At 35.6% G+C, this 69,985-nt stretch overlaps 8 protein-coding genes across 13 annotated transcripts in view; 4 read left to right on the top strand and 4 right to left on the bottom strand.

Annotated features, from left to right (window-relative positions):
- LOC110723067 (early nodulin-like protein 3) overlaps positions 1 to 786 on the top strand; it is a 1,499-nt gene extending 713 nt beyond the window's left edge. The window contains exon 2 of the mRNA XM_021902347.1: positions 203 to 786. Coding sequence (XP_021758039.1) covers positions 203 to 573 — 371 coding nt within the window. The 3' untranslated portion in view covers positions 574 to 786. The remainder of the gene's footprint in view (positions 1 to 202) is intronic.
- Positions 787 to 2,235: 1,449 nt separating this feature from the next.
- On the top strand, positions 2,236 to 8,691 carry LOC110723066 (pentatricopeptide repeat-containing protein At5g16420, mitochondrial-like). 2 transcript variants are annotated; one of them, XM_021902345.1, is made up of 3 exons: positions 2,236 to 5,996; positions 6,885 to 7,017; positions 8,070 to 8,691. In XM_021902345.1, the coding sequence occupies exon 1, from the start codon at positions 2,628 to 2,630 to the stop codon at positions 4,272 to 4,274; it is 1,647 nt and encodes a 548-aa protein (XP_021758037.1). In that variant the 5' UTR covers positions 2,236 to 2,627; the 3' UTR covers positions 4,275 to 5,996; positions 6,885 to 7,017; positions 8,070 to 8,691. The 2 variants fall into 2 exon arrangements, with proteins under 2 accessions (XP_021758037.1, XP_021758036.1); XM_021902344.1 differs by having other exon boundaries at positions 6,849 to 7,017.
- A 5,054-nt stretch (positions 8,692 to 13,745) lies between these two features.
- Positions 13,746 to 23,384, bottom strand: LOC110723065 (nucleoid-associated protein At4g30620, chloroplastic-like). The gene is made up of 7 exons (XM_021902343.1): positions 23,188 to 23,384; positions 17,514 to 17,662; positions 14,855 to 14,955; positions 14,715 to 14,754; positions 14,393 to 14,464; positions 14,252 to 14,308; positions 13,746 to 14,139 (listed from the first exon to the last, which is right to left on the bottom strand). The coding sequence occupies exons 1-7, from the start codon at positions 23,291 to 23,293 to the stop codon at positions 14,065 to 14,067; spliced, it is 600 nt and encodes a 199-aa protein (XP_021758035.1). The 5' UTR covers positions 23,294 to 23,384; the 3' UTR covers positions 13,746 to 14,064.
- On the top strand, positions 18,750 to 22,864 carry LOC110723063 (serine/threonine-protein phosphatase 7 long form homolog). The gene is made up of 7 exons (XM_021902342.1): positions 18,750 to 19,036; positions 20,011 to 20,108; positions 20,187 to 20,843; positions 20,934 to 21,073; positions 21,149 to 21,236; positions 21,334 to 21,768; positions 21,850 to 22,864. The coding sequence occupies exons 1-7, from the start codon at positions 18,754 to 18,756 to the stop codon at positions 22,252 to 22,254; spliced, it is 2,106 nt and encodes a 701-aa protein (XP_021758034.1). The 5' UTR covers positions 18,750 to 18,753; the 3' UTR covers positions 22,255 to 22,864.
- A 16,261-nt stretch (positions 23,385 to 39,645) lies between the features above and the next one.
- LOC110723061 (nuclear nucleic acid-binding protein C1D-like) lies at positions 39,646 to 47,716 on the bottom strand. Of its 2 annotated transcripts, none has more exons than XM_021902339.1 (6): positions 47,151 to 47,711; positions 46,996 to 47,051; positions 46,405 to 46,459; positions 46,165 to 46,245; positions 45,836 to 46,072; positions 39,646 to 39,969 (listed from the first exon to the last, which is right to left on the bottom strand). In XM_021902339.1, the coding sequence occupies exons 1-5, from the start codon at positions 47,374 to 47,376 to the stop codon at positions 45,843 to 45,845; spliced, it is 648 nt and encodes a 215-aa protein (XP_021758031.1). In that variant the 5' UTR covers positions 47,377 to 47,711; the 3' UTR covers positions 39,646 to 39,969; positions 45,836 to 45,842. The 2 variants fall into 2 exon arrangements, with proteins under 2 accessions (XP_021758031.1, XP_021758032.1); XM_021902340.1 differs by lacking the exon at positions 39,646 to 39,969 and adding an exon at positions 40,314 to 42,731 and having other exon boundaries at positions 47,151 to 47,716.
- Positions 47,717 to 48,915: 1,199 nt separating this feature from the next.
- LOC110723062 lies at positions 48,916 to 51,749 on the top strand. The gene is made up of 4 exons (XM_021902341.1): positions 48,916 to 50,065; positions 50,801 to 50,871; positions 51,093 to 51,279; positions 51,403 to 51,749. Exons 1-4 carry the CDS (start codon positions 49,970 to 49,972, stop codon positions 51,535 to 51,537), a joined length of 489 nt encoding a protein of 162 aa, XP_021758033.1. The 5' UTR covers positions 48,916 to 49,969; the 3' UTR covers positions 51,538 to 51,749.
- Positions 51,750 to 51,915: 166 nt separating this feature from the next.
- Positions 51,916 to 56,296, bottom strand: LOC110723060 (cilia- and flagella-associated protein 251-like). 2 transcript variants are annotated; one of them, XM_021902338.1, is made up of 4 exons: positions 55,985 to 56,295; positions 55,471 to 55,659; positions 55,169 to 55,347; positions 51,916 to 54,048 (listed from the first exon to the last, which is right to left on the bottom strand). In XM_021902338.1, the coding sequence occupies exons 1-4, from the start codon at positions 55,989 to 55,991 to the stop codon at positions 52,936 to 52,938; spliced, it is 1,488 nt and encodes a 495-aa protein (XP_021758030.1). In that variant the 5' UTR covers positions 55,992 to 56,295; the 3' UTR covers positions 51,916 to 52,935. The 2 variants fall into 2 exon arrangements, with proteins under 2 accessions (XP_021758030.1, XP_021758029.1); XM_021902337.1 differs by having other exon boundaries at positions 55,169 to 55,659; positions 55,985 to 56,296.
- Positions 56,297 to 58,330: 2,034 nt separating this feature from the next.
- Positions 58,331 to 68,771, bottom strand: LOC110723058 (probable protein phosphatase 2C 60). 3 transcript variants are annotated; one of them, XM_021902334.1, is made up of 11 exons: positions 68,384 to 68,771; positions 67,239 to 67,362; positions 64,173 to 64,236; positions 62,759 to 62,867; positions 62,021 to 62,174; positions 61,101 to 61,226; positions 60,821 to 60,944; positions 59,850 to 59,926; positions 59,593 to 59,645; positions 59,164 to 59,218; positions 58,331 to 58,934 (listed from the first exon to the last, which is right to left on the bottom strand). In XM_021902334.1, the coding sequence occupies exons 2-11, from the start codon at positions 67,353 to 67,355 to the stop codon at positions 58,701 to 58,703; spliced, it is 1,113 nt and encodes a 370-aa protein (XP_021758026.1). In that variant the 5' UTR covers positions 67,356 to 67,362; positions 68,384 to 68,771; the 3' UTR covers positions 58,331 to 58,700. The 3 variants fall into 3 exon arrangements, with proteins under 3 accessions (XP_021758026.1, XP_021758027.1, XP_021758028.1); XM_021902335.1 differs by lacking the exon at positions 68,384 to 68,771 and adding an exon at positions 68,145 to 68,284; XM_021902336.1 differs by lacking the exons at positions 58,331 to 58,934; positions 59,164 to 59,218 and having other exon boundaries at positions 59,589 to 59,645; positions 68,384 to 68,768.
- Positions 68,772 to 69,985: the final 1,214 nt, after the last annotated feature.

Below are 69,985 nucleotides of genomic sequence, written 5' to 3'. Positions count from 1 at the left end.
ATTTTAGCTCCAAATCTTCTCTGATATATTTTACGGGGTGAAAAAAATCAAATCTTTTTCACATTTCAGCTCAAAATCTCATCTGGGTCATATAAGATTTTAATCAATAATAGAAAAATCAAAACTTTTTTAAAATTTTTTTAAATTTTTACTGTGATTTATTGTTCTAACTTTGAAATTTCATGATTTTGGTTGGCAACAGTATGGAAGTATGACAACAAGCAAGACTCAGTATTGCAAGTGACAAGAGAAGCATACTTAAGCTGCAACACCAGCAGTCCAGTAGCAGAATACAAGGATGGTCAAACCAAGTTTGAACTAAAGAAACCAGGACCATACTACTTCATCAGTGGAACTCAGGCTAACTGTCAGAAGGGTGAGAAGGTCATTGTGGTTGTTATGTCTGCCCAAAGCAGGCGGTCCGGTGCCGCTTCACCGGCTTTTGCCCCTTCTCCTTCCCCGAATTCGGAAGCCCAGACTCCTGCTGTTGCTCCCACTAGTGGTGCTGCAGGGATCAAGGGTAGTGGTGTGATGGTTGTTGTTGGGGTTTTGGTTGGGTTTCTTATGATGTGATTTTACTAGTTTATGAAACAATGTTATTACATCTAGGTGAAGAATTTTATTAACATAAAGGCAAAATCTTTGGATTTTCCTTTTCTTTTTAGTTTCTTTTTTGGTTGATTATCATATGTAGTAGTATGTGTTCTCTGAAGTTATATCAATTAATTTATTCTTTATTTGTTTTATGATGGTCTCACTCCTTAATCTGCCCCTAATTACTCTGTCTATGTTAGCAAGTAACTGAATATTGTTTTTATAGTTTTTCTGCAAAACAAAGACCCGAATACAAATTTCATTCGTTGTTCTTATGGTTAAACTAAATCTGGAATGTAATGTAACAAATGTTTATCAAAATTGATTTCTAGGTGATATTCCTTGAGGAAGTTTGGTCATTACAATCATTTCTGTAACTGTCTTTTGTGATTCACGCTTTTAAACAATTGACAGCATCTTTCGCGGTATTTATGGGAAACTACCACGTTCTGTGCTACTAACAGAAATTGTTGTAACAAAAAATGAGGCATAGTTTTCAGACTTTCAGCATGTGTTTTGTGTTTTTGGACAATTGCCAGCATTCAAATGAGTCTTTTACGGTATATATATGGAAGAAAAAAAGTTGGAACATAATTCCATATCTGAGTATAGGGAATCAGGACACAGGATCACGAAAACACGAGACACATATACTGGCATATAAGTATGGTTTAAGAGTTGATCAAATGTGACAAAGAGAACCAATTTGAGTGTTGCCACCTGCCAGCACTCAGCATAATCAGGGAACATGTTGAACATTTTTAGTCACTCTTAAACGTTCTGTCTGTAACATAAGTATTAATTGGGAAAGAAACTAGAACATAGGTTTTCCTGGTGGAGGTAAGCAGAATAGAAATGTAAAAGCAAGAAAATGAGGGCTAGAGAAACAAGAAATGAACCTGTATCCTTAATATGAGGCATAGATCATGCTTCATGCACGGCAAACCGCCTTAAGAAAAAAAAAAGAGCATGTGAACATAGAGGAATATGCATCAGCATGCTACATCAAATCAATACAGATACACCATACACGAATTGAGTCCCGCCACAAGGAAATGTGAGACATGTTAATCTCGTCAATTTGCAAGATAGCCATCTGTTAAATTGTGATACACAAAATTTTGGTTAACTTAGAGAACTTTCATCTCAAAATCCAGCTGCTTACCTGATACTTTGATGCAGCTACTGTCATGCATGTGATCAACTAAAACGTCAATTTATGTTATCAGCTAGAGTTGTTTATAAGAGAATATTGTTTAGATGTTAGACGATTGTTGTATTGTTGGCATCAAAGTAGTAGACTCCAAAGGATCAGAGATTAAAAAATGTTCATATTAAGTGACTAACTTCACAACAAAAACTAAAGAAAGCAGGAAATGTGCATATTTTTGGTCTGAAATTTACAACCTTATTTGTCCAATCCTAGTTACGTACGATTGAATGACCATTTACTTGAACCATATTAGTCCCACGTATATTAAAAGAACAAATAGTCAAAAACCATAATTCGAAATAGTAACAATATTATGAATCAAGGGGCATGACTCATGTCTCATGAGATTATATAGCTAAGAATCTAACAAATACCACACCAAACCAAATTAAAACTCAAAATATGAATCAAGGGCTATAAGAGTTGACTAAGAATGACAAAATGTACAAGTACAACACGATTGGGAAATCAAAGAAAAAATCATTAATACTCGGTCTCTTTTTGTTTTTTTAATTTTTATAATTTTTTAAGTAGGTAAGATGAATTGTCTTATCAGACTGGAACCTCTCACAAGTCAACCTGATTAAGATTACTCTCTCCCCATTTGTATGCCTCCTTAAAATATACGACTAAAGAGTTGACGAGAGCACTAATCCGTATGAACGAGCCGTTAATCTTGATTCGTGAGACTAAACCGGTGCACCCCCTCGAGGCCGAGTATCTCCTAAAACAATAACCCCCCTACCACCCTCCTCAACCCTATTTCACTTCATATCATTTCCTTTCCCTTAAACCCTTGAGTCCTTGACAAACCATAGTCATGAACTCTCTCCGGCAACACTTCTCCGCCCACAACGCCGCCTTCCTCCGCCGCACTCTCTCCTCCACCTCCGCCGCATCTTCCGCTCCCTCTCTCTCTCCTCCACCACAACCACCATCATCAACCTACACCCTCCCAACCTCCTACAAAGTAACCCCACCAATCAAACCATGGCCTAAACACCTCTCCCACAAACGCCTCATCTCCATTCTCACCCGCCAACAAAACCTCGATCTTGCCCTTCAAATCTTCCACTTCGCCGGAAAATTCCACCCCAATTTCTCCCACAACTACGACACTTACTTGACCATCATCACCCGCCTCGCTCGTGCCCGCCAATTCCGTCATTGCGAAACCCTTTTGACCGAATTGCAGAACTCCCCCCTTAAATGCGGCGAAATTGTGTTCGTTACTGTTATTCGGAACTACGGGTTCGCGGGTCGTCCTAAGGATGCTGTTCGGACTTTTCTGAGGATACCCGATTTCGGGGTTAATAGGTCAGTTCGTAGTTTGAATTGTTTGTTGAATGTATTGGTACAGAATAAGAAATTTGATTGGGTTTATTTGATGTTTAAGAGTTGTAAGTCTAAATTTGATGTTATTCCCAATATTTTTACTTGTAATATTCTTGTTAAGGCGCTTTGTAAGAAGGGTGATGTTGAGGGTGCTGTTAAGTTGTTGGATGATATGCCGGGTATGGGTATGATGCCGAATGTGGTTACTTATACTACCCTTTTGAGTGGTTATGTTGGAAAGAGGGATTTGGTGGGTGCTAAGAAGGTTTTTCAGATGATTTTGGATAGAGGGTGGGTGCCTGATGTTACGACTTATACGGTTTTGATGGATGGGTATTGTAGGGATGGGAGGTTGAGGGACGCGGTTAAGGTTATGGATGATATGGAGGAGAATGGGGTTGCGCCGAATGAGATTACTTATGGGGTTTTGATTGAGGCGTATTGTAAGGAGAAGAAATGTGGGGAGGCGTTGAATTTGCTTGGTGATATGTTGGAGAGGAGGTATGTGCCAAGTTCGGCGTTGTGTTGTAAGGTGATTGATGTTTTGTGTGTGGAAGGGAAGGTGGATGATGCGTGTGCCCTGTGGAGGAAGCTTTTGAAGAAGAATGTCACTCCTGATAATGTTATATCGAGTGCGCTTATTCATTGGCTGTGTAAGGAGGGGAAGATTCAGGAGGCAAAGAAGTTGTTCAATGAGTTTGAAAGGAGTTCGGTTCCTAGTGTGTTGACTTATAATATGCTGATTTCAGGGTTGTGTGAGGCAGGGGAGTTGTGTGATGCTGGAAGGTTGTGGGATGATATGCTGGAAAAGGGGTGTACTCCGAATTCATTTACTTACAATATGTTGATTAAAGGGTTTTGTAAAATTGGAAATCCTAAAGAGGGGTTGAGAGTTTTGGATGAGATGTTTGATAAAGGATGTTTGCCTAATGAATCAACCTATAGAATATTAATTGAGGAGCTCTCTGGTTCAAATTTGGACACTGAAATAATGAAGTTGTTATCCAGTGTTTCTAAAAGGGGAGGGAAAATTGATGCTAGTTCGTGGGAAGTCATTCTCACCAATGCTCTCGCTAATGTGGACACTGGGAAAGTTCTTGATAGTGTTTTACCACAGGATTCTTTGCCATGATTTTTCATGCTGAATCTCTCTGTCACATATACATGTCTGTAGCCACTGTGTATCAAAACTGAGTCTTTGAAGGGTAAAGAACACTCCTTACCTGCTAGCTCGTGCCTTTTGAAGAAATATCAGTGCCAAATGCTACTAGTGGCTTGGTTATTGAATATATCTATCTTATGTAATACAGAATCAGGGTAATATATCTTGTTTGGATCTTTGCTGGGTTGCTCAATTATATGTGAAGGCTTTCATGGGTGATAATTAATGTGGATCATGCCATCTATTTCTGTTAACATTCTTTAATCTTAACAAAAAAAAATATGCATTGGATTTCTACTCAAAGCCTTGATGGGCTTTCTAAACTGGGTGATTATTTCAGACGTGGGCCTGAATATTGCATTTCGTTGTTACATAAGGATAAGAGTCTTGGTTTGTTCTGGTGATATCTTTTTAGAACATTGTGTCATTGGAATACAATCAATACATACATTACTGCAGATAGCCTTGATTTTCCTAATTGTCATCAAGGTTTACATTGACTTCATTGGGTTAGTAGTTAGTTGAGCTCTATGTGGTTTCTTTACTCAGAATTACATATTATTTACTGCATACATTGAAAGTTGGTTTTTAGTCTGGCTAAGGATGTGGTAGTGGGAAGTTATACATGAAATGGTGGGAGGAAGTCATTAAACTATAGTTCATCCATCATCATTGTTGTGGTCGTTTCAGCATGCTTAATAGGGACCTATATCACAATTTCATTCTTAGCTCTGCAAGGATTTCAGTATGTCTGAATGGTTTGACAAAGGGTGTCAAACTGAAGAGTGTAAAATTGATTCCAAGAAATTGCAGGATAACTCAGGTGATTTGCCTGAGGATGGCCTTAATGGTAATGTAGACCAGGCAAGTGGGAAGATGTGAGTGCCTCAAAATCATAGAAATCGGAAGACATTTCAGGAGTTTGAGGAAGCTGGTGAACTGGATAAAGAGGAGAAGATACAGAATGCCAACTCTGATGATTATCAGAGGATTTCTTTCGCTTAGATAAAAGTTGAGTCCAGAAAGGATGAAGTTACCAAACATATAGAAGAAAATTCAATGTTAAGCACTGAAGAATTTGAAGCAACTGATCCGATGAAGATGTTGAAACTATTGAAATGCAAAACAGATTATGATGGAGAGATACTAGGTATGGAGGATTCTGATGGCACAAAGGAGAAATAGATGAAATGAAGGGTGAAAGCAACAATCAAAGGCTGGTGTAAACTAGTGTTTGTCCAGATGAAAGTAAAGAAGCTAGGAAAAGAACAACAGAAATACGGTTTCATGACCAACTCAACCAAGCAGAGTTACTGAATAAATTTTCCACACAAATCGAGGCTTGGTCGACTCTAGCAGGAGTGTCAGAGGAACTGAAAGTTTCCGAGTACTCGTTGATCTAGGAATAAAAGGGATACAGATGGAAACTCTGTAAGGTCACTGCTAGTCTGGAGTATATTCCTTGCCTTTACAACCTTCAAGCAATCAGAAAATTTCCCGGAACAAGTCAATGTGTGCACTGAGAGAGTCATTGCCCTCAAGCTCTTGTCTGTCTTGTTCATCTGTCCAAGGGGTATAAAAATGTAGTGAAATGGTCTAAAAGCATAGGGTATGCCAATGTGCTTTGTGCAGATATGGTTTGCCAATTTATCCCATACTAAGCTTGTTGAACTCGAAGGATATCAAAAATGGGTAAGGGTTTTATGGCCATTACATTACATCTGGTGTCCTGGTGGTGAGACTTAGTTTAAGCTTGTTGCTATGTGTTACATTGCTTTACTGCATTACTTACCTTACCTAGTCACCTATTCATATTTTGTGACGAGCTAGCATTATTGCTTAGGTCTTTTTTTATTGCATACTTACCTCTTCTAGTAATCTATTCATATTTCATGCCGAGCTAGCATTATTACTGAGTATGAATCTTAGTGAAGCATCACTTGTTATTTCTTGACATGGTATATAAAATCATGAATGATTCTTTGGTTTGAGGTTTTTTGACTTATACATTCTGCTATACACGTCATTCTATAATAATGCACCATGTAGAGTTTTACACTTCCCAATGAACAACTTTGCCTCCAAGATCTATAATTCTAATTACATAAAAATTATAAGAAGTTAATATTTTGAAAGTAAAAATCGAGATGAATCCAACAAGTTGCCACAAGACTATATCTTTCTTTATGTATGAATTACTATAGATGGCCAAAGGAGAGTGAATAGTGTAGAAGTCCAAATGGTGAAGTATTTAAGGAATGGAAGGAAGTTTTGTGTTTTATTCTCCTTGCAGGTTGAGTTTATGTTGCTTTATCCCTTGGTGAATTTCTGTTATACCTCCTGATTACTTGGATAAAGTAGGACTTTTTCTTGTTTTTTCCACTGCTTGTAGCATATTGGTACTTTGTTACTCAAATATACTACTGGTCTGTCTTAGTAATTGTGTGTCTTCATTAATTGTAACTTAGTGGACCTGTTTCTAGCTTAATATCTGGAATCCAGACTGTTCTTGACATTGTTAAATAAGATATGTTTAATCTACAGAGCGCTCCTGATTTTGCTATTTTTTTGAAAGAGAAGCATTCACTATGTCACTTGCTTCTAAGGATAAGCATGAAGCACAGGTTCGATTTGCTTTTTAAAGAGGTATACGTATACCTGCTGTATTTTGCTGAAAGAGAAGTACTCACTAGGGTCCCTTGGAATGTTGAAGGTATTTTCTACATCTTGAATTCAACTTTTGCCTTATATTATTAAAATGCTTCTAAAGTTGAAATATATTTAAGGTGGTAAACTGTTTTTTGGAACTGTATTGTATCTGTGACCTGGAGGTTATTTTGTATGGTCTGCCAGTCCAATTTAGCATAAAGAATCCGAGGATGTGAGCATTTGGAAGGGTGCATTATTTCATATGGTTCAACATATTTCACTAATTATTCAGAAATCTGGTAGTAATTATTGAGTAATAGACTTAGAGACCTATGCTTGCAGCTATGTGCAAGCTGACAAAGTCTTATTTCAGGAATTGGTAACCGCTGCTTAGCCATTGATAATGTTTATCAGCTTTCACTATACTTCCATTTTTCTGCTGTTTAATACAAATGATGGAGTAGGAACAGGGAATGTTTATAAACTTCTACATTGATTTATATGATTATACTGCAAAGAAACTACATTTTGTGGATTAGGAGTGTTCAAGCAATATCTTCACATTATGATTGAAGGAGCCCTCCCCTATACGGTTATACTATGTAAGGCAACTTTAAGATTGTTTGCAATATAGGGATGCATCTTGCTCTGTATTAAATCTATTAATGTGAAGGGGAAGCATATAATTGGCAATTTAGGTAAAAAAAAATTAAAATTGGAAGTACATTTGGATGACGTAGCCAAAAGCTACAATAGTTTCACCAGTATAAGATTCAGTAGAACTTTAACTTATCTTGTTTTGTTCAATTTGTACCCAATTTTCACAAGTATCAAGAAAAACAGCATAAACCAACCCATAACTGATCCAGTCATTTGTTTACTCTAACCAAACGTGAGTGGCAGAGATACTTTTTTGGGGGAAATTAAAGTCCGTTATGATGATATTTTCCAACAGAAGTAGTGAAATGATTGTTACAAAAAGTACAAGTAAATGAAATAAGGGGAGTAATATAAGTTTTAAAATTTTCCTTCAGTCTTTTGTAGTCCCTTGGGTGTTGATAACTTGATATTTTAGTTTCATACTATATATCTCAACTCAGGAACTTTCCATTGCAGGTATATACAAAGTACAAACTGCCTACAGATCCATGAATCCATCAGATATGGGTATCAGCTTGCAGTTTAGTGGCCATCAAAGCTTGAAAACCCTCCTTACTGCTCAAAGGACTATTTCTGGGATTAAATGAAATCATGGTAAAGCTGATCCTAAAGATTTCATCAATGACTGCAATCACTGGAAACATGTGCCAAATCTAACTACCAGAAATAAGTGTAGCCAAATCTTATTTTGATGGACGTGAGAGCTATATTGGAGGCCTGGAGGGTGAGCTTTTATTCACTTTTTTAGATCAGTGAAATGTATAGGATTGGCTGGTGCCATAACTCGTGGATTATCATGGCTAGTTTTCTATATGATGCTTAATAGCAGTCTCTCCTTTCTGCTGGCCAACCCAATGTAAAGGATTACAAATGGGGCTATGACTATTGGTTAGAGATAGACCTTAGATAAAGCAGGTGGGACTAGAGAGGAGTCAGTTGTGGTCGTAATTTCAGAATAGTAGGAACTACTAGACCATAGAGTATTGAATTAATATAGGAAGTATACTTCAATTTTTTTATTTTATTTTTTTCTTTTTTTTTATGTGTGGGTGTTTGTCAACCTGGGCACCGTGCCGTGCCGTGCCGCCGCGGGCCGTGCCTGGCGGGCCACGGGCTGGTTTGTGCCGTGCCGGTCGTGCCGGCGGGCCCAGGATTTCGTGTCGTGCCGTGCCGGCCATTTTCACAGGCCAGCCAACGGCACGGCACGGCCCTCGTGCCTGGCGGGCTCGTGTCGTGCCGGCCACGTGCCGGCCTGCGGGCTGGTGCAGTTTTCAAATAATTTTTTTTTATTTTTTTTTTTTTATATGACAACATTATAAATTAATAAGTTTATAATGTATATAAGTTATAAAATTATAATTATAAGTTTTATAAGGTTATAACTTATAAGTTTATAACTTATAAGTTATTAAGTTATGAATTTTATAATTATAAGTTGAATATTTATGTTTTATAATTTGTATATTCAATATTTATATTTATATATTTACTTTATACTATTACTTTAAAATTTAATGTTTATGATTTATTAGTAATTGGTATAATTTTATTTTATTTTAATATGAATTTACAAATTGTAACAAAACGGGGAAAAAAGGCAAATTGGACTTTGGATGTGAATAATGCGTACTTTATATTATTATTACTTGAGTTGAGAAAATTGTACAATGATAACAATGATAAAAATCATACAATGATGGTATTAAACAAAAATTGGAAAATGATAAAATTGATATTTTTAAAATCGTACAATATACAATAATTGTCTATTCTTCTTCTCCTTCTTCTTGCTCGTCTTCGTCTTCGTCTTCGCCTTCGCCTTCAAGGTCATCGGCTAGTTGCATAGATTGGGAACTAGCCGAACCCGAACCGGAAGCGGAGGTTCCTTCTTCGTTGTCGTTGTGGTCGTAAGAACGGTCTTGTGAGCGATTTTCCGCATCCAACCAATCTTTGAAACACACGCACATTTCTAGTGTTTCGGGTTTTAGACTTGTTCTTCTATCGTCTAAAACCCTTCCGGATGCGCTGAAAGCTCGTTCGGAGGCGACGGAGGAAACTTGGATAGCAAGAATGTCTCGTGCCATTGCCGCCAAAGTTGGATGCTTCGAGCTTTGTTGTTTCCATCATGCAAGGAGGTCGAGGCTGTTTATCTCATCGTCGTCCATGCCTTTGGTGAAGTCGTAACTCAGGTACATCTGCAACTCCGAGACGTCGCTTTGCGTTCTCCTGATTGATGAATCACCTGAAAACCTTGAAATCAAGTTAGTAGCTTGTGAAAATAAATGTTTGGCCTTCTTACTTACGTTTTTGGATGGTTGGGAAGGCCCTGAGCGAGGAACGGTGCCATATTTGGCTTCATAGACTCTATATAAAGCAAAAAACTGATCCTTCACATTAGTCTTATAGTTTTCTACATCATCGTCAAGAAACATGCATTGAAAGTAAATGTCAACTAACATAAATGTGTTTTCATACTTTTGCCTAGGATCTAATATGGAAGCAAAAATATAAATCAAAGGAATCTCACTATAATATTTACGCCACTTTTTTTCCATTGCTGGAAGATACTGATCATAATCACTTTGATGGCGATGATCAGCGAAAAGTTGGGCGAGTAAGCATGCATTAGAAAGAAAGTTTTGAGCACAAGGATTGTAAACAGTAGAAAAACAATACGTGATGTTATATAATAACTGTAAAAATTGCATATATCTTTCACAGTTATTCCAATCATCATCATACAAAGCATTTTGTGGAAATTTTTGGTTGTAAAATAATGTTAACGGGCCCTTGTACTCAATTGCCTTTGTTAACATGTCATAGGTGGAATTCCACCTAGTTGGGCAATCGGTTCTAATTTTTATTACCCTTATCTTTTGTTGTTTTAGAAAACTTTTCCATTCTTGGTATCTCATGTTAGAGCTATTAATAGACATAATAGCATCTCTGATTTTGCTGTAGTATGGGCCAATTGCCCGAACTCCATCCTGTACACATAAGTTAAGTACATAGCAAACACATCTAGTATGAAGAGGTTCACCGTCTAATAGTACATCGATTAAGTTTTGTTTGATAAGATTAGCTGTGTATGTCATAGAGGTTGCATTATCAAAAGTCATAGACATCATTTTATCTCGAAGGTTGTATTCGTCTATTGCTTGCATTAAATGGTGAGCAATGTTAATGCCGGTGTGTGGGTATTCCAGCATTTTGAAATGTATAAATAGTGATATTTATAACCACTATCCCAAGAATCGGCTGTTAAAGATACTCTACAGTTAAGGTTACTCAATTCGGCTTGTAACCGGACTTTGTACTCTAGGAAATTTTTCATTGCGGCGGAACGAACGGTTTTCCTAGAGATTCTTTTATGTTGGGGTTGTAGTGCTTTGTTAATGTAGGTGTTGAATGCGTCACTTTCCGAGAAAAGAAAAGGTTGTTCAGCGTGTACTATCATTTTTCCTAGTTCATCCTTATCCCTCTCATAGTTGTATGTAAAGCCGTATGGATGGAATTGGGAAATTTTGGGCTGGGTTGGATCACTAGCTGGTTTTGCACAAGCTTTCATGTGTCTAGATAAGTGTCCCGTCCCGTTTTTGGTAACTGCCGTGAATACACTATTACATGTTTTACATTTTGCCCATTGTTCACCATCTTTACTTAGGACAAAATAACGCCATACCTCACTCCTTCGGTTTTTCAGAAGTAGCATCTCAGTTTCGGTTAACCATTCATGATGTGTGTGATGGTTAGTAGTGGGACTAGTGGGAGTGGCAGTAGAAGGGGTAGAACCGGAGGGAATTCGGGTACTTTCTTGGCTACCTTGGCTAGAACAATAGTTTTGTTGATCACCGATATAATTAGGTGGAAATTGGTATGGTGGTAGTGGAAATTGGTTTAGTGGTGGTGCTGGAAATCCCGACGTATTATATGGCTCATAGCCCGAGGGGAAGTAAATGGGGTCATTGGTTTGACTCGTAATTTGGGGGCTCGTTGTATTTGGTGGTTCCCTAAAACTACTACTACGGATAAGTCGGCCTTTCCCCCTAGACCTAGATGATGGGTTGTTCGATGCCATAATTAACAATTAATTTTTTAATAAAAAGTGGTTAACTATAATAATAATAATTAATAACAACAATTTTAACAATAAAAATATCAATAATAATAATTAATAACAACAACTATAACAATAACAATAACAACAAAAATAAATAATAACAACAATTGTAACAATAATAATAATTAATAACAACAATTATAACAACAACAATAACAATTAACAACAATAATAATTAAACAAGATTATTCTAATAATAACAATAAAACAATAATAAATTTAAGATTAGTTTAGATCTTACAACCGTGCTTCAACGCTCCACTAATTACGATTACGAACTTTTTAATTTTTTCCGATATTAGGAAAATAATTAGAGAATTTAAGAGAATAATTAGAGAATTTAAGAAAATAAGGATTATTAGAGATTTAGAGAATATAAGAGATAAGAAGAAGAGATTGTGATTTTGTGATTTGGGAATGAAATGGAGGTGAGTATTTATAGAATTTTTGGGGAGCAAATTGGCAACAAACTAGCCGTTTTTTAGCCGTTTTTTTGGCTTATTAAGGAGCTAGAATAAACGGTAACATTACCGTTGGCCCGCGGCCGTTCCGGGCCGTGCCTGCGGGCCGACACGACGGGGCAGCACGGCGGGCCATGGTCGTGCTCGTGCCGGGCCGGGCCTGGGAATTCTCAACCCTGTCCGTGGCACGGGAGTTGAACTTCGTGCCGTGCCGTGCTTGAATTCGGGCTGCGCCGAACGGCGGGCCGTGTCGGGCGGCACGCGGGCCAACCCGGCCCGTGCCCAGGTTTTTGTCTCTCTATTTATGTCCTTTCCTCCCTTCTCCAGCATACAGTGTGCCACTGGGTTATGGGATTAACCTTCTGGCCTGCAACATTTTAGTGATGATAAGTAGAAAGTTACAATCTTAATGATTCTCATCAGAATTGTACTTTTCATTTCAGATTTGCTGCAGCCTTAAAGGAACTGAAATTGTGGGTGATGAATGTAGCTCTTATTACTTGAATAGATACACTGCCGATTATATATGGACGAGGTTTATTTGGAATATAACATGGTGGTGTCAACTTAATCCAGGATCTTAGGATCGTTTTCATTCTTGATCATTTTCTGTGATCTCAGTAAAAGGTTTGTGAAGTATCTGCAGTAGTATTTATCACAGTTAATAGAAATGCTACCACATCTGGTATGATTTGTAACTGTAAACTAGTCTGTTCAGGTGTTACTTTTTGGCAGAATCTGACAGAATTAACTCTGGTAGTGAACGACGATGCTGAAACCATACTTGAGGTAGAGAGCATGGCCATATCCAGAAGACCCGGATCGCCTCATCTAAAGATAGTGAAGGATTGCTTTGTGTTCAGAAGACAAGATGGCATTCCTCTGCTGTTGAAACTATCACAACAGCTATAGTTTAGCTTTGAGCCTTTGATGCACTGTTTCTCATGGCTCGAAAATATATGCTGTTCTAGAATAGGTTCATGTTCTTATGTTGATTTAGAAGCATTGATTTCGAATAATGTATCTAAAGATTCTGCTCCCCTCTCGGCATAGAGGGGGTACAGTAACAGAAGTGTTTTTCAATAAACAAGGTCTTTGCATTTTAATGAATTATTTTTGTTTTTATTAGAGCCATTATAATCCAAAAGCAAAACACAGTGAAACTTTTACTCCTTAGATGATGAACAATAGTCCTGTCAAAAAAAAAAAGAAAGAAAAAAAGAAAAAAGATGATGAACAATGCCACTCCTCTCGAGCTGTTGAAGCAGACTTGAATTTTGATAGCATGTAATCGACCATAATAGTTCTAAATCTGAAACTTCAATGGCTATAACCAGCCATTAGTGATCTACATTCAATTCTATACAAAGGCATGCTGTGTTTTGGTTTATCTTTAAGTTAATATTGATTCCATGGTTTGGGTTTGATTGAAAGTTGAAATCCACCACACCCCGAGGTAAGAAAATCAATGCCTTGTGGGGTTTGAAGGATTAGGCCCTAAGGTTTGGGTTCGGTTGCTTCCAATTTCCAACTACATACCGATTCCAAAAATAATATTGAAGCAAACACCCCCATAATTAGCTTCACTACACATTCCATACCAATTACAACTCAAACTATGTTACTGCTTTGAGAATTAAGATATTCTGAAGACCAGTAGTAATAAGGCTAATAGCTGAAAATGGTCAAATGCATACACATATGCACCAGATTCGATTCTTTGAACAACTTTCAAAATTGGAATAACTCATTGCTAATTGTCTAATGTATACAAGGAGGTTACATAACTAATGCAAAAGATTTGAGTCCTCTGTTGGATCAACCAAAATTGACTTCAGTGATCAATCCTCGCGCATCCATGCTAGAAGCCTCACTTCAGACCGTCGCTCATGCCTGGTGGCATCCCTAAACTTTGGGCAAGATTGCTCATTTTGTCCTTCATTGCCTGACAAAAGAACATAACAACCTCAGAAATCTAGAATTAATAATTTCCCCATCATATTTCGTTTTTGCTGTTTCCTTCTTTGGTAATTGAAAGAGTAAACATGGTGTCTCACCAGCACGCTTTTCTGGTGTGCATCTTTGTATGCCTCGGTAACTAAAAGCGAGAGTTTCTGCATGAATGTAAGACAGTTGTTCAGTAAAAGAATAAGTGGATACAACAGAAAAAAGACCACCACATAATAATTAAAGCTCACTTCAGCTCCAAGTTCCATTGCAGCTTCAGTAATCTCAGTCCGAACAGGTTGTTGATTACCAGAAAGGGTTACCTAATAAAAAATTTAAAATAGAAAAAAATTAGATATGAAGATATAGCCAAAATGCCAAATGTACAGAGTCCAGAGAGGAAATACAAGTATTTGTAGTAAAAATTACACAGATATATAACATTAAAGAATGTAGCACACCCAAAGGCCATAGCTAATTCATATAAAGAGGTATCAAGTTACATTTTTCTTTTAATATATTATTTTCCCTGTGGAGAGAGTGGAATGGTAAATATTATGAGAAACAGCATACCTTTATGAGTTCATCTTCACAATAACCATCAAATTCTGCTCTGCAAGACCCAAAAAAATAACAAAAGAAACACTTGTGCTATAGATCAATACATTAAAATTAATATTCTGCTAAAAAAATTGTAAGAAATTAGCACATACGCTGCTAACTCTTTTTGCACTTTAACTGCTTCAACTTGGACAACCATTTGAGCCTTTTTGACTGTCTCGTACAGGTTTTGCATGTTGCCAAGTATTCCAGCCTACATTAGATCAAAAAGGTAAGTTTAGTAGTAACTCAATAATAGATAGATTGAGGGCATGTACACGCTACATCTCTATCAAAATGTCCCTACGTAAAAAAAGTTAGTTACATACTGTCCACAAAAGCATTGTGTTGAATAAAATAGAAAAGAAATTAGGATATACGTATTGCATGAAATTCTTTTCAGCCCATTTTATAGATACAAGTCCACTGTTGGGCCCAAAGCCTGGTGAAAAGCTGTTTATAGTAAGAGCAGATAATGGCTCTTCCAATTCCAGGTTATTCATATGCTTTTCGAATCCTTAATTAGATCTAGGTCCTGATAAATCTAATAATGCAATCTTCTTAGTGTATTTTGGAAAGTTTCTTATTGGAACTATACCTCAGTCCCAGGATAAAGATCAATCATTCTGTGATCTTATATCATTCTTTTTAAATCTCTTGATGTTTGGGGATGACGTCTTGATGATTATGTTTTCCATGCTTGATGTGCCCTGAAACCTGATGGAGTTTTTCCATGTGTTGGCTGTGAAGCTATTAAAAGATGGGAATCCTTGTATAAGTTAGGCAATGTTAGTCAAGCATATGATATATACACTAAGGCCCAGGGTTACCTAATAGGCTAATACGTAGTACGCTAAAATATGGGGAACGAGTACGAATTCACGATGCGCTAGGTGAGAGTATGGTAATATGTTTGAGGCTTTTTGGAGTCATAATATGATATGAACAATACACCCTAATAAATATTAAGGTTTTTTATCTAAAAAAAGGGGGATTTGGTATGAAAATCTGAAATTGGAGTTCGTAACAGAGACGGGAGTATTAGGTAACTATGAAAAAGAAACAAACTGAAGCATGAAGGCAAAAGAAGGAGCCCCCTCCTCCCAAGCCTCTAGGGCGTTTGTTGGAATAATGGAGACAAATAAACAAACCCCGCCCTTGTTGATCTATTCTTACTCTCTGCCACCCCTTCTCATTAATTTCTATCTCTTTGCATTAAGATATCACAACACGAGGAATACGCTAATTTGGGAGTATTAAAACACAAAAGTATTGAGTATTGGAACGTAGTAAGTATCAATATGGAATTCGCTGAGCGAAGGGAGTATTAGGTAACCCCGCTAAGGCCAACCAAAATTTCTGCCTTGAGGCAATCATTGGAATTTTAGTGGGTATGTTTGAGCAAACATCTGAAGTCTGATCTATAATCCTATGGCTAAACCAAAACAAAGAAAAGCCCTTCAGAAAAGCTACATCACATTCACAATTGGGAAGTGAAAGTTAAGTGGAGGCACTTGAAAATATATAATTCAAGGTAAAAGGTTGACTCCTATGGCATAGAGTTAAGTAGGAAGTCATCACTGTTGTTGAGGATCTGAGAAGTGAGGTGATCAAGGACATGGATGATATTGAATTTGCATATATACCCTCTAGATCTGGAAACAAAAGGGAAGACTTGCTAACTATCACTTAGTACCTGATGCTAATTGGTAATGGGATAGAGCCCATAGAGGACAATCTGCTAAACAATGATCAGAAATGTATCTCATAAGAATAAAGCAAGAAAACGAACATACGACTCATGTAGAGCTCCCTGATAAGAATAACAATGAGAATCCAAGTACAGAGGAAAAGAAAAAGTGAACCTCCACTTTGAGGATCCCAACCAGTAATATTGACTGGTTAAATGAAGGGAAGGAAGCTTTATACTCATACACCACAGTGACAGTTCCTACATCAAAGCTGCAAACAATTGGATTGCTAGAAGTCCCTCAAAAGCTAGTTTGAAAAGAACAACTCACCTTCAAGGCACCAATGGATAATCTCATTCAAAAAATACTCCTCTATACAGTTGTTTGAGGGTTACAGTACTCGTAGATGTCCCAGACCTCAAGATGTAAAGTAATTAGCCATGATGGTGCCGACCATATGTTCTTTAGAAAGCAGTCTCTTGTGGCACTGGATATGGATAATGTATTTGGCCACCATCATCCAATACCCAGTCATTTGCAAAATTCAAATTTACATCTCACAACAGAAGCAAGGTAAGCCTAATCGTACTGGCAAGCAAGCAGAAAGCTCAAGAACAATCCGTAACTGACAATCATGGAAAATAAGAGGTTTCAACACTCAGCTATCTAGCATTTCAAAATTATGTTGCTTTTGCGTAGGTGGCAAGCACGAGTTGAAAGCATCCCCAGCAAAGAAGATTGCTAGATTCAATCAAAGTCCTGGTCAATCAGGTGAGGAGTATGGGTGTTTAATATTAGATTCAAGTCTTCTAACTTTGTACTCACTGGGTGACAAGCACCAAAAAAAAAATGTCTACTATTTACACCCTAATTTGGCCAAAATAAAATCATGCCAAAGGCAGGTGAACTATAGACACAAGATGAGCTCACAAATTGTCCATGAAATCATTGAAATGCGTACAATACTTAAACCTACAGGGAGGCTCTGATTTTTCCAAGCAAACATATATGACAACTGCGACAAAGCATGAAGATATTCTGATACAACAGCATATAGAAATATAAGGAAAAGAAAGCTCACTTTTGATGAAGAGTCATCGCCCTTTTCGCTATCCTTTTTACCTCCAAATAAACCATATACACGTACTGATCTTGAGCTCTTCCCAGAGTTACTGTTCGTCCACACCAAACATGGACGGCCAATAGAATTAGCCTGACTATTTAACTTGCCTGTAAAAATAGTAAATGATTAGATTACATGACAATAAGATACTGCAAATTGCATACAACATCTATATGATGCATGGTAACGTTCAAACATAACCAAATAAGAGACTTGTGAAGATAGAAACACTAGATAACATTAATTAGCTGTCAGGCCCATCATACACATTTGAATAGACTAGTTGAGTTTATTACAGGTTTTTCAGTTGCATAGTTTAGGAGTATCCAACCACTCTAAGGCCTAAAATTGAAAACACCTTTGTTCATGGTTTAATAGCATCAACATTACAATCATCTATCTATTCCCAATTAAAAGTCTTTTTTTAACTTTTCTTCAATTTCATCTGTTTTCCAGCTTATGTTTGCGATTTTCCATCTTCTTCTCTAAGCTTCCATCCTCAAATACCCAATCTATGACACACACTTTCCCCATCCTTTACAAAACCCAACTCAGGACACAACTTTGCAACCAGAGAAATGCAAACTCAAAACCCCAAACTCTTTTTTTCACCAGGATATGACATCCTTACGGGATATAACTTCAATGATGGTACAAACATTGGCCAATTATGTCACAACTAGTTCAACAATGCTTTCCTCAGGCAGGCTTGAGGGTGATGTCGTGCCTTTTTTCGTTAATTACTACATTTCATGTTTATGTTCACAATATAATACTAATCTCTCTCTATCGAAGGGTTATTTTTTAAACAAATATTGGTTTATATTGACCTATATATTGAATTTAATTTCTCTCCTTGAAAGAGTTGGGGGCTACAGATTGATTTGTCAAAGGAGATTTGTGCAATGTTGGAGGAGATATCAATCACTCGTGTGCAATCAATTGAATTGATTCATTATGTTCGAAATCTACAATTAATCAATAAACCCCGTCTTAAAAAAAACCCAATCATCTATCTATCAATCACTCGTGGCCAATAGACAGCGTTTTACCCCTGGTTTTTTTTTTTAAAAAAAATTCAACTGGTAAACGCTGTCCCAGACAGCGTTTTACCTTCTGTATTTTTTTAAATTCAGTAGGGCATAAAACGCTGTCTCGAACAGCGTTTTATCCTTGGGTTTTTTTTAAAAAAAATTCAATGGGTAAAACGCTGTCCGAGACAGCGTTTTATGCCCTGTTTTTTTTTTTAAATGAAACGCTGTCCGGGACAGCGTTTCATGGCCATATATCAGCATGTTCACTTCAGCAGAATGCGCAAGAACTCAACCTCAACCTCAACGCTTTCCCTCCTCCCTCTCACACTAAACCACGACCGTACTCAAACACCCGCATTGCCGCCGCCGCCCACCCTTGCGCCACCGCTGCTGCCGCCACCTTGCTGCTGCCCTCCTCCCTCTCACACTCACTCACTCAATTTCGTGGTTAGCCCTAAACTGAATTTAGTGTAATTGCATAGTTATTGTGGTTAATTATTGTGAATTGTATGTAATTGCTCTTACTTGTTGTTAATTCATGTCAATTGCATGTAATTGTTGCTAATTATTAATGAAAATGTGGTACATTGTTGATAATTATTGATGGTGATGTGGTACATTGTTATTGAAATTGTTCATGACATTGGTGAAGTTGATGATGGTGAAAATGTTGAAGTTGTTAATGGTTGAAATTGGTGAGAAGAGATGAAATTGTTGAAATTATTGAAATAGTTTAGGTTGAAATTGTTGAAATAATTCAAATTGTTCATGAAATTGTTGAAATTGGTGAAGTTGTTGAAAGTGAAGTTGTTATAGGTGAGAAGTGTCTTATTTCAGTGTTGATAATTTACCTCGCTCTAGATTTCGATAATCCTAAAATGTGTTTTGGTTATGTAGAATATGGCGTCACAAAATGTAGTTTTGTTATGCCGGTGGGGAGGAGAAATTCTGTTTGATGGACCCCGGGTCGAGTATAGTGGGGGAAATATGGAACCACTAACACTAGAACCGAACATGACTATGAATGATTTGATGAATGAGGTTCATAGTAGTATTGGTTCAGACCCGATGACCGTTGACGTACACATTAAAATGAGGTTTGAGACCGGCAATGGGGTTCAAGTGTTACCGGTTTCTACGAATAAGCATGTGACTAACCGGCCCGCGAGCAAATGTAGTCGTTGTCACGTTCAGGGCCATAACCGGGCAACGTGTCCATCGAGACCCTCAGAGGACCCATGACTGTTAACTGAAATTCGTTGTAATCGTAGATGGAGGAATTATTTTGTAATAGAAAATTTTGATTTAATAACATTTGGAACATTTTGATTTAATAACATTTGGAACATTTGATCGTTAACATTTTGGTTAATTGCTAATGCGTTAACTCTGTTGGGATTTGTTAAATTGCATGTGAACAGATACGATGGACGGTGAAGATCGTACGCCTGGACCCGTTGACCCTTCTGTGCTTACACTACAGGGCACACACCGCAGCGTTGCCGTATGGGATCAGACGGTAATATTGCATTTGTTTGTTCATGGACTACAGCTTGTTGAGTTTATATGGTATATGATCTTAATTTCTTTCTAACAGGTTGATCCGGCAAAGCAGCTCGTTTGCAGGCATTACACCACCAGGTTCATGGTGGGGTGGGGAATCGATCCTCGCGTTTTGGCGTACGTCGAGTTTGTCGGTTTAGGTGGTTTTCACCGTATGGCGTATAGGGAGATCGATCGAGCGCTTGTCACTGCGCTCGCGGAGAGGTGGAGACAGGAGACGCACTCCTTCCACCTACCTGTTGGTGAGACGACCGTTACGTTACGGGACGTGGCGATTCTTACGCGCCTTCCAGTACATGGGTCTGCGGTGACAGGACACGCGTTAGTCGATCCCGTCGGTTTGGTTGGTCGGGTACTTGGTGTCCAGCCAGGTCCCGCTGATATTAGGGGATCCGGGTTGAGGACCGGCTGGGTCCGTGAGACTTTCCGTGAGCTACCACCAGGGGCTGATGACGCCCAGGTTCAGAGATACGCCCGGGCGTACTTGTTCTTCCTCATCTCGGGCGTGTTGTTCGGGAATAAGAGCGGGAGCCATCTCCAGCTCATTTACGTGCAGCTGTTGGACCACGACTGGGATCATATCCGAGGCTACAGCTGGGGTAGCGCCTGTCTGGCGACGTTGTATCGCCAGCTGTGCAGAGCATCCCACGTAGGTGCTAACGAGATTGGAGGTCCCCTGATTGTCCTCCAGGTACCTCACTTATTTCTGTACCAAAAAAACTATTTCACCACGCACTTACATATTTCATACTGAAGCTAGTTTTGTGTCTCTGTGTGCCAGTTCTGGGCTTGGGAGCATATCCATGTAGGCAGACCAGGCAGACCTGCGATACACCGTCGGGGGGAGCAGGACCAGGACGACCAGTACCAGGCGTACGATGCTCCCCCGCTCCCTACACCGGATGAGGCATATGGTTGCAGGTTCGATACAACTTTCATTGAGTTAGGCTTTATTTAATGCGCGGGGTTGTTAACTGAAACATTGTTCGATATTAGGTGGGTGGTACCCAGGCTGACACATGCTCATGCGGCGAGGGGTCTTCCGTATTACCGAGACGCCCTAGACCGACTCACCGAGGACCAGGTAACAATTTAAAATACAGTTTTAGCTTTTTTGTTTTAACATTGTACTTGTTGCGAACTAACATATTCATAATATTACTGTTGATGTGTATTTACAGGTGACATGGGACCCGTATGTACCTGACTTGGTAGATGCCATGCCTCCACATCTGCTAGACCATCAGGCGGAGTGGCGTGCTAGGGTCCCCCTGATCTGTTTCGAGGTTGTGGAGAGTCACCTGCCCGACCGAGTCATGAGGCAGTTTGGACTACGCCAGACTATCCCACAGGGGTGTGACACTAGTGTACAGCTTCACGGCATTGATCGTCGGGGAAAGGGGGAGACCAGCTGGGCGCTGGAGCATTGGCGTTTCCTTCAGCTATGGGAGCAACGGTTGGAGTTCATCGTTGGAGGTGATCTAATGCAGGGGGCTATGGATCCCGACGATCCGTACATGGTGTGGTACAGGCGTATCACACGACGCTTCATCAACCCCAGCTACGCACCACCATCCACACATTACCATCCAGCATATGACATCATTAGCGGATATGTGAGTTATTATTTTTCTACTCCTTTTCAACAATTTCCATATTTGTATGCCATAGATCTGACTGATCGATGATTACTGCAGGCGGCGGATATGGTGGCGATGGTTGATGCGCTATCAGTCTCCCTTGAGTGCGGACCCACTAGAGCCCAGGTCGAGCAGGTGCGAGATATGGGCGTCGCTACCTTACGGAGATATGGTCACGCTCATCTCGCCCACCGGCGGGACGGTCATGATGGCAACTCACAGTTCGATCTCGGCCAGAGCAGCGGTGGATGTGATCCTACGTCACCCAGACACGCAGAGGATTACAACATCCACAGTACTGCGCCCTCTGGTACCCAGGAGGACCCCTCGTCCAGTCAGCTGACTCCCCCACCGCCCCGAGACCCATTCACCACCGTCACTCATTACAGGCGGCGACGTGTCAGACGGAGGGCCGACACTCAGGAGGCAGGACCTTTACCCCGAATAAATGAGTCGGGCTAGTATTATCTGTTGTATTCCCTGTTATTTTGTGTAATGATGTACATAACACTTATGAAATTAATATAATAAATCTTTTTTGAATGACTCCGTGTGTGCTTTGAAGTTAATTTGGTGGTTGGACTGTTGTTGAGCTGTTTCGAGTTTTCTGCAGTGCTTAAAGTTGACGGAACTCCCAGAATATGGTGGTGTTACGTGGTGGGGAGTGGCGGAGTTGGTGGTCGACGGTGGTGGGGTAGGGCTGTGGAGCTGGCTGTTGTGGTGGCTGTTGGAGGACTGCAGCATGCAAGCTGTTTGCTGAAGCTTGTTTTCTGCCTGGATGCTGGTTGCTGTTTCCAGCAGAAAAGCGCTGTCTGAGACAGCGCTTTATGTTCAAGCATAAAGCGCTGTCTGAGACAGCGTTTTATGTTCAAGCATAAAGCGCTGTCTGAGATAGCGCTTTATGTTGAACATATAAAATAGTTGTAGTTGAATTTTTTTTAAAAAAAAAACCAGGGGTAAAACGCTGTCCGAGACAGCGATTTACCCTGGAAGCTTAGTTTGGTAAATAGTTTTGCCACGCAACCATTTTTGTCATTAGTTTACGTTTAGAGCTCAAATTGGAAAAACGTTCAAACTTAAAAGGTCTATAATTAAAAATCATGTATTCCAGTAAATGATAAACCTTTCAAGCAATAATGATTCATGCAAATTAATGATTGGAAAAAATGAAGCTAAAGCTAACACTATTATTCTATTAACATAATTGGCTTAAAAGAACCCTAAATTAAAACGATTAAAACCCCAAATCACAATATCATGAAGCAATTAACATTGTAAGAAATGAATTACAAATTACAATTGAATAAAAAAACAATCAAACATAATTGTTAGAGACTAAAATCAAAAATAATAAACAGGAGTTATAGAAGAGAGAGAGAGAGAGAAAGAGCTTACAGAAGGAGATTGAGGAAGAAGAAGCATGGTAGAATTTGAGGGTGTCATTGAATCTGGAATAAATTGGAAGTTTTGATGTGCTGAGGGGTGTGCTCGTGGACGCCATGGAAGGAGAGAGAGAGAATGACTGTGAGACTGTGAGTGGAAGAGAAGATAACCCCCAACCCCGTTATCGATGAAATGAAGAAAATACAAGTTATCAAATAAAATAAAATAAAATAAAAAATACTCGGATCTAGTAGTAGTATTTTTATAAATAAATCAGCAACTATTCAAAAATAATAATAATAATAAATAAATAAATCAGCAATTTTTATTAGAAAAAATTGTAAAAAATAATACAAAATTTGAACAATCCGCCAAAAACAAGTTAAACTTTTAATTATTTTTAATAATACAAACTTTGAGGGATATCCGCTTTAAATAAGTTAAAACCGATTAGTTACCTCATGAATAAGTTATATAGAACACGTGACATTGTATTATTTTTTTGAAATTATTAAACAACTTTATAAGATAAATAAAAAAATTAAAAAAATGGTTAAACAAGATGTAGGTAAAATAATTTGTTTAAAGCAGATATCCCTTAAAGTTTGTATTATTTAGAAATAATTAAAAATTTAACTTGTTTTTAACGGATCGCTCAAAATTTGTATTATTTTGACAATTTTTCCTTTTTGTTAAATACCGGTCCTATTAATATTGGATTATTCACGAAAATGTCATTCTAACTTAGATATTTTGTTAATTTAATTACAAAATTGCCATGAAGATAAAGGGATCTCAATGATGAAATATCTACATACTCGTTCTTGTTATCGTTCTAATGTCATTAATAAAAAGGAATACATGGTCTTTCATATTTATTTAATCGGATTTTATGATGTAAGACTATAATATTTATTTACATAATTCTAGAATATTGATGTTGAATGAATAGTGCGTTCTATGAATTGGTTTTGGGATTATCTCTTAAGATGGACTGCTAATGATGTAGTATGAATATTTCCGTAATAATATGTGTGTTTAACACTCTCTGTTAATCCTATTAATTACATCCATTTGAATTTTATTATGGTCTATAAGATGATTAAGATCAATATTTGCTTAAATGGTGTAATGGTAACTGAAATGATTAAAAACATATTTTTCAAAATTAAGGTTGCTAATAAAGCTGAAGCGAACAAGTATAATTGCACAATTAAATTGAGATTTCACTAAATATTGTTGATCAAGCTTACAATTTTTGCCTTTTCAATGGAGAAGGTTGTGTTGATCCTAAGTTGAATATGCAATCATTGATTATTCCTTCATTAATAACTTCTCTATACATTAGGTAAGTTCAGTCAGACCCGTATCTGACCCAGGACAGCTGGGGCGGTTGCCCAGGGCCTGCGGAAACTAAGGGCCCCAAATTTTGTTACTTCTAAGTTATTATTATGCACATATTCTTAGGTGCACACTCATGCACCTAGAAATAAGTGTAACAACAGCACAATATGAACATTAGCTTTTGAAAAAATAAACATTAGCTTTCTTCTCCTCTATTTTTCTCCTTCGTTTTTTATTTTCTCTCTCCTCTGTTTTTTCCCCCTTTTTTACACTTTTTTTTATTGAATTTGTTTCTTACAACATGAAAGTAGTTATTAAGTATGAATTTTTTTGTGAACTTCGATTTTGTGCTTTAATTTCGATTGATTAAGGTTTATATGAATCTTTGAATTCACAAATTATACTCTGTTTTTTCTCCTTCCTTCTTTAATTCTTTTTCCTCTATTTTTTTTCTATTTTTCTCGTTTTGTTTTGATTTATCGATTGAATCTGTTCCTTACAATATGGAATTGGTTGTTTATCTGATTTTTTGAATTCATATGAATTGATTTTTTTTAGCTTTGATCAATTTCATATGTGTTTCATCTGATTTTCTTCATTTTTTTTTTATCAATGAACATAATCATGCAAAATATGAACATATGCATAGGTTCTTTAAATATGCGTAAAAAATATGAACATATGCTATTAAGAAAGAGAACATATGCATAAACAGACTTAATCAGTATATTTATGAACAATAAATATTTACTATGAATATTTACATTATGAACATATAAAATATTATTATGAATATAAGGCAATTAATTATGAACATAAAAAAATTGAAGAAATAAAAAATAAATATGATTATGAAACATATGCATCATACGTATTCAAAATATGAACATATGCATTCAAAATATGAACGTATGAATTGGTTCATTTTTTAATGCGTATGAACATAATTAAGCATTTCAGAAGGTGAACATATACATAAGAAATATGAACATATGGATTTAGAAAGTGAATATATACATTTCAGAAAGTTTACAAAAGGATTCAGTATATGAACATAAGAATTCAAAATATGAACATATGCATTTCAAAATGTGAACATAAGGTATCTGTTTGATTTCACTATTTTTTTTTTTGACAATTCCAATAAAAAATTTCGAACAATAGAGTATCGAACAATATTCAAACAAAATTAAGTGATAACCATATAAATTCAAACAAAATTGAGTGAAACTTACATAAAATTGCCTTTTTTTTTAGGGAGGATCATTTTGATTTTGCATCTCTTCTCTAATGTCCATTGATGTTTTTGCAGTTTTTTAGTGAGATAAAATGAAATAGAGGAGAGAGAAAGTGAAAAAGAGGAGAGAGAAAATCATATAGAAGAAGAAGAGTTTTGAGGTTGGAAGTGATGTTACATTTATTGGGTGTGGGTGTGTTTGCAGTTTTCATGTTTTTCTAGTTTTAGGGCTTTTCTTAATTGGATTATGTGTAATTGGGTTTTTGGGCTGTGTTGTTACACCTATCTAAGGTGCACCTAATTGATTATTATGTAAGGTTATGTTGGTCCTAAGTTGAATATGCAATCATTTATTATTCCATCATTAATAACTTCACTATATATTAGGTAAGTTCAGTCAGCCCTGAATCTGACCTAGGGCAGCCGGGGCGGTTGCCCAGGGCCTGCGGAAACTAAGGGCCCCAAATTTTGTTACTTTTTTTTTTTTGAATAGTTGTTACTTCTAAGTTATTAATATGTATTTATAACAAATTACGTTATACATGGTAATATTGTTGTGAGCGTGGCTTGATGGGTTTTTTTCACTTTTTTGATTTGGTGAGTTTTACATCATGCTATGTGGCAGGTCGTGTGTACGATGATACTTAGCTTGTATTCTTCCCTTTTATTTTTTATTTTTTTTCTTTTCTCTTGGGTGATTTCCTTTTCAAACAAGGTATTTTTTTAACTCATTCTGCGACTTTTTATTATCTTAATCAAAAAAATAATTTTTTGTTTCATTTTCTATCATATCTATAGTTCACACAAGTGTTTCACTATGTATAGCTCATATCAAATTTCATAGTTTAATTTATCAATTTTTAATTAACTAGTGGAGAACATTTTGCATTTTCTATTTATTTATTTTAATATTACTGTACCCAATTAATTGTTTGTAATCAAGTAAAATTGCTAAGATACTAGATAATGAACAGAATAGTGACCAATATCATTTGTTAGAGAGGTGAGTTAAACAATTGTATCTGCATAGGTTGTCGACAACCTTTGTACGAATTAAATATGTACATTATTTTATTTTGATATATAAGTATATATATGCTATAACTTTTTTTTAATAAATAATAACAAAATATTATTTTATATTTGTAGCCTATATATAGTTCAATTTTTAATATTCTTAGGATTTGTTTTTATTTTACAACAACTAAATAAAATTGGATTATTTGTTTCAAGTAATAATATAATGAAATTTCCTTCTACATAAGGAAAAAAAATACATACTATTATTATTCAAAAATTTATAAGTCCCTAATATTTGGACAAAATAATATACATATCCACGTTTTTTGAGAACTTTTGGAGGTTTCGGGGTAAGATGTCGAAAAGCCTTGAGATTTTAGGGAATACAACTCGGAGTCATATAATGATGTTTGAACCATATATGATCATTATATGCTGCCATAAATGTTCGTGGTAGACTTGATTTAATGACATTGGTGCAAGTTGTAAACCGGTAAATTGGTTGTTTAAAGGCAAATTGGATGGTTGCACCCACCCAATTGGACTCCCGGAGGGTATTAAGGACCATGGTAAACATTTTGGCAATTTTTATTTTCGGGCGAAAAAAGTCAAAATTTTCTAAAATTGAAGGTTAATGTTCACACTTTTTGAAATTTTTTGGAGTTTTTCGGGTCCGGTGTCAAAAAGTCTTGAGATTTTTGGGAATATATATGGGTCATATAATGACGTTTGGAACCATATATGACCATTATATGTTGTCATAGATGTTCGTGGTAGGCTTAAGTTAATAAAATCGGTGCAAGTTGTAAACCGGTAAATTGGCCGTTTAAAGGAAAATTTATATTGGATGGTTTCACCCACCCAATTAGACTCCCAGAGGGTATTAGGGACCATGGTAAATATTTCGGGATTTTTTTTTTCGGGAGAAAAAAAAAATTCCAAAATTGAAGGCTTAATATCCACGTTTTTGAGAAATTTTGCAGGTTTCGAGGCTCGGTGTAGACAAGCCTTTAAATATTAGGGGATACATCTAGGGGTCATATAATGCCGTTTGGAACCATTTTTTATTATTATATGCTATTATAAATGTTCGTGATAGGCTTGATTTAATGTAATCGGTGCAAGTTGTAAACAGGTAAATTGGTCGTTTAAAGGAAAATTGGATGGTTTCACCCACCCAATTGGACTTCCGGAGGGTATTAGAAACCATGGTAAAAATTTCGGAAATTTTATTTGCGGGCGATAAAAAGTCAAAAAATTCAAAATTGAAGGCTTATATCCACGATTTTTGAGAAATTTTGGAGGTTTTGGGGCACGGTGTCGAAAAGCCTTGAGATTTTAGGGTATACATCTCGGTGTCATATAATGACGTTTGGAACCATATATGATCATTATATGTTGTCATAAATGTTCGTGGTATGTAGGCTTGATTTAATGAAATCGGTGCAAGTTTTAAATCGGTAAATTGGTCGTTTAAAGGCAAATTGGACTGTTCCACCCACCCAATTGGAATCCCGGGGGTATTAGTGAACATGGTTAACATTTCAGCAATTTTTTATTTCCGAGCGAAAAAAAAAAGTCGAAAATTAAAAAATTGAAGGCTAATATCCACGTTTTTTGAGAAATTTTGGAGATTTCGAGACTCGTTGTCGAAAAGCCTCGAAAATTTAAGGGATACATCTCGGGGCCATATAATGTCGTTTGGAATAATATATAATCATTATATGTTGTCATAAATGTTCATGGTAGGCTTGAGTTAATGAAATCAGTGCAAGTTGTATACCGGTAAATTGACCGTTTAAAGGCAAATCGAATGGTTCCATCCACCCAATTGGACTCCCGAAGGATATTAGAGACCATGGTAAACAATTCGGCAATTTTTATTTCTGGGCAAAAAAAGTCAAAAAATTCTAAAATTGAAAGCTAATATCCACTTTTTGAGTAATTTTGGAAGTTTCGAGGACCGGTGTCGAAAAGTCTTGAAATTCTAGGAAATATATCTCGGGGTTATATAATGCCGTTTGGAACAATATATGTTCATTATTTGTGGTCATAAATGTTCGTGGTAGGCTTGAGTTAATGAAATCGGTGCAAGTTGTAAATCGGTGAATTGGTCATTTAAAGGCAAATTAGATGGTTCCACCTACCCAATTGGAATCTAGGAGGGTATTAGAGACCATTTTAAACGTTTTGTCAATTTTTATTTCCGGGCGAAAAAAAAAGTAAATTAAAAAAATGAAGGCTTTTTAAGAAATTTTGGAGGATTCGGGGTCTGGTGTCGAAAGTCTTGAAATTATAGGGGATACATCTTGGGGTCATATAATGTTGTTTGGAGCCATTTATGATCATTATGTGTTGTCATAAATGTTCGTGGTAGGCTTGATTAAATGAAATCAGTGCAAGTTGTAAACCAGTAATTTGGCCGTTTAAAGACAAATTGAATAGTACAACCCACTGCACCCAATTGGACTCCTAGAGGGTAATAAAAACCATGGTAAAAATTTCAACAATTTTATTTTTGGGCAAAAAAAAGTCAAAAATTTTCAAAATTAAAGGCTTATATTCACGTTTTTTGAGAAATTTTAGAGGTTTTGGGGCACGGTGTAGAAAAGCCTTGAGATTTTAGGGAATATCTCTCAGGGTCATATAATGACATTTGGAACCATATATGATCATTATATATTGTCATAAATGTTCGTGGTATGTAGGCTTGATTTAATGAAATCGGTGCAAGTTTTAAATCGGTAAATTGGCCGTTTAAAAGCAAATTGGACTGTTCTACCCACCCAATTGGACTCCCGGAGGGTATTAGTGAACATGGTAAACATTTCGGCAATTTTTATTTCCAGGCAAAAAAAAAGTCGAAAATTAAAAAATTGAAGGCTAATATCCACGTTTTTTGAGAAATTTTGGAGATTTCGAGACTCGTTGTCGAAAAGCCTCAAAAATTTAAGGGATACATCTCGGGGTCGTATAATGCCGTTTGGAATAATATATAATCATTATATGTTGTCATAAATGTTCGTGGTAGGCTTGATTTAATTAAATCGGTGCAAGTTGTAAACTAGTAAATTGGTCGTTAAAGGCAAATTGGATGGTTCCACCCACCTAATTGGACTCTCGGAGGGTATTAAGGACCATGGTAAATGTTTCGTTAATTTTTATTTTCGGGTGAAAAAATATTAAAAAATTAAAAAATTGAAGTCTAATATCCACGTTTTTTTGAGAAATTTTCGAGGTTTCGGGGCCTATTGACGAAAAAACTCGAGATTTTAGGGGACACATCTCGGGGTCATATAATGGAGTTTGGAACCATATACAATCATTATATGTTGTCATAAATGTTCGTGGTAGGCTTGAATTAACGAAATCGGTGCAAGTTCTAAATTGGTAAATTGGCCGTTTAAAGGAAAATTGGTTGGTTCCACCTACCCAATTGGAATCTTGGAGGGTATTAGGGACCATGATAAACATTTCTATAATTTTTATTTCCGGACAAAAAAAGTCTAGAAATTTTGGAGTCTTCGGAGCCGGTGTCTAAAAGTCTAGAAATTCTAGGGAATACATCTCGTGGTCATATAATGTCGTTTGGACCCATATATGAGCATTATTTGTCGTCATAAATGTTCGTGGTAGGCTTGAGTTAATGAAATCGGTGCAAGTTGGAAATCGGTAAATTTGTTGTTCAAAGAAAAATTGGATGGTTCCACCCACCCAATTGGACTCCCGGGGGGGTATTAGGGATCATGGTAAACATTTCAGCAATTTTTAATTACAAAATTGAAGTCTAATATCCATGCATTTATAGAAATTTCGAAGGTTTCGGGCCCTGGTGTCGAAAAGAAATAAGATTTTTAGAGAGATACATCTAGGTGTCATATAATGCCATTTGAAACCATAAATGATAATTATATGTTGTCATAAATGATCGTGGAAGGCTTGAATTAATGAAATCGGTGCAAGTTATAATTCTGTAAATTAGTCGTTTGAACGCGAATTGGATGGTTCCACCCACCCGATCGGACTTCCAGAGAGTATATGGGAGCATGGTAAACATTTTGTCAATTTTTATTTCCGGGCGAAAAAAAGTCAAAAAATTCCAAAATTGAAGGCTAATATCCACGATTTTTGAGAAATTTTGGAGTTTTCGTGGCCAGGTGTCGAAATGTCTTAAAATTCTAAGGGATATATTTTGGGGTCATATAATGTCGTTTGGAACCATATATAATCATTACTTGTTGTCATAAATGTTCATGGTAGGCTTGAGTTAATGAATCAGTGCAAGTTGTAAACCGGTAAATTGGTCGTTTAAAGGAAAATTGGATGGTTCCACCCACCCAATTGGACTCCCGAAGGATATTAGGGACCATGGTAAACATTTCACCAATTATTATTCCCAAGCGAAAAAAAAGTCAAAAAAATTCCAAAATTGAAATCCATGCTTTTTGAGAAATTTGGGATGTTTCGAGATCCGGTGTTGAAAAGTTTTGAGATTTTATGGGATAACATCTCAGGGTCATAATGCTGTTTGGAACCATATATGATCATTAAATGATGTCATAAATATTCGTAGTAGGCTTTAGTTAATTAAATCGGTGCAAGTTGTAAACCGGTAAATTGGCCGTTTAAAGGCAAATAGGATGGTTCCACCCACCCAATTATATTCCCAAAGGGTATTAGAGACTATGGTAAACATTTTGGCAATTTTTATTTTCGGGCGAATAAAAGTAAAAAAAATTCCAAAACTGAAGGATAATATCCACGTTTTTTGAGTAATTTTGGAGGTTTCGGGGCCCGGTGTCGAAAAGCCTTTAGATTATAGGAGATACATCTGGGGATCATATAATTCCTTTTAGAACCATATATGATCATTTTATGTTGTCATAAATGTTTGTGGTAGACTTGAGTTAATGAAATCGGCGGTAGTTGTAAACCGATAAATTTGTCGTTTAAAGGAAAATTGGATGGTTCCACTCACCCAATTGGACTCCCAAAGGATATTAGAGACCATAGTAAACATTTTGGCAATTTTTATTTCCCGGCGAAAAAAAGTAAAAAAAAATCATAAATCTTTTTGAGAATTTTTGGAGTTTTCGGGACCAGGTATCGAAAAGTCTTGAAATTCTAGGGAATACACCTTGGGGTCATATAATGTTTTTTGGAACCATATATGATCATTAGTTGTTATAATAAATGTTCGTGGTAGGCTTGAATTAATGAAATCGGTGCAAGTTGTAAACCGGTAAATTGGTCGTTTAAAGGCAAATAGGATGGTTCCACCCGCCCAATTGGACTCCCAGAGGGTATTAAGAAACATGGTAAACATTTCGGAAATTTTTATTTTTGGGCGGAAAAAAGTAAAAAAATTCCAAAATTGAAGGCTAATATCCACGCTTTTTGAGAAAATTTTGGAGGTTTCGGGGCCCGGTGTTGAAATGTCTTTATATTATAGGGGATACATCTTGGGGTCATATAATGCCGTTTGGACCCACATATGATCATTATATGTTGTCATAATTGTTTGTGGTAGACTTGACTTAATGAAATCGGCGCAAGTTGTAAACCGGTAAATAGGCCGTTTAAAGGCAAATTGGATGGTTCCACCCACCCAATTGGACTCCCGGAGGGTATTAGAGACCATGGTAAATATTTCGACAATTTTTATTTTCGTGCCAAAAAAAGTCAAAAAATTCATAAATTGAAGGCTATATCCACTCTTTTAGAGAACTTTTGGAGGTTTCGAGGCCCGGTGTCGAAAAGTCTTTAAATTTTTAGGAATACATTTTGGGGTCATACAATACAATGTTGTTTGGAACCATATCTGATCATTTTTTGTTGTAATAAATGTCCGTGGTAGGCTTGAATTAATGAAATCGATGCAAGTTGTAAACCGGTAAATTGGTCGTTCATAGACAAATTGGATGGTTCTACCCACCCAATTGGACTCACGGAGGGTATTAGGGACAATGGTTAATATTTAGACAATTTTTATATCCGAGCGAAAAAAAGTCTAAAAATTCCAAAATTGAAGGCTAATATTCACGCTTTTTGAGAAATTTCGAATGTTTCGAGGCTTAGTGTCGAAAAGCATTGAGATTTTAGGGGATACATTTCGGGGTCATATAAAGGTCGTTTGGAACCATGTATGATTATTATATGTTGTCATAAATGTTCGATGTAGACTTGAGTTAATGAAATCGGTGCAAGTTGTAAACCGGTAAATTGGTCGTTTAAAGGCAAATTAGATAGTTCCACCCAGCCAATTGGACTCCTGGATGGTATTAGGGACCATGTTTAACATTTTTATGCAATTTTTATTTCCAGGTGAAAAAAAAGTCAAAAAATTCCAACATTGAAGATTATTATCCACGCTTTTTGAGAAATTTTGGAGGTTTCGGGTAGAGTTGTCAATTCGGGTAAACAGGTCGGGTTTGGGTCGGTAGCGTGGGTCGGGTCTACGCGGATCGGGTCAATTCGGATTAATTCCATAACCTATGTGAGTCAGGTTTGGGTTGAGTCATGCTTTAGTCGGGTCACGTCGGGTCATACTTCTTATCGAGTTTGAGTCAGGTTAATAACAGGTCGTATTACATTCGGTTCGGTGAACAATAGATCGGGTTTAATTTGGGTTTTCACAGATTAAAACGGGTTAGGGTAATTCTCGAGTTCGAGTCAGGTTTGGTTCAAGTCAATATTTTGCGGGTTATAATCAGGTCGGGTCATTCTCGGGTTTGAGTCGGGTTCAGTTCAAGTCATTAATTTGTGGGTTAGAATCAGGTTAGGTAATTTTCAAGTCGGGTTCGGTTCAAGTCAATAATTTGCGGGTTATAATCAGGTTAGGTCATTTTCAAGTCGGGTCATTCTCGGATTCAAGCCGGGTTATGTTCAAGTCAATAATTTGCAGGTTACAATCAAGTCGGGTCATTTCCAATTGAGGTCATATTCGGGTTCAACTAACTATAAATACATAATTATTATTTTTATCAAGCTAATTATTTCCTTTGATTATAATATATATGGCAATATACTAGGGAACTATAGTCCATAATTTAGGAATATAATTATCTCCTTTGACCATACAATAAATATATACTCCCTCTGTCCCTAAATTACATTCCTTTTTCTCTCTATTATGTGAGGAATAGATGCTAGAAAGAGGAATGTAATTTAGGGACGGAGGGAGTATTATATTTAACTCTTAAATGTGAGGATGGTGCTATTTTCTTAAATTTAGGGGCCGTTTGGTTGGGGGGTATCAACAAAGGGAAAGGGAATGGACATGCCCCATTCCCTTTGTTGTTGTTTGTTTGTCATCATGTATCATTCCCTTTACCCTTTTTTATTTTTGTGTTTACCCAAATATCTTTCACACTCAGGGGCCGTTTGGTTCGCAGAGGGGAATCGGAATGGAATGAAGAAAGGGAATGAAGGAGAAAGGAATGAATTCCCCTGATTTTTCCTAGTTGTTTGGTTGTGTCTAGGAAACGGAATGAGCTGCTCATTGATTCCCTTTGTGACTGTTTGGTTCAAGCGAGGGAATCAAATTTTGAGTTTTTAAATTCTTTAAAATTTTCAATTAAGTCACACACTTGAGAAAAGCCATCCACTCTAGCGCTAGTAATGAAGCGCCCTTCTTCATCGTCAACCACCCATGGGTCCCTCCAAATATTGACCTTCACACCGTCACCAACACACCAGATTATCCCCTCCTTAACTAAGGCTTTACTACTACAAACACTCCTCCAAGAATAACTCTCTCCAAACCCCAAACAGGAGTCCAAAAATGACGTTTTTGGGTAATATTTTGCTTTCATGACTCTACTTAAAAGTGACTCTACTCTATGAATCAACCGCCATGCTTGCTTCACTAATAGAGCATCATTAAAAATCCAAGATCTTTGAATCCCATACCCCCTAAACACTTAGGAGTGCATATAGTATCCCAAGATTTTCAATGAATCTTCCGCTGAAGTCCTATATGTCCCCAAAAGAAACGAGCCATAAGCAATCTAATATTTGTATCACTGAAACCAGGAGTTTATACACCCCCATAGGATACGTCGGAATGACTTGAATAACTGAGAGGGTAAAGTCGTATCCCCTAATCAAAAGTAAATACCTAAGTCCTCTAACTAAAGTAAATAGGGAAGTAGGGTCGATCTCCACAGGAAAACAAGTCTTTTTACTCCTAATTAATTATTATAATCTAAATTATCTAAGTAACCAATATTAATATTCGAACAAGAAACTAAACTACTAAGATTGAGAATAGAGAGAAAACAATATATGAAAGGATCTAGGGTATAGGTTCACCAATAAATAATACTCCAGGGTAAAACATAGTAATCAATCATTAACATTGCATAAATAACACGATTAACAGGCTCTCGCAATTTATTAATCACCATAGATCTAACAGGCTTTCGCAATTTACTAGATCTAAGTTTTTATTGAAAATAGCCTTTAATATCAAATTAACATCTGCTCGATTAATCAATTTAATATTGCTACACTTTTACAAGCCGCAATTGTAAAACGTTAAAACAATTCAATAAGAAATTATCATGCAATACCAATAATCAATAATAGTCAATCATCAATGCATCAATTAACCGGATTGTAAAGGGCTTTCGCTACGTATTACAATCACACAATTAATTTACTGGTATTAAATCTCATCTCTCGAATCTCGACTTAACCATTTATAAATTAATCTGTCTATTGAAACTAGACCTAAACATTAATTCTCATCTGTCGAATCTCGAATCAATGTTTTCAAACTCATGCATAAAAGATAGGCCTAATCTAGTCACAGAGCATTAAATCAATCAATAGGAAATAAATCTAGCATTGATAATTAACAACAACAAATTACCCCTTCATATTATTTATGGATCCCCTTAAACCCTAGAAATTAAAATACTCACACATATTAAAAACTAAACTAATCAAAGCAATAAAATAAATCATGATAAAAGGAATAAAGTAAATAACTAAGATTAAGGGAAGAGAAATCGTTACCAAAATAAATCTGGAATTAAGAGTAGATTAAGAACAAAGGTTTAGAGAGATATTAAGAGAGAGAAAAATACTAAGTAGAGAGAGAAAGTCTAAGGAAGAAGGTCCTCTAATAATTCCGTACAAAATCGTATTTAAACGTTTTCTAAAACAAGAATTAAAACTAAACATCATCAGGTCTTCTAAAAACGCGCGCCCGATCGGGCGAAGGGCTGCCCGTTCGGGCGCGCCTTTTTTTTCGCGTTCTTCCCAAGCAGCATCGCCCGATCGTGCTAGAAGCTCGCACGATCAGGCGCGCCTCAGCACGCTCAGCCTACTAGTCTTGCCGCGCCCGATCGTGCTAGAGGTAGCCCGATCGGGCGGTTGCTTCTCCTTAAGCTTGGACTTCGATTGGGCTTGATTTCTCGGCCCAATCCGGATTTCCTCCTCGGGTCTTGAGTACTTGGTCCAAATGCCTCGAGATCCCAATTACCGAGCCCTTAATCACCGGCTCTCACCGATCCTGGGCTCCAAAAGTGGTCGTGTCCTTCTAGCTTCCGTAGTTGATCCATAAAGCCCGGGAAAATGCTCCAAGAGTGCAATTTCCTGTAGAATACAACTAAAACTACGAAAACACTAGAACACACAAATTAGTAATAAAAGTGGCTCTAAAGAGCCAAAAACACTACTAACAACGACCAAGGGACGGGGGTAAAACACTATATAAAATGGTCATATCAATAACAGACTTGATGCATGAGAACATTTTTCCCAGCCCTAGAAAGCAACTTTTCCTTCCACCCCTGCAACTTTTTCCAAATACGATCCGTGAGAGCAGCGAAAATATCTTTTTTTGACCTCCCTGCAACAGTTGGAATCCTTAAGTACTTCTCGTGTCTATCCACGTGTCTCATATTCAACACACCCATTAGAACCCCCTTCTGCTCGATGCTAATACCCTTACTAAAGGAAACCTCTGATTTTTCATAATTAATTTTCTAACCTGAGGCTACTTCATATTTGTTGAGAATATACACTATAACTTCGCACTCTCGTCGGTTAGCTCTAGCAAATAGCATACTATTGTCTGCGAACAGAAGATGAGAAATAACAAGACCACTTCTCCTAGCTCGTGCTCCATGAATTTCCTTCTCTAAAACTTTCTTATTAAGCAAGTGAGAAAAAGCATCCGCTACCAAAATAAAAAGATAGGAGGATAGAGGGTCTCCTTGCTGTAACCCTCGAGAAGGGATCAGCGAACACATAGTCTTCAATTCACAATAAAAGAGTACGACACAGTCATCACATATTCCATGATCAAATTCACCCACCTACCACCAAACCCCATCTTAAGGAGAAGTTTCTGCAAAAAACCCCAGTCAACTTGATCACAAGCTTTAAATCAAAGCCTAGGATATAGTTTCACCAATAAATAATATTTTAGGGTAAAACACAACAATCAATCACCAATGCATCAGATCATAAAGGGCTTTCGTTACGTATTACAACCACAGAATTAATCTACCGGTATTAATTCGCATCTCTCGAGTCTTGACTTAACCATTTATAAATCAACCTGCCTATTAAAACTAAGCCTAAACATTAATTCTCATCTCTCGAATCTCGAATCAATATTGCAAAACCCATACAATTAAACCAGCAGGCCTAATCTAATTACATATATAACATTAAATTAATCAATAGGAAATAAACCAAAGCATTGACAATCAACATTAATAAATTACCCCTTCATATTATTTATGGATCCCCACTACACTAGAAATAAAATTACTCACACATATTAAAATCTAAGCTTAGCTAAGCTAAGCAAATAAACAAGACATGATTAATCAAATCAATTAAATTACTGGAAAGAAAAAGGGAAGAAATCGTCACCAAAATATACGGAAATATGAATTGCATAAACCAAAAGTGTAGAAAGAACAAGAGTATTCACCAAACGCTTAAAACTAAAATCTGATAATTTAACTAATGAAAGACGTCCAAGCTTAGAAAAGCGTATATATACTTAAGCTGAAAAATCCTAATAAATATATATATATATATATATATATATATATATATATATATATATATATATATATATATAATCTGAAAAATCCTAATTAAAAATCCTATTAGAATCACTTTTACTTCTTTAAAAAAAGATAATTTTTAGTTTTAAAATAATTTTAATCTTAATAATCCACTATTGGTCGTTTTTACCTACGTGACAAAATCTCATTCATCATTTTTACTAATGTGGTGAGTGAATTTTTTAATTCTAAAATAAAATACAATTTTTAATTGGTCAAAATAATACATTTACTTATGTGACGCTCAAATGCTTTCGAAAAATGTCTACTTTATTTATATATATATTAGATTATATAATCAAACTAGAGTGATGAATAGTGTTAAAAGTACATTGTTGCAATATTATTGAAGCGGGAGGGAGTATTTATTGATTGAATTGTGAATATGTTTATTATAATTTTTTTTTATACAACTCCTGATGTTGAGCATTACTTGAATAAGAATTTCTTCAATTGCCCCAAGTTTTTATAAAAGGATGTAAATAGAGGTTTAGATGTTAATGTAAAAAATATGGCTCTCTTGGCTTCTCCATTTGTATTTCACTTGTATTTTATATAATTAATTTAGATTATACTTAATTGTGTTATTTTGAATATTTATTTAATTTAATATGTCAAAAATTAAATTGTGAGTATTTTTTTTCAATTCCTGGCGCGATGAGGAGTTGAATCAGAGGTCATGCTTTATATTTGCAACCGATGAAATCAACACTATTTTTGTTATTCACTTTTGCAAGTTTTATTAGTAACTACTAATTTTATACAATTTGTCAATAGAAAAACAAATCCAAACATTATTTTCATCCACACCATTCATTTTATGTGTTGAACTTAAAACTCACGTTATCCAGTTTAAATTTTGTTTAAACATGTCAAATTGTGAATTGATAATCAAATTTTGTAACATAATAATAAAAACAAATTTATAAGTGAAAAAAATTATATTTATACATGTATGAGCAAATGTATCATCAATATATATAATCATATGGGTTAATTATGTGCAATATAATATTTACATAGTTATATGTAATTTGTTAATTTATAAATAATCTTACGTAATTTGTTAATGTATTTATTTATATTATTTGAGTTAATTTTTTTTCTTAACTTAATAGCTAAATTTATTTCAACTAAATTTATTTCAACAATAATACCAATAGATTACACAAGTTTAAGTTGCGTTGATCGGGTTATTTATTGAATTTGAAGACATTTTTTTAATATATATGTCAAATTTTAAAACATATAATTGATATAAGAAAATTTTGTCTATAATTACTCTAAAGATAGAGTCGTTTTTTGTTTTCTGTCCAATTAAGATATAATGGATCCACTTTCACTTTTTCCACTAAATTAACTCCTCCAACTATCTTAGTAACTAAAAACGAAGAGAGTATTTATTAAAAAAACCCATAAAATTGGGTCAACATGTCATGTTCTGGTTTGAGTCAGCTTTGACCCACAAAGTTAAATCAGGTTACGGGTCAAAAAACTTTGTTCAAGACCCACAAAAACAGGGTGGATTCGGGTTGGGTTTTTTAGCTGGGTCGAAAATTGACAAGTTTAGATACTAGGTCTGATCAAGTTGAGTCTGTCCCAACCTAACCCAACTTTGGGCAGGTTTTGGACAGTTTTTTCAACTCGAAATCGAGTTGGTCAGCCCGACCCAATTTTTTACAAACTTCGGACAGGCTGATTGGGAAATTCACATCGATTACAAATTAGGCTTTGATTTTCGGATAATTTTACCCAGCGCTAGATAATCATGGAGGCTAAAATAAACTCATATCAGGATTCAATTCAAAGAGAAAAAGAGCTAACTTACAATTGCCCAATAGGCTAACATTCTCCAACAACAGACTATAACAAGCACTAACAGATGTAACATCCTCTAAAGGAGAAAAAGCTCTTCTAGCAATACCATCATTAGTACACTACCAGCAAATATAAACAAGAGTTTTGATTATTTATGAACTTCAAAAGCTAATAACAAATAGGAAGTGAGCCTCTTGCCCATTTGAAGAGACCGGGCTGATCTATATATCGAACAAACTACTCATCCTCCCAAATGAAGTCGAGATTTGAGAACCTAGAGGCCTGCAAGGTGCACAACAACAAGAGTATAAATACATAAATAATGACTAGATTTTGCAAATAAGATTCAAGAACATCTTAAGACCAAAGAAAAGATGTGACTAGGTGTTAGGAAAAGTAGAAAGATACAACCGCATATAGGAAATTATTTACTTTATAGTAAACAAAAATCAAACGATTACCCATGTTGAGAAATGAGTGTGCAGAAAGATAAAGATGTACACGGTATGACCATAGCCAATGTTCACAGATTTACTCGAAGGAGTTTCATTATTTGTGAGATATATAAAGGAGTACGGGTTTAGAACAAAAATAGCTGGTCAAGCCCCCCCCCCCCCCCTTCTCTCTCTCTCTCTCTCTTACAAAACACCATGTCAAAAACTCAAATAAACTCCATAAACACTTCAGAAAAGGGAAGTGAGTGACGAAAATACATTTACACCATGATGTCTAATCCACAACAATAGATACTAACACACAAGTTTTTCTCCAACATACCATTACAACCTACAATTACAAGCTGACAGTCTGTCATGCCATATCTGTATAGATCTTTCCGTATTCAAGTCCAACAATCCTCTTCTCGAGATGAATAGATGGTAGTCTAAAGGCCTCCTATTTGTCCCAAATTATTTGTAACTTGCATTCATACTAAATCTTTGATGACTAATATACAGAAGATAAACATTCACCAGATTACAATAAGATATCGTTACATACGTATCAAAAACTCTTTACTAATGTTACAAATATTTCTTTCAATATTAAAGGCCAATATTCATTTTCAGAAATAGAAAGTACAATAGAAGCAATAGGCAGTATAATTAACAAGTATCCAACTAATATTGGTAAAATACATTACCCATGACTTTACGAGTAAGTGTTATCAGAATTGGGGGAGGCGCTACGTCTATGTATCCTACATTCCCATTCATAAACAATGATTCACTCACCTAGAGGTAATTTCCAAATCAAGCAAGATAAATGCACATGGAATGGAAAAATTCAGCTAACCAGCAAAAGAATTATTTCTCATACTAAGGTGGCAGTGTGGCAGAGAGTCAGCCCAGTCAGGTATCAAGACATTCTAATCAATCGAAATTGCCTAGAAGCAACAAGTGATTAATAGGCAGCTGTAGCTAAAATGGCATTTTGGCTACTAACACTGCGCCTATGGAATCAGCAGTTCATCGCCAAATGAAGGTATCCTTCCTCAGCATAAGTCATACAAGATCAATTAGTTTGCTACTACTCAACCAATGCAAAATGGTTACCCAGATTTCAGACTCTTTGTGTGCTAGATCAATATGCTCAATTAAAGTAACTATGCTCTTGACAAAGGCCAAGTTCAGACCTTCAAGGTACAAATAACAAAGGTCATCTCCATTAAAGTGGCTACTTAAAAAAGTATGTAATAGTCCACACATGCCCTTTTATCCTCTGAAACTCTACAAAGAAAATAATGAGATGAAGTAACAAGGGGATATTATAAAGCATTATTGTAAAGTACCAAAACAAATGGATAAATCAAGTCTCACCAACAAATGAAGAGAAATTGTAAGATTTGACTTACTTAAGTACATTTAAAGGATACATTAACTCAATAACATTAGCCAACCTAGTTACAAATAGGGGTGTACAAAAAAACCCTGACCCGAAGACCCACAAACTACCCGATGGGTAATCAGTGAATTTTTTCATTTTTACGGGTTGGGTACCCGCTTAAAAAACTTGATTTCTGTGCCAGACGTTGAGTATCTCGGGTACCCGTTAGTTACCCGTTTTATTTTTATTAATATTTTTTTCCTGGAAATACTCATAAGGGTTTTACTCTTATTTCTTTACTCTCTCTCTTCTGCCACACAAAGTCATCTTCTCACTCATCTCACTCTCAAAAACTCACTGCACCTCTCATGGCAAACCCACTTATAACTCCTTTAAATTACAAACCCACTTGTAAACTTCATTTAAAACATTCAGATCTTAATCATCTTATGAATGGTGGGCTGGAAGCCTGGAACATTCAAATCATCATCATTATCCCATGGTCCATGGAGGCTTTCTTTGACATAAACTTCATTCTATCATTTGTTTACAACAAAACTAATTTTGGTGAGTTCTTATGAAAGCTGGGCTGCTTCTATGTATACCAACCAAAATCTTTCTACAAAAATTCATAAGGTGTTCCACTCGTGATCTTACAACACCACCATACCATAAGCATCAGATCTGACGCCAATGACGATGGGAATACCTTTATTTAGCCACCTCACTTCATCCTCTGCCGCCTATTTATCACTCCATCTTTTTTCTTTACTTGCATAGACTTTTGCTTTCTGACCTGCCTGACCTTTCCTACTATTTGTCTCACCTACTTGGATATTTCACAAGCCGCCTCTTAGCTACACTTTCTATCAGCAAGACACATGCTAGGCTATTGTCATTGTTGGTAACATGGTATAAGCAGAACCCTTTCTCTTACAAATAAATAAAGAATTAGAGATGTTTAAATAACAATTTAGCTGAACAAGCTGCTGCAGGAAGCAGGAGCTGCCATTAGAATATCCATCCAAATCTCCAATGCTTGTTAGATAACCTAATTCCACCATCAGCATCAATGGGATGAACATTCCCACATAACTTCTCTTTCCCAAACCACAGGTGTCTCCTTGCACCAACAAGTAAACTTTCACTTTTTACACATACCTACCGACTATTTCAATATTTTCATTGACAGTGAGATTGGATAGCAATTAATGGAGTTCCTGTCAAAAATAAAATAAAATAAAATAAAATAAATAGAATGGGGAAGGCAATTGAGAAAAAGAAGAGGGAGGAGAGGAGATTCTATCAAAATCTTTGGATTAATTTACTTCATCAAAGAAGGAACAAATATGGATCCCTCCTCTTACCCAAAATAACATCCAAACAAAAGAAATTTGATCCCTTAATCTCTTTTCCTTTCCTTCACTTCAAATTCTCTCATCAAAAAAATCCTAAGCCAACCCAAAACGTTCTTCATACTACTCTCAACTAATGAAGGATAAAAAAAGATGAATCATTATCACTCAAACATTAATAATGGCATGATAATTGCTTGGTTGTTACTGTTGGTAGACTACTTAGGATTACTAATCCCATCGCCCACTCCCAATCCGAAACTAGAAAGGCACATAGTGTGCTTTTTTTTTAATGTTTGATTATTTTAATTATAAACATGAATTCTACAATATACTTCAAACAATTTCAACTATTTGCATCAATCCAACCATGTTTTTTTTCAAAGTATATACGCCAAAGAAATTCTCCTAAAGAGAATGTACTTTATATGGAAGCCACATACAAATGGGATGTTACTCTCGATTTAGAGAGGAAACCCTATCCCAAACACACACACCTCGGGTGCATAAAACTATGCACTCAGAGAAAGAAATTACGTTATAGCCGCCATAAATTTTTTGTATCGAAACAGGAACAGTTAAGTACTAAAGTGTGTTAACTAAGAAAAAGTGAAGGTGAGGTAATTTGACACCTAGCAACCATCATTTTCCTCATTTTGAAAACAAAACAATGGCAATATGGCATAAATTTAAGCAAATACACAAGGAAGCTTCACTTTCAGTGATAAACAAGAAGACATCAAACACCAATACCAAAGAGAACAGAAAGAGAAGTAAAAAACAAGGTGCAATCAGGTATAGAAATACAAAACATACATACTTAATTACTTATTTCGTCCCCAAATATACCTCTTTGGGATGTATATTATTAATTGCATCAGTCCTTTTTCAGTAAGCGTATTTTGTCTACTTACTCAAAAGTTGGGCTTGGACCACCCACATGACCCACCCATTTCTTGCCCTCAAAAGTTCCGCTTATTCAAACCTCCACATTATTTCCCTAAGTTGCGATTAATAAAAGACAGTCTGGGAACCATCTTCTCTAACTCAAGTACCCCTTGTCATAAAAGGGAATTGTGAGTGTGCGTGTTGTTGTTGTTGTTTTTTTTTTTTTTTTTTTTTTTTTTTTTTTTTTTTTTTTTTGGGGGGGGGGGGTGTTTAAAACTTGTGCATGTTGAATAGCCTCTCTTGGAAAAAAAGTTCTAATATGGGTACCATGTATATATGAAATAGGCTTACTCTAAAAGTTATTATACCATTCAGATATCCAGATATGAGTAGTAATGAAAAGGGGAAAAAAAGAAACACTGCCTCTGTTTCAATATATTTGCAACATTAAATTTCAATGGATACAACAAATTATTTGCAACAAATGTTCTTTCCTTTTTTACTTGTCAGTTTTTCAAACTCTCTCATTACATGCAACTTTAATTTTATATCTCCGTTTACCACCCATAAACAAATTTTACCTAGATGTTGGTGAATGTCAAACCATTGCAAATAAATTGTAGCGCAGGTAAATAAATAACAGATGACGCGTGCTCCAAAAGTTACTAAAATAATACAGTCTACAATCTTCTTCTCCCAAGACATCCCATGATAACTTAATATATTTCACCCCACACCTGGCAAAGGGGATTTATCGTCGTTGGATTTTTGTCTCTCAAGTCTCAAGCATCCTGCCCATACATAACCCACATCTGATTTTTTTTTACTCTACATTGGAGGGATTCATTAAATGAGACAGTAATAGTTATCCACATGTCAGGTAGCATTTTCCCAAACAAACAATACACTTTCTTAAGTAATATCCTTTTGGGGGCTTGACAAGTTAGTACTCTGAACCTCAATCTGGATTCTAGAAGTAAAACCAACCCTACACATCACAATTTATCATTTTGGGATGCTTAAGACATTGCAGTATACAAATATAGGATAATAGATTCATTTAAATCTTATGATGACTTCACATCTCATATTCTGCAAATATCAATTAAACCTACCAGTCTATCACTCTATCAGTCTATAAAAATATATGTTCACTCCTCACCTAGATGAATACAGCTTGCAAGTCACAACACAAACATAGATTCACAAATCAACAAAGATGCCAATAAACTTGTAATTTCTTTCTGAAAGAAAAAATGAAATTCAGAAAGAAAAGATGGAGTATGAAAAGTTGAACAAGCTTCTAAACAACCTATCCTTGAATGGAAAGTTAGAAAGGAAGCACCAACAAAGCCATATAAACCCTGTAATTTTGAGGTAGTATGATTAGTTATACTATCAAATGTATCAATATGTTTTTTTACGTTCAGTTCTTTCTTTGACTTATATGTTTTTTTTACGTTCAGTTCTTTCTTTAATTTACCTTCTCAGAAAGAAAAAAAAAAAATCTGTAGATTTCTAAAAGAACCTTTCATAATTAATTGTTAAGGAAAAACTAAGATTCTTTTGTTTAACCTAGCGATATGAAATTAAATTTTCATAAACTATCAAGGAATTATTGACTTAGTTTCCAGTTATTCTCCTTACAAGTTTAACAAAGTGGTTCATAAACAATATAAATCACCAATTTCACTGTCAATCTCAGTTTGGATCTGTAGCGATCCACAATTCATCTTGATCAAACCCAATTTTGAATCCACTCTCATATGAACATTTTTTGGCAACCTTGGGTAAGAAGCTGAAGGAATCAGTCACCGAAAGTACCACAGAGTACACATTATAAACAGAACTCAATGCCTCCACCAAATAAAGGAAAATTGCGATTTTTGCGAAGTATCTTACAAGGTGATCAGCTTATCACACATAATTTTTCAAGACTCACCTACTAGCTAGTTTCAAATTTCTTGCAAGCAATATGTACATGCAGACTATAAACACTAAAATAAATCATCACAAAATTGAAAAGAAACAAGTAATTAAAAGATGATATGTCTACCATGTAAGGAAGAGAGCCACTTTACCAGTAATTTAATCCTCATCTATCTCGACAGGTTGCACAGGGGCCAGAGGCCCCTTCACACCTCCATTAGTTTCACCAAGAAGTTCACGGGCAGCTTTCTGCAAGAATTCCTCTGCAGCCTCTCGCACAGATTTCATGTCACTTATCGGAGTTTTCCTCTTCTTCTGAATATTCCTCTCGGAGTACTTCATTCTGCCTTCCTCACCCTTACTGATGGCCCTCATTCTTTTTCTCTGCTCTACAAAATCAAAGAAGACCATATAATCAAATTTCGTATGAAATGTTAAAGAAAACATTATTATCGATGAAGCTACGAGACAGGTCACCTACCAGCGGTAAGATCAGGCAAAGAGTGTCCAATAAAGCGTGTTGCTGCTTGGGTGTTCACTGTAGTGCTAGGTCGCAAGGGTGCTTCAATATAAGAGGAAAACAAAATAGCATTATTAATCATTAAGTGTAACTACGTAAGCTATCGACAAAACAATAATAAGAAACGTTACGAATATCCAGCATTGACTTTCCAACATAAAACCAATGCTGCCTACCAACACTTAAATCAGCAGTCAATACCTTTACTTTTATCCACAAAGCGCTCAAGTTTTTCTTGATACCGGCTCAACCTATCCTAAATAAGTAACCAAAACAAAGAATCAAAAAGTGTAAAAGCTGAATAGCTTAGAGCAAATAACTACAGATTTTGCACATCTACCAGAGTAGTATATTCATAAATCATAATTTACAATGTTATTTCGACAAAATCACTGAGACTGGACAAAGGCATCAAAATTGAAGGGAACAAAAAAAAAAGAAAAGCAACCAACAAGAATTCATCAAGTTAAACACTAATAAATGCTTTATTGACATCATGCAAAGTATAAAAAACTTATTAACACATAAAAAGTGATAGTACACAGCAAACTTATTCATCCAAATCACCACAAAAATATATACTACCTCCGTTTTATATTATTTGCAACGATTTGACATTAAGTAGAGAGGAAAATGTTTAATCGTTGCAAATAATATGAAACGGCGGTATCACTTGTATAGTTGTATATACTTATACTGATGTACATACCAATATCATCAAATGCGCAAAGTCAGCATTAATTCACAACCAATAAAAATAAAATAAAAATAGTAAAATAAAGGAACACTTACAATTTCTCCTTTAATTGGGTGGTGATCAGGGTAAACCCCACTGCACCTCAACCTCACTGTATTAAAAAAAGAACACAAAGAAATTTGTTAATTATATATAAAAACAAGAAGAAATTAACCAAAAAAAAAAGGGAAATTTGAGGAATTTTCATTACCAGAAAGAAGAACAGAAGTTAGTTTGGCAAGCAAAAGTAGGGATTGAGCTCGCTCCAATGGTGGTAATTGAGAAAGAACTTCAGGGTCAGAAGTAAGAGAGAGAAACTCATCAAAATTTGATTGAAGTTCATCAATGTTAGCCAATGTTGTTCTTACTCCTTCCATTACTTTTTCTGGGATTATATTGCTGCTACTGCTGCTAATTTTATTATCTTCAGCCTCCATTGTTGATTTCTGGTAGGAAAAAAACTAGGGTTTGAAGAAAAGGGAAGAGGGTTTTTCGATTAAAGGATAAAGATTGGATTTTTCTGTGAAAATTTGATGTTTTTTGCACAAAATTTTGAGCCGTTTTTAGGGGTTTTCAAGGGTTGAAATGATTTTAATGGCGGCAGAGGTATTTATAATTAAGGTTGAAAGATTAATTTCAGGCATAATATTACATCATATATTCATATTTATACGTCAGCTTTCAACCTGAATTTGTTACGGATTACAAAGGACAAACTAACCTATGGATTGGAATATTGGATTTCGAAAGTCTACTTGTAATTTAGGGCAATGATGCAAATTTGTAAGGTAATGTCTTAATTTGTCTTTTGGAATATTGTAAGGTAATAATCCAAATTCTATTGTAAACTCAAGTTAAGTGAAATTGTGTGATTGTGTTACATTATTTTGATTTTTTTATCACTCGTTTATATATGTTTGATGCTCAATTAGTGAAATAGTCAAGTGTTTAGATTTGATTTACTCGCAATGGCAGCGCTTTTATGGTTGAATTTGCTAGTAATAAGTGTAACAGTTTAGCTTGTTAGATCTCTATGTTTGTTGTGCTGGTTTGATATTGATTTCATTTACTTTATAAGCTTGAATTGTACTATCAATTATTTATTTTTATTTTTTTGAATAGATTTGTATCAATTATTAATGCCAATTGTATCAAGATGTTGTTTTAGGGTGATATAATTTACAAGAGAGCAAACTAGCAAAGTCCGCTTAACTTATACTTCGTAATATCTTACCTTCAAACTAATTTTTTTCCATCATGCATGGACTTGAGACTATAGTGGCAAGGTGCACACATCGATTAGAGTTGAACATATAATTATTAGGGCATGGTCAACCCAAAGGGTAGGGGTGACCATGCCATTGAAGCTATCATTGAACTTGAGATTTTCGATGAGGGTGTTGACAATTGTGGAAATTGGGGAAAAGCGGAGGAAGCTTCAATGAAAGATGGAGGGAAGAAGATGGATCTATTTTTTGGGTAGGTTTGTACAAACACCGTTTGTAATATTTTGTCTTACGTGTTCGAATATATAGGTCATCAACGTGAAAGTACTTTGCTACCCCTTTTAATAACATGAGAATTTTTTTAATTTTTTTTTAACCCTTGATATATATTATATTAATCAATCATAAAGATAAAGCTAGTAAATCAACACAAAAAAAGTATATTAAGCCGTATAAATCTATGGTCAAATGTGTTCTTTTTAAATCTTATATGGAGTCTAAAACTTTATTAAAAAAAAACACATAAGCCAAAAAAAAACACACACACAAAACAAATAAAATTTGAGAATGAGTGCACAACACAAAATTCACACCATGAATGCACGATGCACCATTTTCCTTGTTGATTAGTTCATTCACAAAATGGACCCCACAACCAAACATGTCACAAAAGGGCATTTTAGTAAAAGCACAACCAAATGTAGTTGCTTTGATAAAATAACATTACCAGCACCAGGCGACCATACAAATCTCACACCACAAAGAATACAAGTGTACAACATTCAAAGCTTTGCCCCTATTTTTTTATGGCCCCCTTCAAACCAGGAAGATAACAAGTCATGCATTTTTGGCAACCATCCATAAAAATACAACTTTTCCCCATTTTATCTTCTACCTTCTTTTTTCTTTTTCCTTTATTTTTTTTTATTTTTATTTTTGTAATTTCCAAGTCCACCATATTATATCTACCTATTTTACAAAATTAGGGGAAAATTGAAAGAAGAAAATGTTGGAAGCAGGGGAAAAAGAAAAAAAAAAAAAAAAAAAGAAAGAAGGGATTTTTATGGAAAGGGGTGGAAAAATCATGGCTTTCTTCTAATGTCCTCCAAACAAAGATAGAAAGAAAGCATTATTTTGTATTCTCTCTCCTCTCTCTGTCAAAGATGAAAACTTTAATGCCAGAAATACCCTTTGTTTCAGGGATTTTTTCCATCAAAGTTTTCCATGTTCATAACAAACCACCAACTCTCATTTCCAATTCCAAAATTCCTTGTTTTGTGAGGATGATGAGGTGAGAGGTGAGGTGGGGGCCCTTTTTGGGGTTTTCACATCTCTTGCCATTCAATGTTCCACAGAAAGTGAAGAAACTTCAGCCTTCTTGCCTGCCTTATTACTATCCCTTTTCACGCTAACCCTTCCTCTTTCTCTCTCATCTAATACCCTCCTTTCTCTTCTATTCTTTCCTTTTCTCTCTCATTAAATCTTATCTCTCTCCTCTCTGTCTTTTTCTTCAATTTTTTAGGGTTTGTTCTGATTTGGGTTTCTTGATTTTGGGGGTTTCTGTTGATTTGGTTGGTGGGTATTTGATTCTGTAATTCTTATTAGGGTTTGTTGAATTTTGGGGATTTTGTTGATTTCTGTGGATTTGGGTTGATGGATATTTATTTTTGAGCAAAAGGGTTTGTTCTGTTTTTCTGATTAGGGTTTCTTATTTTGGGGATTTTTGTTGATTTGGGTGGATGGGTATTTGATTTTGAGCAAAAGGATCAAAAGGGTATTTTTTTAGTTTTTATTTTTTGTTTTCATGGATTCTCGTCGATCAAGTTCATCTGGTGATCAGGAGGCTATAATCAGGGTAAAGCATCAGTCTTTGTTACAAGATTACTTGGTCTTGCAAAAGGTTTGTCCTTTTTTCTGTATTATGTTCTAATTTTGCTTGGATTATGTGATTTTCTTGATTATTTTTCTTTCTGATTTTGTGGAGTTTATATTAGTATGATTATGTGGTTAATTTTGATCTGTGTTGAAACTTACAAATTAATTGCATTCGGATTGATTTAAATTTGTTTGATCACAGTTGAAATTTGTTGGGTTTGGTGAAATATAAGTTGATCACAGTTGGATTTTGTAGGGTACGACACTATGTATGATACAATTTGAGTAAATTACAGTCAAATTTTAGGGGATGTGATATAATTTGGGTATGATCATAGTTGAATTTTCAAGATTTAGATTCAATTTGATTTAATTTCTGTTGAATTGTATAGGGTTTGATTTATGCTAGTTAATTGCAGTTGAATTATATATGGTTTGATTCAATATGAGTTTAACTCGGTTTATCATGCTTATAATTTGGAGGATGGTGGTAATACTTGAAAGTTGAAAGATGATGTGTTGATTTTACTTTGTTGATTATGCTTATTATTGTCTTTGGGTTTTTATGCTTAGTAAATTGTGAAATTTTGTGTGGATTTCATATCAGCAAGAATCTAGTTTTGTCAAGGAAAGTGCTGACTTATTAGTGTTGGAGTAAAGTGTGGGGATATTTATATAATCTTTGAGATTATTTAAAGATTTTCTTGGTTTTGTTGGTTTAGATGAATCAACTAACTAGTTCATTGTTTTCTTTGTATAGGAATTTGCAACAAAGAAGCGTAAGCTGAAGGAAACAAAGGAAAAGAAAGAGACCCTTTTGGATGAAGTCAGGTAATTTGTGTTAAACAAGTGCTTGTTTGGCAATCACCTTTTCTTTTTAGAAATATGTGTGGATGGTGGATAAGCAATCCTGGTAATGGTTCTCACAAATGAACGATTATACTGATGTCAGAACTACTATATGATTTTGCACTTTGTTACTTTTCCATAGACTTCCCTCACTATCAAGGTTCCCAAACTAACTATTACTATTATATTTCATTTGAATTCAGATTCCTGAGGCGGAGACGCAACCTCCTGTTGAAGATGCAATCACAAAATCCAGAACATCAGCAAGATTTTGTTCAGTCCCAAAAAACTCATACTAATAACGAAGTAGGAACAAGTGGAAGACATTCTAGTACTAGTGATCCAGCTTTGCCAAATTCACAACTGGCAATAGGTTCTATATGGAATTCGGTAAGTTTCTTGGATTTCTTTTTGGTGATCTCTCTGTGATCGGCATATTGGTCTATTGGATATGCGGCAGGATGTTTTGGGGCACATTATGATGCCTGATTTGTGCTTTCTATTGTAATGCAGGCTACTCTTGCTAAAGAGGAGGTGGGTTTTCCATCAGTGAAAGTGGGGAAGAAGCCTAAGGATTTGTTTCCTAATGGCAAAAGAGCTGAGAAAAGGAAAATTTCTTGGCAAGACCCATTAGCGTTGAAGGTTTAAGCTTATCACCGTCGCTGAGAAGTACTTACAATTTGTGCAGAGGACCTTATTTGACCTTGTATTAGTGAATCATTCTTTTCTTCTACCAGTAGTTTATTTTCTAAAAATACATGTAGAGTAAAACATGCGCCTCCATGGAGATGTTAATTTCTTGGCACCATATGTATTTGAGCTTATAAATAAAAGTATATAAAAGGAAGTTGATATGGTAAGTGGTTGCCAAATTGTATTACTACGTAGTTTGTTTGTCATGAATCTAGATCACTTCATTCATGCTTTTCTATACCTTTCAGGTTGTGATGACTACTTACCCTTTACGCTGTAGTGTTTAGCACAGCATTCTAACAGATTAATAGATCTTACAGTGTTTTCTCTTCATTTATTCTGTTTTGGTATCTACAATGTCGAGCTGCATACCCGGTTGCATAATGGTATACTGATGGTTGCATAAGCAAATGTGATGGTATGTGATCTACTCTTCACAGCATGATTTGGAATTGTGAATGATTACTGGGATTTGGAAGTGTCTTAAGGTCATTGACACTAGTAATCTCAAGTTTCACCTGTCTAGCTTTAGGTTGCAGTGGTTATGGGAAAATTTGCCCAAATTGTCTACTTGAGTTATTTTAGCTTTGTTACTGTGAAGCTTCACATTAGTAGGATCCTACGATATTTACTTGCACGGTTGCACCAACTCGGAGGCAAAGTGCCAAAGATCCCCTTTTCCCTTGCCACGACGCCCCTGATCTTTCATCCCTTACCGTACACATACTGTATGAATGAATATGATTGTAGGATCCTTTTAATGACGACATCATACCTAAAAGAGGAGAATGATCAAGTGCAGAATATAATGCTCAATTGTTTCAGATTCGGGTGTTTCAGATGGTTGAGTAATGTATGCACACCCAAATATTGACAGTGCCGGAGGTAACCTGTGTCATTAAATGGGTCTGTCTTGGCTATCATTCGATAAACAAGTGCGTTCACTTGAACCTGTATCATACACCATACCTCTGTCCCTGACTATGGAATCATGGTATGGATTACTAGGCTAGTAATTATAAGTGGTATCTCAACAAATAGCAAGAAGATTAATTTCTAACCAACTGCATTTCTTTTGATTACTTCTTATTAACTAGTTAGAAGTGTCAATTGCCGTGAAATGGAAGCATATTTTCGTGGCCAAAGGTAAACCTTTGCTAAATTCTACATAACATTTAAAAAAAAAAAAAAAAAAAAAAAAAAAAAAAAAAAAAAAAAAAAAAAAAAAAAAAAAAAAAAAGAGCAAATGTACTGAGAAGATAAATCTAACAACCTTAGATTAGCCTTTTGTGCTATTTAGTTCACCAATTCACCAGCTTTCAATTGTCAGATCAAATTTTGTTCTCATATAGCTCAACATTCTACTGCTGCATCTTGGGAGCCTTGCTCACCTTCTACTGCTTCCTTCGGCACATTTGACACAACTATGAGACCACCGCCAATCTCTCGTAGTAATTTCATGTGTTTACTACTCTTTCTGTGATTAGCCATTGTTGCTTCATCGTAAGTTCCTTCATTGCACATCTTGCAGTGCCATAACTTCACAGGTTTCCCATTCATCTCCTGACTATAACCACTTTTCTTCAATTCTTCTGTCTCTGCTTTATCCCTATCTTTTCCGATCTTTACAGTGTTCAGTGTGTTGACTATTTCTTGCTCACTTGCTTGGCTTTTGCCTGGCTTCATACTTTCATTAGTTACTTCTTCATTATTGAGGCCCTCCTCGCTCTCCAAGCTCTTTTCTCTGAAAACTGAATCAGAATCCCCATTACCATCCTCTTGATGAGCCAACCCTGCCTTAGCCTTGTGTTTTTTTCCTTTATAATGATCATTCAAGTTTTTCTCTGATGCAGCCGATACTTGGCATAATGAACAGTACCATTTGTGTATGTTCTCATTCTTTCCCTTATCTGTTTCAGTGCGCATTCCTTGACTAACTCCAAGCCTAGCCTCCTTCGCTTTGTGCTTCTTTCCTTGGAGATGACTATGTAGGAGTATTTCGGAAGTAGCAGATATTTGACACAAAGAGCACTCCCATTTCTTGGTAACTTGGCTCTTCTCTTCCTCCATCGGCTGCACATTGATTTTTTCTTCCTCCATCGACTGCACTTTGGTTTTTTCTTCCTCCATTGGTTGTTCTTGGTTTTGCTCTTCCTCCTCAAACTGTGCCAAGCTTTCCAATGCTTGCTCCATAGGCTGCCTTGAATTTTCAACGGAATTATTTTCAGTGCTATTAATGCTGGCTGTGTCACCAGATTTAGTCACAGCTTCCTTTGCTTTGTGCTTCTTCCCATGTAAATGCAGATTCAACCCTCCTGCTGATGTAGCAGAAACTCCACACAAGGAGCAATTCCATTTTTTCTTCTGCAAGTCCTTACTCGCAACAGAAGCCGTCTCTTCATCACTTCCTGCTACTGATGTTTCAGCTTTCCTTTTCATGCCAGAGATGCCTGAACTAGGCATAGCCTGCAGAATGATGATAAAGAACACAAATTTGTCAAATGTCAACGACTTACACAAAATGTAAATTGATGGGGCTATGAGGAGAGAATCAAGATCAATCAATTAGCTATAACAGTAGGTAACCAAATATATGACAGCACAAATAAGATACTGCTAAACAGCAATCTATTCGCTCACCAGCCGGTCAGCCACCATAACGGAACATTAAGGACTGAAAGAAAGAGAAGTTCAGACCTATTAAACATATTAATAAACAAGAATGGCCACAAAAGTTGAGATCTTGTGCCATCCTGCTGCATAAGCATATGAATTTTGGGTTTGACATAGTAGAAGTGCATACTCGTTAACAATGAAGTACTTAATCATTATGAAACACCTCCAAAAAAAATCACTGCCAACAAAGATCATCTAAAAAGCCGTAGCTCTAGAAAATCAGTGAAATATCTCAAAAACACAAGCTTGTATACATGGGTGTTAACTTCCAATAAATAGACCACAAAATCAACATTGCCATTTGCACAAAAATGTAATTCAATAAGATTTCTTAATGCTCATGTTAAGAAATACTTCGTAAGAACTAAGAAGTCCTAACACAGCTTAATAGCTTATGATCTGACCAAGTCAACAACTCAACATGCAAGGAATTCTTGTTCAGTCTCCGGATAGAATCATTTCATCCAAAATCAAGCAATCTTTTTTAAACAACTTCCCAATATGCTTTAAGAAATCTCATTAACACCTCCCTCCCCCCCCCCCCCCCCCCCCTCGACACACACACACACACATAAACAAAACATAAAACTGCCATTGAGAATGGAAATTTATCTCGGAGATAGATTTATCGTTACATGTCAAAGTCAACAACATGCATGATGCTTACTCTACTTGCAACCCCCCCCCCCCCCCCCTTACCCCTCGAAAGGCAAGAGCTACAACATTACGACAATTCAATCCTCATAGTACTTAGCCAGAAAGAATCATATTACCACATCATATAGAAGCCAACAACAATCAACAATCAACAATGCAACAAAAACAAAGAGTACAATTGATTAACAACAACATTCCACGATTTCGAGCAACAAACAAATCAAAATTAGTCACAATGGTAACAAAATTTCACCTGACCCAACACTTGCTGTTCATTCCCACCAAAATCAGCCATAGATTTTCCTGCAAATTGAGCACCAACCAAACTTGCAACATGATCATCATTTAACACATTACTCTTAATTTGCAATGAATCATCATCAGTTCCACCAACCAAATTCATTTTCTGCCCAATTTCATCAACAGAATTCCCTACATTAAGCAAATTATTATGCAAATAAGATGATCCGCCTCGAAAACCCGAAAACCCTGATGGATAATTCATTAACATATAAGGATCAACACAATTAGAATCCCTATAAAAACGCCTCATACCCATGATTTCTTCCTCCATCATAAGCTCCATTCTAACCTCGGCTTCGAGTTTTCGACGTCGAATGATCTCAGCAGCAATGATCTCTTCCCTAATCTTCTTCTTCTCCTTATCTATCTCTAGTTCTATTGCATCCCTTAACAATGAATTCTTCCCGCCATTATCTTCTTCATTCTTCACTGGAATTTCCCCTAAAAAAACACATTATTGATAAGAAAATTATATAAAAAAAGCTTGAACTATTAAGATTTTAACAGGGGTTTAGCAAATTGTCACAAAGCTTAAATTATTTTGTTGTTGCTAATTTCTGTTTAATTTGGGGTTTAGCAAATTATCAAGAAAAGCTTAATTCTTTATGTTTTTGGGGTTTTAGCAAATTTCTGGGATTTTTTAGTTCTTAATTTAATGGGGTTAGCAAATAAATCATCAAGAACAGATAAAAAATTAAAATTTTGGGAATCTGGGTTTTTTGGGGTTTAACAAATTCAATTCAATAATTGATTTACAAAAACTAACCTGTCATTGGAAAATTATGATCAAACAAGAATGTGAGAGAAGATGAAATTGAATTGGGTTTTTTTTCCTGAGAAATTGAATTATTATGAATTAATTTGGGGGAAATGACAGAGGAAATTATTAAGGAAAGAGAAACAGAGTGAATGAGATAAACTGAGGAAGTGAAGAGTTTAATTGAGTTTTTTTTTTAGAAAGTTTAATTGAGAATTAATTGCAGTATGCACCCAATAAAATAAAATAAAATTAAAAATAAAGAATCGAATAAAGTTTAATTGTTTTTGGAATGAAATAAAAAGAATCGAATAAAATAAAATTGCAACATCCCAAAAAAAAAAAAAAAAAAAAAAAAAAAAAAAAAAAAAAACTTTTTGTATGCACCAAAAACTATGACATTTTTATCAGTTGCCTTTTGTAGTTTTGTTGTTCTCAATGCATGTATAATGTTGTGGGTCGAACACTCAAATCGTGTATTCTTTATTTCTTTAATACAGAGTACAAAGTACAAACTATTTTGAGTCTTTGACTGTTTGAGGAACTCAAATTTGCAATTCTATGTTTTGACTTTTATGGAATTAATTTAATTTACTTAATTAAACTACTTTAGCTTGAACTGAACTGCATGATTCTGATCAAAATGTAACGAAAAGGAACTAGTCATTTTTTTTTTTTGATGCAAAAAAGGAACTGATCATTAGTTGCCTCCCTAGTCCCTCAATTTTTTTTATTCTTATTTTTATTACAACACTTGTAATTTCATGCTAGTTTGAATTAAATATACTACCGAGTACTCTAGTAGTGGTTTGTTGCACATATTTTTAAGATTAAAAAAAAAAAAAAAACTTGTATACTTCACCTTATTAAGTATGTTTTAAGCCATGAAGTGGCACTATAATAACTATGGTTCGTATAATTCACCTTATTATCTGATAATTTGATTTGATCAAATCATCATTTGATTTGACTAAATATTGATCTTAATGTATGTTAACCTATAAAATGATAAAGTATGTAATAAGCTAAAAAATAATGTACGAGGGGGTGAACTTACCTCTATGTACTTCCGGGTGTATATAAATGTTGTTGACTAAATGTAGCCTAGACAGATTTCATGGAGATTTTATTTTATTTTTATTATTGTGTGATATAAGGGAGTGAGATTTTGTAATATAAAGTGGAATCCAATGAGCAATTTGATATTATTGGAGATGAACGCCTGTCTACAAGGTTTACATTGGGCGGCAGCAAAGTCCTTGAAAGCGGTAACTATATACACGGACTCAGCGTCTATGATTCTGCTACTGAGGAACTCACAGGTAAGTGATATTGGTCTTCGATGGACGGCAGACCGAATTCGACAGATGAGTACATGCTTTGATTGGTGCTGCGTCCATAAGGTTCCACGGGACTTGGTCCAGCAAGCTCATGACTTAGCTACTACATCATGCAATAGTCTTTCGTCCTTTAATAATTATATGTAATTTGCTTAAGCTTATATGTAAAAAAAAAAAAAAAAAAAGATATTACTGGATCATTTCTCAACAAGGAATTGTTCAAATTCATCTTAAACGAATAAAAAGAGTTGTGATCAATTTGAAATGAATTAAATATCAAGTTGTCAAATTAGTCCCATCATATGTTTCCGTAGCATCAACTCTATATGAATTATATTATGTTACTGACTAATCAAATATATCAATAGAGAAAAAATTGTGAAGTTAACATTGTGCCTTGTTCAACATCAAAGTCAAATATTAGTGAGGATGAATGATTAAAGTAAATGAAATTTTATTGAAGAAATGCAAATGGAAAAAAGAGGTATCAATCATACTTGGGCATCTAAACTTCATTATAGTTGTACTACAACACCATTTTTGAAAAGTTTATCTCAAAATATAAAAAATAAGATCCCTCAATTTCCACCCTAGGATGAGAATTCGATTCTTATTGGGTGAGGCGAATTAGGATGAGGATTTGATTCTATTGGGTGAGACAGATAGGGGAAGCATGAGTTACAAATTGGTTTAACTTGTTGATTCTTATGCAAGTATATCAATTTATGGTTTACTCAATTTTGGAAAAGGTACACAAAAATTTGAATGATCATTCAACATTCCTTGGGTTGTTATATGGCGACATAGTCCATAGAATAAACTTTATGCTTTGGATAAGTAAAAATGGTGTAGAAGTTTGATCTTCAGTTATCGCTAGCACAGGTTTAACTGACTAGGTCTAAGTCGAGAATTTTGTGGTGTTTCTTCTTCCTTCTTTACTCTGTATAACCCATGATACACTCTAGTTATTCATTTCATCATAGGTACCCCATAAGATCCTTAATGCCACAACGCGAGAATGAATGCTCGACATTTTATTCATGGAAGTCTTCCTAAATAGTCAAGTCTACCACTTGGACACTTTGACAGGTTATATCATTGAAAAAACAGCAGAAAAAAAAGAGAATAACCACAAACAAGAAGACATTATGTAGTAATCAGCGTCAATAAATAGTCTGCATATTTTCCTAATCCTGGAAAGAACATGATTAACACCAAAAATCTGTACATCCTATTAAGCTCCAGTTTTTCATTATATGCACCATAGTAGAACAGATGTATATTACCAGCAGTTGAGTCATATCTTCATGTTGAGTCAGCTTCATTTACAACAACCTGAAAAATTAACAGCGAACAATTCTGCATGTTATATGTGATTTATCAAATTAGCTTGCTTCAGTCTGTTCTGGTTCTTGTTTGGAATTATCAGCTTCAGTCACGGGCTGGCTTGGCTCGGATGGTGATGGCTCCTCATTTGTAGATGCAGGGGCATTTGGCTGTATGGGTTTCTTGAACTGAACCAGGATCATTGTCATGTTGTCACAGCCTTCTCCGCCAGCAGTTGAAGGGGCCAAACACCTGTCCATCACTCTCTCGCAAACTGCAGATAGTTTAGTTTCCTGCACCGTTCAGACACATTGTCATAAAAAGTTACTCACAAAGATCTCCCGCATCTATCATTCCAGAAATTCTAATTTATGTTTGGAGTAAAAGGAGTTACTGCTTGAAGAGTAGTAATGGAATTTAGAGCATCATGTAAGATGCAACTCATGCAACCAAAGTTAAATTATTGGAAAATACATTATTTTGAATTTATAAACAAAATTGTGCCAAACAGTTTTGACTTACCGTGCTCAATTGTTCATGTACAAAGTCGACAAGCTGCTGGCTTGACATGCAGTCCCTTTGAACAACCAACAGAGTAATCAGTAACCATATAGCAAGAATTGTAAGGGAACCGAAAATAAGATAGAGTATATTTTAAACAAAATATAAAGCAACAATGCACCAAGTGAAAGCTAGCACATTATCTGTTGTAAATTTATCAATTGACCAACATTAAGCATTAATTTATATCAATCAGACAGGGACTTAATGAGGATGATAAAAAGAGAAGTTGCTTAAGATGTGGTTACATCCAATCCAAACCAAACATGAACTAGTTACAGCATATAATTGCAGGAAGAGTAACTGGCCATTTACATTGCAGGGTGGCATGAAAGGATTAACTTGTAAACCATAGCTCGTAAAAATTAAGGGAAGGCTTGAAATGCTTACCATATGCCATCACAAGCTAGCACCATAAAATCATCATCATCACAAAGTTCAACCTAAATTGAGAAGGAACAGAAAAGAGGGATTATCAGAGCTCATATGTGATTGGAACTTGTAAGTTGTAACTATAAAAGGAGAACAACGACAATTCAAAACAAAACTGGTGGCAGACATAACTTAGTTATATTTGAGAAACTAACCAGACGAAGACATAACAATTACAATTTACAAATATAAACGTATTGCAGTGATATACTAACCGCATTAATGTCTGGATTTGCTGTTACAACTTGCTTTTCAACAGGAAGAAATTTATTTTGCTTGAACTCCATGTCACCTGTCCAAGTGAGCCAACGTTAATAATTAACGAAAATTCATTTCTGATATAAAATATATTCTATCCAGGTATTTCAATCACTTCTACAGGTGTGATTGTGATGTAGCAGGTAAGCTTAACTTAAGCTTTAGGTTGGGTCAACTGCAACTGCAGTTTGAATACGCTAAGTAACTAGAATCAAGCTCGACCTAAGTGACACTAAACTCTAAAGCACACAAGCTGGTAACTAAACAAACTGTTTAATGACAGAGTTGATCACTTGTTATGAAGTAGTTAAATAGCATTATGCCCTCTTTGGATACAAAAATTTCATTTGAAAATCTAGAATTTGATAAATCTAGCGTTTGGATGTTCAAAGAATTTCAAATCTGGAATTGTTCCCAATTATTAGATGCTCTTAAACAGCCTTTGGATTAGGGATTTGAAACAAACATTGATTAAAAGTTGTAATACTTAGCCCACATCCCATCCCACACTCTCTGTATCCAAACACTACCTTAAATTCTATGTTTGTCACGTAACAAGGTTTGTTGTTTAGTTAACCTAGGAAGTTGTAAACTACTTTTCTTAATTTGAAAATGATCTCCATCAAAATTTAAAATTTTCAACTTTTACAGAAAGGAAACCAACCAACCACACCATTGACATCCAACCCCTCCTCCTCCCCCCCCCCCCCCCCACCCCGATCCCCTTGTCCCCTAGTGAAGGTCCGCCTCTGGGTTCAAGTACCACTCATCAGCATTAAAGAAGAATAGGAAACTTGTAAGACTCCGGAGTATCATATCTCTGATAATCTGATATCAGTACAAGGAAACTGACAAGTTATCTCCCAAAAAGATTGGGCAGAAAAAATTCCAACATATAAAAAATAAAAAAAGGCATGAGCTTAAGTACCTATAGCTCTTGCAAGGTTCAGACTGCCATTTACCCGTCCTGCATGGATAAACCCGCCAGCTCTTATTATTCTTTCCTTCTCAGCATCCAGTTCAGGTTTGTGATCTCTAGACAAATTATAAGCCTGTGAATGGTATAGGATGACAAAATCAAGAAACCAAGAAAATTATACTGTGATTTGTTATAAATCACGTAGTTACAGAATATCAGATAGTTATGTGCTGAAATACTTCTTGGATATTAGTTTGTTTGCTCAAGAAGTGGGAATATCAAAATATACCTGACCCTTTCTGGAGATTACACAACGGGAATCACCAGCATTGGCCACAAGAAGTTGGTTTCCCCTAATAACAGCCACACAAGCAGTGCTTCCAGAAGTAGGACCAGAAAATTCTGAATGAGGCCCCTGGTTGACATACCAACTAAGTCAGAGCAAGAATAACAATATAGTAGCACATCAATCTGTGAAGCATGGATATCTTTTGATAGATAAAAAAAATCAAATGTTGCAAAAGCATCCTATGATCACAGATTATAGTCCTTGGACTAGATTTAGCACACATCTGGGATGTTGCTTTATTACATTGCCTAAGCACTGGACCTTTATCCTTCGTAGGTTTCTTTTTTTTTTTGGGGGGGGGGGGGGGGTGGTGTAGGCACAAGTTATTGAACATTGATTTTCAGTTAAGACTAGGAAAAAGTATGACTGTATGAGACCTGAGTAACCACAAAATATAACAGAAACAATTGAGTCATCATTTTAGCAACAGTAAAAGCAATAAATGAAATACAATGTTACTCCACTAAAAAAAGGATGGAAGAATTGATGCACTAAAACATTGATTAAATCAACAAAGAAGATGTCAAACAGATCAAACCAATTGTTTAAACCCATTAATTTAAAAAGGAAAAACACACGAGACAAAACTTGTATTGCTTCAAGCCTAAGAAGATCATATGATGATAATTAAAATTCATCAGAAACGAACAAAAGTTGAAACTCCAATCTATGACTCCCCCACATCAACAAGTTGTTCACTAAATAAGATAACAGTGGCTCAAAACAGGAATATGCTTAAGAGCTCAAGATACTAAAAAAAAAAAAGAATAGAAGCAGAAACAAAATCACATATACACACTAATGTTTCATAAAATTATACTTTTTAACTACTATTTTTGTCAACTAATAAAAGTACCCACATCTTCATGGGCCCAATCATCATCATGCCCATTGCCATCAGCAGCTCTTGGAGACCATATTAGCCCCTCTATCATTCCAGTGAATTTGTTTATTTTATCACCCAGAACAGCCAACTCTCTCCACCCTCTTTGTCCACGCATCATTTCATCCATTCTGATTATCAAAGCACCAACAGAGCAAGTAAAGCAGATGAATTAGACCAGTAAATAGTGAAAAGGTATCTGAGTCACATAGATTGAGTCATATAAACTACATATGCTTTAAGAAGGTTATCTTCCTCTTCATCTAGTGTGCTATTGAAGTGAAATTCTCTTGGGCACACACAGGGGTGGGGGTAGGTGGGGTGGGTTGGGGGGGAGATAGTTCAGGAAACTTGAAGTCAAAACTGCTGATATTAAAGCCTTTAGCCTATCCCAATCAATATACGCACATTATTAATCTAGACGTTTCTAATAGTGCAAACATGAGAATCTACGTGAGCAGTAATGCAGGATATAAGATGGAGCACTAAGCAATGTTGACCTGTCAAACAATAATACCATGTTGGCATGTTAATGCAGTTTACTTTTGTCAAGACTTTTCAAATGACCTAAAGGCACTGACCAGATGCAAAATTGTATTTACAAAAGCATATACGTGAGGCTTTCTCAAATTTTCAAAAAGAATCTTGATCCACCAAAACCAAAGGAAAATAGATAATATTAAAGTCCATAATCCCAAAGTAAATATATAATCACCTAAAGAAAGATTTTTGCAGAGCTGTTGATAAGTCTCCAGCAGAATATGCTTCACTCTTAAGCACTTGTTGATGAAGGAATTTCGCACAGAACTTGGCTACTACCTTACCTGCAGAAATAGAAGATTTGCATGAGAACTGAATTCAATAAATGACAACAAATTCACCAAACATCAACCTAATAAAAGCAGCGTCAAAATAATCAACTTTTTAGGAACAGAAGTTACAGAACTTCAAATATGACATACATGATAAGCCAAAAGGTAATAAATAATATCAATCAATGAATCTGCAGTCATGTAATTTCTGAGACATGGGAGAGAATTGTTGAAAAGATTTAAAAATTTCGCTAATACTAAGAAAATTTAGCAACTGAAAGTCTGAAATATCCATCTACAGGGTCGCCAAGTACAGCAAGTCAGTAACTAGTTAAGCAGATTTCAAATACATTAGTGTGCTACGATCAAGCCCCAAAGAATAGAAAAGTGAGGATATAACATCAAAATCTAACTTGCATGGTAATAATTTTTGAAGACGCTGATCAGCTTACTACAACAATCAGTTTAGCAATGTATTGAAATAATTTTGAACATTTGAAGAGCTTTTCTTTTCGTCTTTGTGTGACAGGCCAATGTATAATCAATACTTCCTCTGTTTTATTTACTTGACTAACAATCCTAAAATGGAAATGTCATATTACTTGACCCATAGTATATTGGTAAGCTTCTGGTAGTTAGATTCATTAAATTACCCTTCGTAAGTGCATGTGGGTTCAGCAATTCATGTGCTTTCAAAGAATAATAAGGTAAACCATGTGCACAAACTACATTGTCTCTCTCCAATCCTTAAATATTGTGTCAAGAGCTATGGGTCAAGTAACAAAAGAGTAAATATTTCAGATCATCACGGCATTTTAATAATTCATCACAAACAACATTTTCCTGTAAGGAAAGAATGATCAATGAATGCAAAAAGCTAGCAGGATCAAAGCAAATGGGCTTGCAGAAAAGTAGAAAGGATTGTCGTTTTATCATATCATGCAAACTAATAACAGGTTAATCTACATCAAACACAAATCATTGATCACAGATTGTACAAGCATACAATTTGCAAATAATTCCTCCACAAAGATTCATGATAACATAACTAACAAGATGATTTCATAATATGAATCTTCTATGTAACCTATTAAAAATTTAAAACAAACACAACCACAGTTCCAACCACACAAATTAACTCTTATGGCAATGAATATAGTAAATGTCAACAATCAATATATACAATCAAGTGTTAACTTTCAACAATCGACACAGTCTTAACTCTTATGTCAAGGAGGTCAAGGTTGATATAAACCGCATATATAATACGAACATGCACAACTCCTGAAAGAAATAGAATAAGCTTCAACTACTTACCTCCATGACCATCATAAACGCCAAAGAATGAAGTTGAATCATCCAGATCGGGAAAGGCAGCATGCTAGAAAAACAGATTACGAATTCAGTCAAATACTATTAAGAAGCAATATCTCAGGATGAAAAAGAAGTTCAAGTGGAAGTGATATAGAGAGATCCAGAAACAAGCCATGTATCAGAGATCTTACATATACTCAACTACTCAAGTTTTAATTCCCCTCATGATAAGAAAAACTCACACCTCGAAGGGCTCGAACATTTAAGGGGCTAAATCTTGAAAGAGTAGAGTGGGATGGCATACGTATATCAGAGGTTGCAATTTTTTCGTCAAGCGAGGTAGCAAAATTATGAACATCACTAAAAAGTAACAATATGGACACAAAGATCAGACAAAACCATAAGGATATGTGTCTACAAATAGACTACTTGACATATGCTGTTTCGCAGCATGAGTAAAAGGACATTTAGCTATTTAGGAAAATTTCACAGCTCATTCTACTAGAAAATCAGTCCTTCATTAGAGGAAGAAAACCTTCATCAATCCCAAAACGATTGTTGTCCATTCTTTTTTAGTTTATCTCATTTAAATGTCCACTAATCCTCTTTGGCAATAAATGCATATTGACCCGATCACCTCCCTCTACCCATCTATCCCATCGTGTTGTTAATTAAATCACCCAGATCAATACAGCTTTGCAAAAAGTTAAAATAGGCAAGTTACTATGTGATGGGAAAAAAACTTGGGTGTCCATAATCTATTATGGAAACCATTCTCATATCAAACTTAACAAAACCCAAATACCTTAATGTCATCAACCTAGCAGCACTTGCAGCTAAGATATTTACATCCCAAATAGAAATGACTAGAGTCAACCATTAACCTGGGGCCTGGACTACGCAAACTTGCACAGTGCAGAAACCAGTCAGAAATTAGTAAGACTAGGTTGCTAAGGATCCCCCCCCCCCAACACACACACACACAGAATTAAAGAGAAACAGGGGGGCTGGGGAAAGGACAGTATTAATGTCAATCAGTTTAGCACATTTGTATCACAGATTCACAGACAAGCATGATTGAACAGAGTCAAGATCAGATTGGTTACTAAAGGGATTCTGGGATTATACAAGAACAGGTGCCATAGCAAAATTGGAACCAGACTATAGCTTAAGCAATCTCATTCTTTTAAAAGTTTACATTATACTAGATCAGGCTAATATTAATTTAGAATATCTCCAGCTTAAGCAATCTCAATCTATCAGGCTTATATTAATTTAGAATTTCTCCCCTGCTAAAGGGTGGGTTAGGGTGATATAAGCACCTCCTCCATTAATGAGGATAAAGAAGAAGCCAGCTGCAAAATAACAGCTCAGGTATAACCACCATATAATTCACCATCTTGCAATCAACTAGCAACAATGGCTGACCCGATAATAAATGAGGAGCACCTTAGATTAACCCCAATTTTGGGTCAAGTAGAGTTGAGGCCAGCAGTTTATCCCAGTGTTGGACCAATCAATAACAATACTGAACAAGCTATTCATGATATGAATCAAGTAGTAGAGACTTTCTTCTAAATTTGGGAGGATGGGTTCAGAAGATACTGCAGGCCTTAGTGTCAAGTGCAGCAGTACATCAAAACTTAAAAGTCAGCAATCAGGACAGGGTCAGTAAGACGCTTAATCTAGGAACTGGAGAAGTAGAGGGATTGAATACTACAAAAAAAAAATTCCTAGAGATCCTTGGTCCAATCTATTTGGGGATTCTGGATTCATACCTGCATCAAAGGAAGTTACCCATGGTTTTGTGGCACTTGTGATGAAATACGTGAAGATAATTTGCGCAATTAAGAGGAGCTCGGTAAGATGGTTGAAAATCGGAATGCTTCCGTTGTTCTGTTTGTTCTAGGTGTGACTCCTAAGGTTGCAGCTTTTTCATTCATAGCTTCTAATTGGAGCCTTTTCTACTAAATAAGAGGTATTCCTTCTTGTTGAAGGTTATTTTGTCATTCACTTTCAATCTATGGATGACAAAATGCAGTGATTTACTGAATACAGCATATCTTCTTCTCAATACCCATACTTGTTAAACCATGGACTCCTAGGCTATGAGAAAATGGTGATTTTTGTATGGATATAGCTGCCTAACTTGCCTCACCACTATTTAAGTGCTGATAATAGACTAGAATAAGTAGTTTATTAGTGATAGTGTTCCATTATATGCTACTCAGAACACATCTAAGCAAATAAGGGCGGCAAAAATGGATGTTAATCTTTAGCTTCTAGCATTTGGACTGAAGATCCTCATAGTGGCCTGCAGGAACAGCAAGGTATTACCAATTTTAAAGCTTATTCATTGGTTGGTCATGACTTAAATACTTAGGTGCTTCCTCAGCCAGCATATTCTGCCCAGAACTAATGTGGTTCCAAACCAATTAATTGAAAAATGTATGTATCATTGTTTGTGAATTCTACCACTTCACCACATCAATCTGTCCCTCCCACTAGGGCCAAGACCTCTATCCTGCAGCAGGGTGGAAGTCTCTAGACTCAGGAAAGCAGCCTGTTATCTATGTGAAAAATACTTTTCAATTTTCTTTATGAGAATGAAGAAGTTACTGATAGTGAATTGAATTAGGAAACGGGTAATAGCCTGCAAGGCCATGATGAACAGGTAATCCCTGGCAACAATACTCTCATAAACTATTATATTTATTCTTTGAATGTAAGAGGACTAATTGATCCTCAATAGGAAGTGGAAGTTAAACATTCTCTGTCAAAAATTATATACTCCTATATGTTAAATGTATATTAGAAGCCATAGTGATATAAGGATAAAACAAATATAAGAAATTTGGTGTGTTAGGTGTTCCATTATATGCTAACAACAATAATTAAAATAAAGTACATTTGAAATATAAGGTTATTGCAAATAGTGTCTATTGATCACATAGACTCATGCATTTAGTTCTTCAATAAGCTATACAAACCTCTTTATAGCAGATACTTCGTATAACTTTACACTAAATTGCTCATTACAAAATAGATTTAAAAAGATAAGCTACTCACAGCATCTTCCATGGTCGTACGCCAACCTTGCATTGAAGACAATCCAAATCTAACCTTACTGTTTTCACCATCCTCGGAGAATTTCTCAGTCTTAGGTGTGCTAAGGTAGACACCCATCTTTTAGCTGAAACCAAACAAAAAAACTCTTAAACTTCAAACACAAAAAAATTCCTAAAACCAACTACAGAACCATCTAGTTCTCAGTACTCAGTATAAGGTATCACCTGTGGCAAAGTAAAGGAATTTTAAAATAAAAAACAAAAGGCCAAAATCTGGATAAGAGCTCCAAGAATTACACGTAATTATCCAAAACAAAAGCATTTAGGTTAAATTACATCAAGAAACACAGTAATTAGACCAATTGCCAAACATCTACGTCAAGAAATACAATCATGTACTCCCTCCGCCCCTAAATTACATTCATACTTCTCTCTATTATGTGAGGAATAAATGCTAGAAGTAGGAGTGTAATTTAGGGATAGAGGGAGTATTGAACTCGACCAATTGCCAAATATGTACAATTTTACATCAAGAAACACAATAATTGGAGGACCAATTGCCAAATATCTACATCAAGAAACACAAACATGCACCGAACTCGACCAAATGCCAATACCTCAAGAAACTCAATTTTCTTCTAACTGCCAACTATAAACATCAAGAAACACATGTATGCACGGAACTCAACCAATTGCCAAATTTCTACAGCAACTAACACAATTATTCTCTCTTTCAAATAGAATTTCTCAGTACAATTAGGAAGCAACAATAATTTTATGCTACAATCTCAAACAAGAATGAACAACAAAACAAATCGACCCATTACACAGTTCAGCAAAATTGGATCCACTACAGAAAACCCAGATCAAATTACACAAAAAATTCACTGATCTAAGCATAAACAACCTCCATTAAAGCAAATCACAACTGGGTATTTCCAAGCATTGCAGAATTAAAGAAACCCAGCTAATTAAACTTCAAAATAATAGAATTATGGAAACCCCAGTTGATTATACTTTAAAATTACAGAATTATGCAGACCCCAGTTGATTAAAGTTAGAAAAATAGACAAAAAGTCAAAAAAATTATTAAAAAAATATATAATTGAAAATTGGAAAATGAAACTAGAGTATATTACTACTTACTTGACTACTAGAAATGTTGATCAAGTCCAGAAATTAGGAGAGAGAAAGTGAAAAGTTTAGTGTATATAGATTTATAGGACAAGTACCATTAATCTATCATTATTATACCCTCGAAAAAAGCAGATTAAACAATAATTAACACACAAAAAAATTAAGAAAAAGATTTACAGTTTATCTTCTGAGAAATGAGGAATTAATAAAATAATTGGTGGATATTTGATGTGATGAAAAGGATTGAAAGTGAAATGGGCCAATCCAGAAAACGAAGAGGATATGGCTGCTGCCTGCTGGGTTTGCTTTTGTTTATGAGAAATTTTCTAGGACTACTTTCTTTTTCGAGGATATTCTCTCTTTTTTTTACCTTTTTTTTTTTGTTGAAAAATAATCACAATGTATGGAATGATATGAAGTATTATACAAAGTTACAAACGATTATGGTCGATAAGATTGGGTTGGGTTTGTGCTTAGATTAATTAATAAGAATAGATCGAGAGCAATAATTGAATGATATAATTACACTTACAATAAAAGCCGTCGGTTAATGCATCCAATGAGGAGTGCGTGTTTAGATTTCTACAAGTAGTAATTAGATGGAGAATAATTACTGAATTATATGAAGTATTACACATATAATACGCTAATATAAGAGCTAGGTTTGGGTTTATAAAGTTTATGGATTGTATCAATGACGTGGAATAAAACTTTTATGGATGGTATCAATGAGTTGGTTTGTTGGAACAAATCTTGTCAACATCAATATTTCATATTGCGATCCCTAAATGTAAGAAAAACATGATCCTAGAAAAATAAAAGAATTTTTTATTTACAAGTAATTCATACTCCGTAATAAAGATTAACAATTGTCCTAGAAAAAAAAAATCCAAAAAGAGAGCCAATTTATATACATCAAATAAAAAGAGATGTGAGAAAAAGGAAGAGGTGGCTTGCTGGCACCTGAAAACTGATTGCCAAAAAAAAAAGAAAAAAAAGAGTAAAAAAAAAGTGGTGAGCTGTATACCCTGTAGTCAGAGTCAGAACTAGAATGCTTCTTTCAAGGATCATGCTAAGAAAGAGCCTTTGTGCAAAAAGTAGGCCTTAAAAAATAAAGGCAAATCATAATCAGATCTTAATCAGCTGAATTATCCACAACAAATTACTCTAAAAAGTCATCAATCAAATATTCATTCTACTGTGTGAATGATTCACTTAGTCTTAGGAGTAACTATTTCGATTTCGTAGTTTTCCCAACACCCTAACCTTGGGAATAAACACCGACTACTATATATAGAGACGGAAGAAGTATTTCACTTGAACATTGAGAAAAAGTTACAAAAGAATAACAATAACATAGGGACAATCTGTAAGACTACCACCTGAACTCTTTAGTCTAACTTGACTCCCCATCCAAAAACCTATGCGTTTTTCTGTTGGGCTCAATGACGCCACAAACCAGCAGTTTTGACACCCCCTTCAGTCCTTCACGTCCATCATTTCCCTCCACCTAGCCGCTCTTCCCATTAACCAAAAGATGCATACAAATTAATCATCATAATCTTCCCATCACTAAGCCCTCGGCCTTTATCCATAATCAGTCTTGCAACT

Source organism: Chenopodium quinoa, unplaced genomic scaffold (assembly GCF_001683475.1).
Source record: "Chenopodium quinoa cultivar QQ74 unplaced genomic scaffold, ASM168347v1, whole genome shotgun sequence".
Classification (NCBI taxonomy): domain Eukaryota; kingdom Viridiplantae; phylum Streptophyta; class Magnoliopsida; order Caryophyllales; family Amaranthaceae; genus Chenopodium; species Chenopodium quinoa.
This window is presented reverse-complemented; position numbering and strand designations above follow the sequence as displayed.

Bases quoted from the DNA above. Each gene is read 5' to 3' on its own strand.
- LOC110723066 (XM_021902345.1), top strand. From the start codon at position 2,628: ATGAACTCTCTCCGGCAACACTTCTCCGCCCACAACGCCGCCTTCCTC.
- LOC110723063 (XM_021902342.1), top strand. From the start codon at position 18,754: ATGGGTAAAACGCTGTCCGAGACAGCGTTTTATGCCCTGTTTTTTTTT. The intron at 20,109-20,186 runs GTAATATTGCAT...TCTTTCTAACAG, and splicing joins TTGCCGTATGGGATCAGACG to GTTGATCCGGCAAAGCAGCT. The intron at 20,844-20,933 runs GTACCTCACTTA...TCTGTGTGCCAG, and splicing joins GTCCCCTGATTGTCCTCCAG to TTCTGGGCTTGGGAGCATAT.
- LOC110723065 (XM_021902343.1), bottom strand. From the start codon at position 23,293: ATGGCGTCCACGAGCACACCCCTCAGCACATCAAAACTTCCAATTTAT. The intron at 17,663-23,187 runs GTAAGCTCTTTC...CTATTTTTACAG, and splicing joins TTCTTCCTCAATCTCCTTCT to GCAAGTTAAATAGTCAGGCT. The intron at 14,956-17,513 runs GTGAGCTTTCTT...GATCTAATGTAG, and splicing joins GCGATGACTCTTCATCAAAA to GCTGGAATACTTGGCAACAT.
- LOC110723061 (XM_021902340.1), bottom strand. From the start codon at position 47,376: ATGGAGGCTGAAGATAATAAAATTAGCAGCAGTAGCAGCAATATAATC. The intron at 46,460-46,995 runs GTAAGTGTTCCT...TTACTTATTTAG, and splicing joins ACCCAATTAAAGGAGAAATT to GATAGGTTGAGCCGGTATCA. The intron at 46,073-46,164 runs GTAGGTGACCTG...TTGATTTTGTAG, and splicing joins TTTGCCTGATCTTACCGCTG to AGCAGAGAAAAAGAATGAGG.
- LOC110723062 (XM_021902341.1), top strand. From the start codon at position 49,970: ATGGATTCTCGTCGATCAAGTTCATCTGGTGATCAGGAGGCTATAATC. The intron at 50,872-51,092 runs GTAATTTGTGTT...ATTTGAATTCAG, and splicing joins ACCCTTTTGGATGAAGTCAG to ATTCCTGAGGCGGAGACGCA. The intron at 51,280-51,402 runs GTAAGTTTCTTG...ATTGTAATGCAG, and splicing joins TAGGTTCTATATGGAATTCG to GCTACTCTTGCTAAAGAGGA.
- LOC110723060 (XM_021902337.1), bottom strand. The intron at 54,049-55,168 runs GTGAAATTTTGT...ATCATTCTGCAG, and splicing joins AACAGCAAGTGTTGGGTCAG to GCTATGCCTAGTTCAGGCAT.
- LOC110723058 (XM_021902334.1), bottom strand. From the start codon at position 67,355: ATGGGTGTCTACCTTAGCACACCTAAGACTGAGAAATTCTCCGAGGAT. The intron at 60,945-61,100 runs GTATATTTTGAT...TACCATTCACAG, and splicing joins TAATCTCCAGAAAGGGTCAG to GCTTATAATTTGTCTAGAGA. The intron at 59,646-59,849 runs GTTAGTATATCA...TTCTCAATTTAG, and splicing joins CAAATCCAGACATTAATGCG to GTTGAACTTTGTGATGATGA.